General features: G+C 48.3%; 3 protein-coding genes across 3 annotated transcripts; 1 reads left to right on the plus strand and 2 right to left on the minus strand.

Annotated features, from left to right (window-relative positions):
- The first annotated feature begins 11,371 nt into the window (after window positions 1-11,371).
- LOC132584498 (ubiquitin carboxyl-terminal hydrolase CYLD-like) lies at window positions 11,372-36,274 on the plus strand. Its single transcript, XM_060256389.1, is given in 15 exon segments — window positions 11,372-11,823; window positions 12,562-12,891; window positions 14,710-14,815; window positions 17,836-18,194; window positions 22,782-22,844; window positions 22,846-22,951; window positions 24,340-24,484; window positions 25,960-26,082; window positions 27,385-27,476; window positions 28,735-28,798; window positions 30,699-30,831; window positions 32,265-32,373; window positions 32,961-33,079; window positions 34,437-34,653; window positions 36,072-36,274. Coding segments are annotated over 15 exon segments (2,580 nt in total). The 5' UTR covers window positions 11,372-11,394; the 3' UTR covers window positions 36,257-36,274.
- An 8,013-nt stretch (window positions 36,275-44,287) lies between these two features.
- Window positions 44,288-45,247, minus strand: LOC132583191 (olfactory receptor 2D2-like). Its single transcript, XM_060254858.1, has one exon. The coding sequence runs from the start codon at window positions 45,245-45,247 to the stop codon at window positions 44,288-44,290; it is 960 nt and encodes a 319-aa protein (XP_060110841.1).
- A 12,692-nt stretch (window positions 45,248-57,939) lies between these two features.
- LOC132583192 (olfactory receptor 2G3-like) lies at window positions 57,940-58,884 on the minus strand. The gene has a single exon (XM_060254860.1). It carries the CDS (start codon window positions 58,882-58,884, stop codon window positions 57,940-57,942), a length of 945 nt encoding a protein of 314 aa, XP_060110843.1.
- Between the last annotated feature and the right edge of the window lie 12,041 nt (window positions 58,885-70,925).

The following is a 70,925-nucleotide window of genomic DNA, read 5'->3' on the forward strand; positions in this document are numbered from 1 at the left end:
ACCTCACAGGGTGTCTGTTGGGGGAGAAGATTTTGGAGACTGTAAGCTGCTCTGAGTCTGATTCAAAGGTAAGGGCAAGGTATAAATCTACAATCTTCTTCTTCCCCATGGGATCTAAGTCACTCCACAATGTTTAAACCCAATGTTCTATGCTTTGGCTGCAGTCTTTTCGTAGAAGGGACCTTTCCCAACACAAATATCCAGAGTAAACGGGCTACAAAGCTTCTTGTCATCCAAGTCCCAAATGAGATCAAATGCCTAATTATTGACTAATTTTATCAAGGAGGAATAGGGCTGCTGGGTCTGAAGAAATATCTGGGGACTTTGGGGGTGGAGCAAGGAGACTTTGGGGGTGGAGCTGGGAGACTCTGGGGGTGGAGCTGGGAGACTCTGGGGGTGGAGCCGGGAGACTCTGGGGGTGGAGCCGGGAGACTTTGGGGGTGGAGCTGGGAGCAAGGGGGTGAAAAGCATGATTGAACTCTAAAGGAAATTCTGGCAATTACATTTAAAAGGACTGCATGCCTTTAAAATGCCTTCCCTCCATTGGGAATAATGAAGGACAGGGGCACCTTCTTTGGGGGCTCATAGCATTGGACCCCCTGGTCCAGTATTTTTGAAACTGGGGGGGGGGAGGGGGGTGATTTGAAGAAGAAGATTGCAGATTTATACCCCGCCCTTCTGAATCAGAGACTTAGGGCGGCTTACAATCTCCTATTCCCTCCCCACAACAGACACCCTGTGAGGTGGGTGGGGCTGAGAGGGCTCTCACAGCAGCTGCCTTTTCAAGGACAGCTCTGGGAAAGCTATGGCTGACCCAAGGCCATTCCAGCAGGTGCAAGTGGAGGAGTAGGGAATCAAACCCGGTTTTCCCTGATAAGAATTTGCACACTTGACCACTACACCAAAATGGCTTGAGGAGAATTTGGTGCCTCTACCTCAAAAAAACAGCCCCCTCAGAGCCCCAGATACCTGCGGATCAATTCTCCATTATACCCTATGGGAATTGGTCTCCATAGAGTATAATGGAGTGCCCAGCAGACATTTCCCTCCCCCCCTCTGCTTGCTGATGACCCTGAAGCGGGAGGAGGACCTCCAAACAGGGGATTCCCTGCCCCCACCTGGGGATTGGCAACCCTAAAGAGGAAGCTGCCAGAGCCAGCTTGAACCTCCCACCCCAAGTTGTTCCTGCCCCCCCCCTCCCAGATTCCATCCAGTCCTCCCAAAAGCACAGCTGCTCACCTGTCTTGGCCTTTCGCTTTGTGGTGATTGTCGCTTTGCCCAAGTCACAAGCCGTAAGCAGTGTCACATTGCAACGGCTGGGGAGAGAGCTGTCCCCGTCATTAAAGCAAAGATCCCAGGTTATTAAGGGACATGAATGTTCTTTTGCCACATTCCTGTCCTGCTGATCCAAGGGGACATCCCATTAAGACACAGAAGCTCATGACACCGCCTAAGGAACTCTGAGTCACTTTCCTCTGGAACTGGGCTGCACAGACGCTCCCTTCAGGAAAAGACAAAAAAAATACTTTTCCCAGGTGATCTTTAGGCGTTACAAACCAGTTTTCCACACAAAATTGCATTTTAAAAAAAGAAATCACCTCCCGCCTTTCTCCCTAGTTGGGACTCAAAGCAGCTGAGAAAAATCGTTTTCCCATCCTGAATTCTCTCACTACAGGCCAGACTGATGTACCCAATGGGATTTGAACTTGGGTCTCCCAGGTTCTGAGTATGATGCTCTATCCCAAGAGTCCGCTGCCCTTTGGAGCCTGCAGGCATCTTTGTAATTCTGACTCTGTAGTGGGTGTTGCCCCAAAATGGCTGCTGCAGAAGGCGGAGCCAGCCCCAAAATGGCTGCCACAACTTACCTTCGGTCACAGAGTGTTGCTGTGGCAACTGCTGCTAAAGCAGTGAGGTTTTTTAAACAAATCTGCACTGCCAATCAAACCTCTCATGGCCAACCAGAAGCCTTTCTTGGCAAGAGCACTACACACTTCCTCACAGGGCTTTTTAAAATCAGGAGCACACAGGAACACAGTTCCAGCTGGCTTTGGGTCGGGGATATGGCCTAATATGCAAATGAGCTCCTGCTGGACTTTTGCGACCAAGAAAGAAGAAGAAGATGAAGAATATATTGGATTTATATCCCGCCCTCCACTCCAAAGAGTCTCAGAGCGGCTCACAATCTCCTTTACCTTCCTCCCCCACAACAGACACCCTTTGAGGTGGGTGGAGCTAACAGAGCTCTTACAGCAGCTGCCCTTTCAAGGACAACCACTGCCAGGGCTATGGCTAACCCAAGGCCTTTCCAGCAGGTGCAAGTGGAGGAGTGGGGAATCAAACCCGGTTCTCCCAGATAAGAGTCCACACACTTAACCACTACACCAAACTGGCATACAAAATAATGGTGATGTCAGGGGGTGTGACCTAATATGTAAATGAGTTTTGGCCGAGCTTTTTCTGCAAAAAAGCCCTGCTTCCTTGTAACATTTTGCGGGCACCACATTGGGGTGGGGGGTGGGGGCTTGCTCTATGCAGGATGCCCGACCAGTTTGTGTATCGACATCCTCAAGCAGGGCTGAAGCACAGGCTGGGGGCTAGAGGGGGAAAACGTCAGTGACCCCCCCTAGCCCCAGATTTCCAAAATGGGATGGGGCTCAAAGGATGGTATCCGATGGTTATTGCCACATCCAGGATAGGTCTGCCCAGGAGAAGGCACCTGGCAGCTTCCAGCCTCCAATAAGGAGTTGGGAGATGGACCTGCGTTCAAATCCTCGTCCATAAAAAGTTCCTGGGGCTGTGGCATTCTTTCTGTCTAACCTGCGTTGCAGGATTCCTGGGAGGATAGACGAGGGAAGAAAGAAGGTGTAGGCCAGCAGAGGGAAGAGGAATAAAAATGTAACAGAAAGGCTGCTTCTGAACCTGCAGACTATTCCAGAGGAGTAAGCTGTGTTAATCTGCTGCTGCAAAATAGTAGAGTCCACTAGCACCACTTAACACATTTTTATTGTAGTGTGAGCCTTCGAGAAACACAGCTCTCTGTGCATCTGACAAAGAGAGCTGTGTCTCTCGAAAGCTTGTGCTACAAAAAAATGTGTTATTCTTAAAGGTGCTACTGGACTCTACTCTATGGCAGATTCTTTGGGTCTGAACTTTCGATTACTGCCCCGCAGATAGGGTTGCCACGTCCAATTCAAGAAATATCTGGGGACTTTGGGGGTGGAGCCAGGAGCAAGGGTGTGGCAAGCATTATTGAACTCCAGAGGGAGTTCTGGCCATCATATTTAAAGGAACCGCACACCTTTTAAAAGTCTTCCCTCCACTGGAAATAATGAAGGATAGGGGCACCTTCTTTGAGGGCTCATAGAATTGGACCCCCTGGCCCAATCTTTTTGAAACTTGGAGGATCTTTTGGGGAGAGGATCTGGATCCTATGCTGCAAATTTGGTGCCTCTACTTCAAAAAATAGACACCCCAGAGCCCCAAACACCCACAGATCAATTCTCCATTATACCCTGTGGGAATCGGTCTCCGTAGGGAATAATGGAGTCCCCAGCAGACATTTCCCTCCCCTCCCCCGCTTTCTGATGACCCTGAAGCTGGGGGAGGGTCTCCAAATTGGGGGATCCCCTGCCCCCACCTGGGGATTGAGTAAACCAAAAGAGAATCACGGTAGTGAGTAGCAGAAAAGGCAAACACAAGGCTTTTGTTAGTTTCTGTGGTTGTTTGTTATTGTTTGAGGTTGGTAAGCAGGGAAGCCTTGTGCTTTTCTTTTCTGCTACCCACCTGGGGATTGCCAGCCTTACCTGCAGACCTTTAAGTTCTTGGTGGAAACGGGAGGCTTCCGTATTTGCCTGGGATCAATCCAACCTAGGATCTCACTTGCATATTAGGCCACACCCCCTGGCACCAAGTCAGCCGGAACTGCATTCCTGCCAGGGCTTTTCTTTGTAACAGGGACTCCTTTGCATATTAGGCCACACCCATCTGTTGTAGTAGGGTTGCCAATCCCCAGGTGGGGGCAGGAGATCCCCCAGTTTGGAGGCCCTCCCCCCGCTTCAGGGTCATCAGAAAGTGGGGGGGAGGGGAGGGAAATGTCTGCTGGGAACTCTGTTATTCCCTATGGAGATTTATTCCCATAGAAAATAATGGAGAATTGATCCGCGGGTATCTGGGGCTCTGGGGGGGGGGCTGTTTTTTGAGGTAGAGTCACCAAATTTTCAGTACAGCATCTAGTGCCTCTCCTCAAAATGTATCCCAAGTTTCAAAACGATTGGACCAGGGGGTCCAATTCTATGAGCCCCCCAAAAAGGTGCCCCTATCCTTCATTATTTCCTATGGAAGGAAGGAATTGAAAAGGTGTGCCGTCCCTTTAAATGTGATGGCCAGAACTCCCTTTGGAGTTCAATTATGCTTGTCACAGCCTTGATCTTGACTCCACCCCTAATGTCTCCTGGCTCCACCTCCAAAGTCTCCTGGCTCCACCCCCAAAGTCCCCAGATATTTCTTAAATTGGACTTGGCAACCCTATGTTGTAGCCAATCCTCCAAGAGCTTACAGGAGGCTCTGTACGAACAGCCTGGTAAGCTCTAGGAGGATTGGCTACATCATGGGGTGTGGCCTAATATGCAAAGGAGTTCCTGCTACAAAAAAAAAAGCCTGGCTCCTGCTCCTAGCATTTCCACTGATCACCAGACGACCGAAATCAGTACCCCTGCAGAAAATGGCTTCTTTGGAGGGTCGACTCTATGGCATTATGCCCTGCTGAGGCCCCGGCCTCCCCAAACTCCACACCCAAATCTCCAGTCATTTCCACCTCCAGAGTTAGGAGCCCTAGGCCAGCCCCAACGCCAAGGGGTTAACCTGCTTTCGTTTCCCCATTTCCCCAGCCCACGAGGGAGTCTGACGCATGTGGAGTTTGCAAAACAGAGAAGCTGCCCAGGCCGGAGCACGCTCTGCCTTCCCTCAGTCCTCCCTTTCATTAGCTTTAATCAAAACCATCCGTCTTTTCGCAGGCGGAGCGGCAGAGACCGAATGCCTGGCCTGTTTCTAAAACTTTCCCTAGAGGCTGAGCTAAGCTGGACTCCGGAGGGGGGGAGTTCTTTCATTTGCTCTAGACGGTTCCCTCCGAGGGCCAACCCACTCTTCGTTGGCCCAGCCCGGCCCAGCCAACCCTATCCACCTGCCCTCCCCAATTTGCAGTGTCTGTTTGGAAGGCCAACATCTGTCTGGTTTCCCTATAAAAGCCAAGCTTCCCAGCAACCAGACATGGAAACTGCCTGTCAGTGAGATCTTGACTCCCCCCTCCCCTCCCCTTTGCTTTCTATACAAGCCCAGGCAATCCTGGGGCTTCCACCACATGGTTTCGAAGTAGGGTTGCCAATCCCCAGGTGGGGGCAGGGGATCCCCCAGTTTGGAGACCCTCCCCCTGCTTCAGGGCCATCAGAAAGCGGGGCGAGGGGAGGGAAATGTCTGCTGGGAACTCTATTATTCCCTTCTCAGGTAGCTGGCTCGAGGTTGACTCAGCTTTCCATCCTTCCGAGGTCAGTAAAATGAGTGAGGGGGGGGGGGGAGCGTAATGACTGGGGAAGGCAATGGCAAACCACCCTGCAAAAAGTCTACCGTGAAAATGTTGTGAAAGCAACGTCACCCCAGAGTCGGAAACGACTGGTGCTTGCACAGGGGACCTTTCCTTTACGTTTTTTAATATCCAGCCAGAACGTTTCCACCTTTGATTTAAACCCAGTATTGTGAGTCCTCTCCTCATCTGCCAACAGGAACAGCTCCCTGCCCTCCTCTAAGGCAGGGGTCCTCAACCCTTGGTCCGTGGACTGGCCCTGGTCCGTGGCCTGTTAGCAACCAGGCCGTGAGTTGTATAGTATATGTAGTAATAATAATAACAAGATGACAACATTGGATTTATATCCTGCCCTCCACTCAATATCTCAATCTCCTTTATCTTCCTCCCTCACAACAGATACCCCGTGAGATGGGTGGGGCTGAGAGAGCTCTCCCAGAAGCTGCCCTTTCAACGACAACCTCTGCCAGAGCTATGGCTGACCCAAGGCCATTCCAGCAGCTGCAAGCAGGGGAGTGGGGAATCAAACCCGGTTCTCCCAGATAAGAGACCGCGCACTTCACCACCACACCAAAATAAAGTGAACAATTATATCATCCCAAAACTATCGCCCCCACTTCCCTGGTCCGTGGGAAAAAATGGTCTTCCACAAAACCAGTCCCTGGTGCCAAAAAAGGTTGGGGACTGCTGCTCTAAGGGACAGCCCTTCGAAGACTTCAAGAGAGTCATCATGTCCCTCCTCCACCTCCTCTTCTCCAGACTGAACATTCCCAAGTCCCTCAGCCTTTCCTTCTAGATGTGGGAGTAGGCAAAGTAGGCAGTCGTCTAGAGTGCCACCGGGCCTAAGGGGCACCACTGAGTGCCTGTTGGGGTTTACATATACCTTTAGCAGAGTAACGTGGAGCTAACCGCAAAAAAGCAGGCAGGCACACAGTTTAGCTTAAGAATAAAAGTAGTTTACTTTTCTAATGAGGAAAGGGTTGACTGGGATTTCTAGAAAACAAAGGAGGATTCAATATCCTGTCTAGCTTCTAGACTACATCTCGACTCTCAGGAGTCCTAACTTCGACTGCATGCAGATCTAAGGGCTTTACACAAAGGGCTATAAAGCTGACCAAATGGTTTCCCTCAGACCACCACCCAAATATATGGATTAGCCTATTAGGGCTCTCCCTCAATGGTCACTATGCATATTGACAGCTAGCCTTGGCGGGAAGTACGTGCACACATTCTCATTGGCTCTACCTACTCACTGGCTAAACAGCAGCACGCATATGCAAACATATAAGTAACTCATGACAACAGGAAGTGAAATTGCATCAGAAACCCAACAGTGCCCCCTCCCCTCCCCGACGCATGACTCTGGCTCCTGACCGCTGTCACCTTGTCTTCTCCCATCACCGAGCTGCCCTCAACAAAGCCAAGCCACCCCCCTCTCCCCGATGCGTGACTTTGTCTCTCACCTCATCCTATCCCGCCACCCTCCTCCCTGGAGTGGCCGGCAAGCACTTATTCTCACCATTTTTTAATAACGTATTACATTTAAAAAAAAATTTTTAAAATTAAAAATCAGTAAATTAAAAATGTGAAAAGTTTCAAGTTTGACACTCTTCATTTCCGCTTTATTTTTAATAATAATAATAATAATAATGGGGGGGCGCTAGTGAGTGATTCGCCTCGGGCGCCAGAAAGCCTCGCCCCGGCCCTGCTTCTAGGGTTTGGTCTCCACAGGCCCCTGATCATCCCCGTCGCTCTCTTCTGCCCCCATTTCAGTCTGTCCACCTCCTCCTTGAAGCGAGGCCTCCAGAACGGCGCGCACAAGGTGCGGCCTGACCAAACGCAGCGTGCAGCGGGACTAGGACATCTTGCGATTTGGAAACGATGCCAAAAAAAGCTGGAGGAACAGACGGGCTGGAGATGATGTGACATTTCATTCACCAGTGCTCACACTCCTGAATTCAGAAAAGAGTCTCTCTGACAATGGGCATGTTCCACGCATGGCTTGAGTCCAGTGGCACCGTTAATACCTGCAAAGTTTAATTCTGGGTATAGGTTTTCCGGTGCACGCACGCACGCTTGCCGGTCTTAAACAGGGGTGGCCAAACCTGCTTAACCGAAGAGCCGCACAGAATAAACGTCTGATGTTTGAGAACCTGCTTAACCGAAGAGCCGCACAGAATAAACGTCTGACGTTTGAGAGCCGCAAGACATCAACATCAGAAGGAAGAGAAATAGAGGTGGAAAGAAAGCAACTTTAACTTCAAATGCATTCTCCAAGCTGCTGGCTGGCTTGGTTTGGAGAGTTGATTTAAAGAGACAAATGCTTCCCCCAAGCTAGCCAGCAGAACACTGGGGCTTTGAGAGCCACACGATATTTGTGAAAGAATCACATGTGGCTCCAGAGCCACCATTGGGCCACCCCTGATCTTAAAGGTGCCACCGGACTTAAAATCTGTTCTACTGCTGCAGGGGGCCGCCCAGTGCCCACCTCAGTCTCCATCCGTTCCATCTCAGTTTATGAGGCAGCCGGTTTTGAAGTCAGAAGCTGATGACATCCATCCTGGCATAATAAGAAGAAAAGTAATAATCCTCCGAAGAGAGGTGGGGGGAGACTAGAGGCACTCAGACGTGTGCTTGCTGCCCCCTCGTGGAGGGAATGACCTCTGCTTTTATTGGGGTAGTCCTCCCCCTCCCCTCCCCTCCCCTCCCCACCGCCTTATTTTAAAACCGCAGATCAGACTGAAACTTTTTTCTGCTGCTGCTTCAGACCAACCCGGCTGAGTACCTAAAAGAGGAGAGGGCTTCAAGCGCAAGGAGTTTGTGGAAGGGAAAACGAGAACTGCATTCAATAGAAAGAGGGCTGGTTGGTTTTGCAACAGGCACTCCAGTCCAGACTACTTTGGGCAAGTAGGGTTGCCAGTCCCCAGGTGGGGGCAGGGGATCCCCCGTTTTGGAGGCGCACCCCTCACTTTGGTCATCAGAAAGCGGGGGGGGGGGGAGGGAAATGTTTACTGGGCACTCTATTATTCCCTATGGATATCGATTCCCATAGGGTATAATGGAGAAGTGATCTGTGGGTATCTGGGGCTCCACGGCGGCTATTTTTTTTTGTGGTAGAGGCACCAGATTTGCAGCATAGCCTCGGGTACCTCTCCCCAAAAGATCCTCCAAGTTTCAAAAAGATTGGACCAGGGGGTCCAATTCTATGAGCCCCCAAAGAAGGTGCCCCTTTCCTTCATTATTTCCAGTGGAAGGAAGGCATTTAAAAGGTGTGTGGTCCCTTTAAATGTGATGGCCAGACCTCTCTTTGCAGTTCAGTTGTGCTTGTCACAACTTTGCTGCTTGCTCCACCCCCAAAGTCTCCTGGCTCCTCCCCCAAAGTCTCCCGGCTCCACCCTCAAAGTCCCCAGAGATTTCTTGAATTGGACTTGGCAACCCTAAGGCATCCGACCTTCTAACTAAACCACACTTTCCTTGTTTTGGTCGCTCATTCATAAACTCCCCCCCCTTTTTTCACAGGGGGGGGGGCGACACTCCTCAATGGAAACGCTGGCTTCTTGTGGACTGAGACCCCCAAACTGAATCTGTAGACGCAGGTGGGGGAAAAAACGTCCCGGGGCTCATGACACCTGCATCGTTTCCTCCACCAGAAAAACCCCTGCCCGTTGGGGCTGAGCAGAGGAAAGCGGGTGGGAAAGCCCCACCGAGAAATCCCCCCCCGGAACACACCTTCTCTCTCTCGCTTCCTCTTTTTCAGCTGTTTCTTTTTCCCCCTTCCGTCTCTGCATTTTGATTGGCTCCCTCGCCTCCCCGGGTTTCTTCCGATTGGCTCCGACTCTGCTCCTCTTTAAACCTAAGGAGACTTCCTGAAACAGTTTCAAGGGAACTCCTTCAGATGGCAGAACGGCGGCGGCGCCTCCAGGTAAGGCCGTACTAGGGGAAGGGGTGGTGGATCGTGGGCGCGATAAGGAGTCGGGTCCACTTGCAAAAACGCAAGATTCAGTCCTTTTCTTCCTCAAAGCGGAGTAGATCCGGATGCTGGCCGATTTCAGCGTGTGCATGACTTGAATCTCGGGGTAGAGCCCGCGGTCTTGTGAATAAGTATGGTTTTATCTTATCCTGCCTTTAAAGAGAAACAGTTTGGTGTAGTGGTTGAGTGCGGGGACTCTTATCCGGGAGAACCGGGTTTGATTCCCCACTCCTTCACTTGCACCTGCTGGAATGGCCTTGGGTCAGCCATAACTTTCATAGGAGTTGTCCTGGAAAGGGCAGCTGCTGTAAGAGCTCTCTCAGTCCTACCTACCGCACAAGGGGGGGGGGGAGGAAAAGGAGACTGTGACCACTCTGAGATTCAGAGTATAGGGTGAGATATAAATCCAATATCTTCCTCAGCTTCGTCTTTCCACTAAGGTGCTCACAGTCGTCCCCACATCCCTGTTTGGTTTTCACAACGACCCTGTGGGGTAGGCTAAATTGAACAAGAATGACGATCCCAAAGCAACCTGGTGAGCTTCGTGGCTGGGGAGTTGGGACTGGTGTGGCATTAGATGTGCTGCCCTGATTATGGTATTTAAGAATGATGTGAGGCCTCTGAGTAAGTGCAGAGTGCCTTTGTGGATCAACACGAGTGGGATATTGGAGGTGGGGGGGAAAGTTGAATCAGACTGGGGCATGGACCCAGGTGGGTAGCCCCGTTGATCTGAAGCAGTGGTGGCCAACTGTGGCTCTTTCACACATGTTGTGTGGCTCTTGAAGCCCCTCTGCCCAGTCAGCTGGACTGGAGAAGGCATTTGCCTCTTTGAATCACTTTGCCAAGCCAACCAGTGGCTTGGAGATGGCAATTAAAGTTAAAGTTGCTTTCTTTCCACCTCTCTCTCCCTCCACCCTGCCTGCCTTCCTACTCTCAAAAATGTCTTGCAGCTCTCAAACATCTGACATTTATTCTGTGCAGTTTGGCCATCCCTGGCCTGAAGCAACAAAATAAAGTTTACAGTCCTGTAGCACCTTGAAGGCCAACAAAAGTTTTATTCAAGGTAGAAGCTTTTGTGTGTACACACACACGCTTCTTCAGATACAATGAAATGGGAGACAAGCATTCAAACTTAAAGACAAGGTTGAGGGAGAAAAAACCAAACACAAAATAACATATAACACAGGGGTGGTCGGACCTAATGTAAGAGCCACATAGACTAAACATCAGATGTTTGAGAGCCACAAGATATGAACACGAGAAAGTGGAAAGAATGGGGAGGAAGGAGAGGTGGAAAGAAAGGAACTTTAAAATGCATTCTCCAAGCCCCCCACATCAGCTCGCTTGGCTTGGAGATGGGATTTAGAGACAAATGCCTTCTCCAAGCTGGCTAACAGGGTGGGGGGGAAGGGGTGGGGGCTTTATTTGCCTGCCTGCCTGCCTTCCTTGCAGCTCTCAAACATCTGACATTTATTCTGTGTGGCTCTTACATTAAGCACGTTTGGCCACCCCAATAGATTTTGCTTAACCTTCATAGTGCTTAACTCAATTTTTGGGGGCTGAGTCTCTCCCCCCCTCTTTTTTTTTTTTTTTTGTCTGGCCCAAATGAGCTTCGTGACCAGTGGGACATTCGAACTCACATCCCTCTGCCTCTAGCACAAACTGCTATATTTCATAGTTGGGAGAAGAGAAAGCTGTACTTTAATTTGTCTTTTTCCCCTTTACAGTCTCCAGTCTTTTCTGCTCTGGCCATGAGCGGGTTCAGTCTTTCTCAGGTCAACAGTGACTTTTCTTTCTATCACTTCCTGTGAGTCAGTTCTTCCGCCTTGACCACCTCCTTCCACTGGCAATGAAGCCTCGTCGGCTCTTCATAGCTGTGAAAAGCTTCTCGGGAGAAGCCAAGTCAGGCGGGGAGGTGAAGGTCTCTAAAGGCAGCCTCCTGCGTCAAGAAGATACCTCCAGGGCCTCCTCAGAGGGGCATTTCTGGGCCAAGGTCTTGGACATGGAAAAAGTGGTCCGAGTCTCTTTTTCCGCTGTTCGGGAACTGACCGGAACCCACGCTGGGCTCTTGGAAGCTGTGACCAATGGAGAAGAACGCCTGGGACTTTTCAGTCAAGAGCGGCTGATGCGGAGGCTGAGCTCCCTCCAGAAAGGAGACCCAGTGCGGGTCCAGATCACTTCTGCCTCTGGGCAAAAAGTTCAAGGCATTGTCCGATACCGGGGGCCCATAGAGAAGAACAAGCGGGATACGAGCATCATCTTTGGGGTAGAGCTGGTGGTAAGTTAATGGCTCAGATGGGGAGGTTATAGCGTCTCCAATCTGTTAACCGTTTGGTTGTTTGCAACAAAGTTCCTAAGATTCAGCAGGACTTTCGGGGTGAAACAATTTCTTTGTCTTAAAAAAACACTCAAGTTTCTAGTCCTTGATATGTTAAAAGTTTGACGCACATCCTTTTGCTGTCAACTCAAAAAGTAGATAGCCCCGTGGCACAGAGTGGTAAAGCTGCAGTATTGCAGTCCAAACTCTCTGCTCATGACCTGAGTTTGATCCTGGTGGAAGCTGGGTTCAGGTAGCCGACTCAAGGTTGACTCAGCCTTCCCTCCTTCCGAGGTCGGTCAAATGAGTACCCAGCTTGCTGGGGAGAAAGTGTAGATGACTGGGGAAGGCAAGGGCAAACCGCCCCGTAAAAAGTCTGCCGTGAAAATGTCGTGATGTGGCGTCACCCCAGAGTCGGAAACGACTGGTGCTTGCACAGGGGACCTTGACCTTTTTAACTCACAAAGTTGAATTTTTGCTCACAAGACTCGACAGCTTACAGAGCATTGTCCACCACCTGTCTCAGAATCCTAAAGGTGTCCACAGGGTCAAAAATGTTAGGGACCCCCGCTTAAACAATGCATATCTAACCTTAGAAAATCCCTGCCACAGAATGCATCAGTGCCCAAAAGCTTAGATTTAATGGACTAACCACTCCCCCTGACCTTTGCACCCCCTTTTTTCTGTTCCCCCCCCAAGGGTTCCGCAGCTGGGAAAGGTTTCACCGATGGCTCCTTCAAAGGTCAGAAGTTCTTCTCTTGTCAAGAGAACTGCGGGGTCTTCGTACCTGTCAACCGCATTGAGCCAGATGACTCGGTGAAGGGCATCTCTCCAGCTCCTTCCAGAGGCACTGCCAGGGAATGCACAAGGATCCAGCTGACATCTGGAGATCCCTTGTCGTCTCCCGGGCTGGAGGTTGGGGACCGTGTTTCCTTCAAGATGGAAGACAGCAACCCAACGGGCACTGTGGTGTACTGCAACTACCTGCCCAAGAAAATGGAGACTGGGGTGTTCGTGGGGATACACCTGGTAAGAGGCATCCAATTTCCTCCTTCGTCTTATGCTCAGTGCCTCCCTGAAGGGGAGATCAGGTTGAAGAAACCCATTTCACAGGTCTCTAGAAGAAGAGCCAGTGTGGTGTAGTAGTTAAGCATGCGGACACTTATCTGGGAGAACCCGGTTTGATTCCCCACTCCTCCACTTGCACCTGCTGGAATGGCCTTGGGTCAGCCATAGCTCTTGGGAGTTGTCCTTGAAAGGGCAGCTTCTGTGAGACCTCTCTCAGCCCCACCCACCTCATAGGGTGTCTGTTGTGGGGGAAGAGATTGTGAGCCAGAGCCACTCTGAGAGGCTGAGATTCAGAGTGAAGGGTGGGGTATAAATCCAATATCGTCATCTTCTATCTATCTGTGTTAGATATAGGGTTGCCAAGTCCAATTCAAGAAATATCTGGAGACTTTGGGGGTGGAGCCAGGAGACATTGGGGGCGGAGCCAGGAGCAAGGGTGTGACAAGCATAATTGAACTTCAAGGGAGTTCTGGCCATCACATTTAAAGGGACCACACATCTTTTAAATCTCTTCCCTCCATAGGAAATAATGAAGGATAGGGGCACCTCCTTTTGGGGCTCATAGAATGGGACCCCCTGGTCCAATCTTTTAGAAACTTGGGGGGTATTTTGGGGAGAGGTACTGGATGCTATGCTGGAAATCTGGTGCCTTAACCTAAAAAAACAGCCCCCCCCAGAGCCCCAGATACCCGTGAATCAATTCTCCATTATTTCCTATGAGAATAAGTCTCCATAGGAATAATAGAGTTCCCTCACCCCCCCCCCCCCCCCGTTTTCTCTCTCTCACTCACACACATGCTTAACTGTCTCTGGTGCAAGTGGGCAGCCATGTTGGTCTGAAGCAGAAGAACAAAGCAGGAGTCTCTGGTGCCTCCACAACGAGGTCAGGAGGTCTGCTGTTGCTAACCATTCCCCATGAAGTGCTTCCCGCTCCAATTTAAAGGCATACACACATTTTAAAACCGGACCTGTTTGCAGGTCCTGCCCGAGATCTAGAGGTACAGGGTGGCTGTGGGGGAGGAGCTTCCCCCGCTGGCCAGCTGGCTGGGGGCGGGGGGAATCCTGTAAAACCGGGGACTCCCCCACTGAAACCTGGGGATTGGGAAGCCTAGAGAGTAGTAAAATGTAATTTGTCTGTTAAATCGTCCAAAGGGAGGGAGGTTTTTTAGATGCAGAACAATCATAGTCGTCATATCTGAACATGCACCAATTGCCTTATTAACTTATATATCTTAGGGCTACAAAATGTACCACGTGGGCCAAGGGACAAGGTATTTTTTTTCCCACTCACCCGCCAGAAACGTCTTTCAAGGACGAAGCAGAGGCTGTCAAACAAGGAGGGCTTGAAACATATTTTGATGTAGCTTTTTATTTTATTTTATTTTTAAAAAAAACTGAAATAATTGAGGACAGCCTTTCTCTTTGCTAAATTCTTTGCAGAGATCTAATTTTCCAACTGGTTAAGCATCAGAAACTAGCAATAAGGGAATCTATATGTGGGCAGAGGAACACTTTGGAGGCACTGAAAGTGAGCCTGCTAGCTTCCATTCAGAGATGAATTAGTGACTGAGGGAGAGGGTGGTGGTTGGATCTTGGCATTCTCTAACAGGTAATGGCGTGGGATTGGTTCTCTGGTGTCACCTGACCACCAGGGAGGATTTTGGTCTATGGCCTCAGTGTCTTAGCTTGACAACCGCATCCCTTTCTATTTGAATGCAAAGTTATTACCACCTCCTCGCCCGAAAAGCAACTATTGACACACTTAAAACTTATCCCTAGGATAAACCAGTCGGCTCCTGGGATGGTTATTTCAAAGAACGCAAGCTCTGCCATATCCCAGCGCCAGAGTATGGGATTCTCCTGCCAATTTCTAAAGTACAAAAAGGTAAGTCCCATAGTATCTGACTGGGTTTGTGGTGTGTATGAGAATATGCTGTTGTGGAGTTTGCATTGTGTATAAGAATACGCTGTTGTGGGGGCTTTTTTTGCTTCACTGCTATGGTGGGCAGCGTCCCACCCTGGCATGCAAGCCCCCACTGCTGCTCAGTGAAGCAGTGAGCGTAAATTAGGGTGAGGAGACAGGCATTGCATAATTGGCAGCTCTGTGTTTAACGCTGGAAGTGATGTCGTGGCATTGTCTGACACTCTAGGAAGTCCCCAAATCTCTATGGTAAAAACTATAGACATTAGGGTCATTCCTAGAGCACCGTGTGACACCCAGAAGTATCGTTGCAGTGTCGCACAATGCAGGCTTCTGCACTGTCCCATCACTGCACTCAGTGCTCCTGGACATTGTAATTGTCATGATTGTTATTCTGCAGGAGTCGGCAACATTGCAATTTTGCGGCGTTATGAATCCCAGAGCCAGGAGACAACATCAGTAGAGAGCCTCGGCCTCTATGCTCTGTTGTTAGCCTCTCCCAAGAGGAACTGGCTGGCTGCTGCGTGAGGCAGGATGCTGGACTCACTGGACCGTTGGTCTGATCCAGTGCGGCTCTTCTGTTCTTACAGAGAAGCTGTCCAGCGCATAATAAGGCCTTGGTAGGGTTGTTTCTAGCTAGGCTGCAGATTAATCTTCTAAGGTGCATCAACCAGCAGTTCTCAAAGCGTGGGTCAGGAACCGGGGGGGGCTGAAGACTCTTTCGGAGGTGAGTCACAAGGCAAGGTGAAGGAACAGGCCGAGATGGTAGAAAGAGGTACTTGAGGACTCAGGGCCCAGTTCACATTTATCTCTGCTGCAGTGTGCAGAATGGCCTTCAAACGCAGCTTGTTTCTTAGCAAGACCACCCGTTTCCTTCAAAAACGAAAAATAAAAACTAAACTTGGCAAGGACTCAGCGAAGTGGGATTCTCTCGCAAAGGTGGTGGTCGTAGTGGGAAACGTGGCATAGAGTGAGTCTGCAAGTGAGTCCCGAACAACAGGGGTGGGATTCTAGCGGGAGCTCCTTTGCATATTAGGCCACGCCCTCCTGATGTAGCCAATCCTTCAAGAACTTAGAAAAAAAGAGCCTTGTAAGCTCTTGGAGGATTGGCTACATCGGGGGGGGGCGTGGCCTAATATCCAAAGGAGCTGCTGCTAGAATTCCACCCCTCCCGAAGAATACAGTAAGATTCCGAGTGGGCCCCGGATTGACAAGTTTAAAATCTCCAGCTCAGGGTTTGCATATTTGGTTTCTCTTTCCCGCTTCTGCTACTCGTGACAAAGCTCTGGGGCCTCTAACCCTTCTGACCACTGGAGATCCCACCCCGCCGTTCTTAGCCTAGGAGGTTGGATTGGGTGACGCCAGGGCCTTTTTTGTAGCAGGAACTCCTTTGCATATCAGGCCACGCCCCCCCTGACGTAGCCAATCCTCCTGGAGCTTACAGTAGGCCCTGTACTAAAGGCCCTGTGAGCTCTTGGAGGGTTGACTACATCAGGGGGCGTGGTCTAATATGCAAAGGAGTTCCTGCAATAACAAAAAAGCCCTGGTGTTGCCCACACAGAGAATCAGTCCTGAGGACTACAAACTGGCCTTTAAAAAAAAAACAACTCATAAATAAGGCTGCTCACTGCCAAACTAGATACTTCTGAGAATTGATTCACATAGATAGGGCTGGTATGGTTTAATGGAAAGGGTGTTAGATTGACATCAGAGAGATCCAAATTCTACTCCAAGAGCCAGTTTGGTGTAGTGGTTAAGTGTGTGAACTCTTATCTGGGAGAACCGGGTTTGATTCTTCACTCCTCCACTTGCAGCTGCTGGAATGGCCTTGTGTCACCCATAGCTCTGGCAGAGGTTGTCCTTGAAAGGGCAGCTGCTGTGAGAGCCCACTTCAGCCCCACCCACCTCACAGGGTGTCTGTTGTGTGGGGAGAAGATAAAGGAAATTGTAATCCGCTCTGAAACTCTGATTCAGGGAGAAGGGCGGGGTATAAATCTGCAATTCTTCTTCATCGTCTTCTTCATCATCATCATCATCTCAGTACAATATTAGATCTCACTGGGTGCCCTTGTCCAGTCACTGGCTCTCAGCCTATTTCAGGAGAAGAAGAAGAGATTGGATTTATACCCCACCTTTATCTGGAGGCTCGAAGTGACTTGCAATCTCCTTAGATTCCTCTCCCCACAACCAGTGCCAGCCCTAGGGGGCATGGCACTTCAGGCAGGCTCCCTGCCCATGAACCCCTCCCGCCCTCCCTCTGCAGCGCCGCACTCCGTCGTGCCCCTCCACGGTCAATCAGAGGAGCACGCCGCAATGAGGATTGGCGCTACCGGCTTTGAGGCGGCCGGCACCTGAGCGTTCATTGAAGAGAGCGCTAGAGAAGGCTTCTCCCCCCTCCTTTCCGGAACCAGAAATGAGGGGGATTCGAAGCCTACCCAAGCTCCCTCTTCAAAGAACGCTCAGATACCGGCCTCCTCGAAGCCAGTAGGGCCGATCCTCGTCGCGGCGTGCTCCTCTGATTGTGGGGGGGGGGGGGGGGGCGGAGCGTGGCGGAAGGGTAGGGAGGGGGTGGCAGAGAGGCAAATTTAGGCATTCGTCTTGGGTACTGGGAGGGGAGAGCACAATTCGGCGCCCCCCCTCCCGGCGCCCTAGGCAACTGCCTAGTTTGCTTAGTGGGTGAGCCGGCCCTGCCCACAACAGGCACCTTGTGCGGTAGGAGGGGGTGAGAGACCTCTGAGAGAACTGTGACCTACCCAAGGTCACCCAGCTGGCAGCATGGTGGAGGAGTGGGGAATGAGACCCCGTTCTCCAGATTAGAGTCCACACTCATAACCTCCACCAAACTGGCTCTCTCCGCTAGGTTGATGTGAGAGGGGGGAAACGGAACAAACAGAGTCCCGTGTGCCACCCTATGTTTTTTGGAGGAAAGAACAAAATGAAAACACGGCAGTAAGTTTATTGAATTATCTTTCCCCCTTCTACAGAACAGCCGGACAGAAGCCCTGAGGGGTTGGACAGCAGTTCCTCCCCACCCACCTTGGCCTCCTTCGATTACCCCTCCCCCTCGTCCATCCGGTATCCCCCAAAGATGGAGGGGTGTTCCCCCAAGGAATCGCTGTTCCCTTCCCTTGCCTTGGAGAAGCGCAAAGGCGGGAACGGTGCGGGGAACAAGGAAGAACAGGAGGCAGGCGAAGAAGATGAGGAGGAAGAGGGTGAACAATACAGCCACTATCTCCTGGAGATCAACTCCATGGTGGAGGTGAACGATCCCCCGATCTACGGGGTGATCCGCTGGATCGGGGATCTGCCTGACATGGATGAAACAATTGCTGGTCTGGAGCTGGTAAGTGCAATGAGGCGGCAGGGCTGAGCAGGCCTTCCTTGCCTTGATGCTTAACTCGCGTTGTCAGAAGCAACGTTCCGTCAAAGCTGTGGAGTCGTGTGAGTAAAAATCCTACTCGTGTGAGGGATTGATGTTTGATTTGTGAACTGCTGCATCAATGAGTTTGCTCTGGGGCCATTTTCCCTGAGCGAAGACAAAAAGATGTGTGAGCCAGAGGCTAAAAAACTGTGAGCTGACTCACACTAACTCAGCTTAGAAGGAACACTGGTCAGAACTCAAAAGACTTTTTTGGGTATTTTTGTGTTTGTTTGTGTGTGTGTGTGTGAGTGTGCCTGTGTGAGTGTGTGTGCGCACCGGGAAGTCATGGTGACCCCCGGTGTCTGATCCTTACTGGGGGCTTGGATATTCAGAGAGGTGACTGAATGAAGCCTGCCCCTGACTTCCCGACTGCTGGTATTCCAAGGACGTCTCCCATCCAAGGTCATCCCATCTAAGCCCTGCTTAGCTTCTGAGATCTGATGAGATGCGGCTTGCCTGGGCTTATCCAGGTCAGGGCAAGACTTGACTTTTTTTTTTTTTTAAATTATTTCATGCCTCCAGAAAATGCATTCCCTGAAGTTTTTTTTTGTTGTGGAGGTGACCTGAGCGTTCTGACTGCTCCTTTAAGATCTGTAAGCAGCCCAAGTGAAACACAGATAAGGGTGGCAGAGACACAAAATAACGCTTCCGTGTCTAAATTAGTCTCAATTGTGCTTCTGAAAGCTAACGCCAATAAAGTTGTTGTTGTTGTTGTTCAGTCACACAGTCGAGTCTGACTCTTTGCGACCCCATGGGCAAAATCACGCCGGGCCCTCCTGTCTTCCACCATCCTCCAAAGTCTGCTCAAATTCGTGTTGTTACATCAGTAACGCTGTCCAGCCATCTCATCTTTTGCCATCCCCTTCTTCTTTTGCCTTCTGTCTTCCCAGCATCAAGATCTTCTCCAGGGAGTGCTCCCTTCTCATTTGGGGGCCAAAGTATTTGAGCTTCAGCTTCAGCATCTGACCTTCCAGGGAACAGTCTGGGTTGATTTCACTTAGGACTGACTGATTGGATCTTCTTGCAGTCCAAGGGACTCTCAAGAGTCTTCTCCAGGGAGTGCTCCCTTCTCATTGGGTGGCCAAAGTATTTCAGCTTCAGCTTCAGCATCTGACCTTCCAGGGAACAGTCTGGGTTGATTTCACTTAGGACTGACTGATTGGATCTTCTTGCAGTCCAAGGGACTCTCAAGAGTCTTCTCCAGGGAGTGCTCCCTTCTCATTGGCTAGCCAAAGTATTTGAGCTTCAGCTTCAGCATCTGACCTTCCAGGGAACAGTCTGGGTTGATTTCCCTTAGGACTGACTGATTGGATCTTCTTGCAGTCCAAGGGACTCTCAAGATTCTCCTGCAGCACCACGCTCACACAAAAAGTATAACTGGCCTTATCAAAATATATTTACAGCAAACGAAACATCAGCAGGAGAAGAGCCAAACCGCAGCCCACTCACAAACGAGCAAGACATCTCTTGCTGCAGTCATCGAATGAAAAACAAGCATATGCAATTCTGCCCTCAGAAATGTTGCGTGTTTTTGAAAATCGGGGCTGTGACTGAAAATGTGGGATGAGTGTGATGCAAGGACACAAGAGGTTGTAGCTTCCCCATGAGGAAAGGCTATAGAGTCCGGGACTTTTCAGTTTAGAAAAGAGATGACTAAAAGGGAGGTGGGGGACATGATAGAGGTTTATAAAATTATACATGGGGTGGAGAATGTCGACAAAGAGAAAATGTTTCTCCCCCTTTCAAAATGCTGGTCTCAAGGGCATCATCCTGTGAAGCGGATGGGCGGTAGGGTCAGGACGTGCAAAAGGAAAGACTACTTTACACAGAGAGTAATGAAAATGAAGAAAGGTTAAAACACTTGGGGCTCTTTAGCTTGCAGAAACGTCGACTGAGGGGTGACATGATAGAGGTTTACAAGATGATGCATGGGATGGAGAAGGCAAAGAAAGAAGAACTTTTCTCCCTTTCTCACAATACAAGAACTCGTGGGCACTCCATGAAATTGCTGAGCAGTTGGGTTAGAATGGATAAAAAGGTGATTTACACCTGGAATTCACTGCAGCAGTTGTGGTGGTGGCTACAAGCATAGCCAGCTTCAAGAGGGGATTGGATAAACATCTGGAGCAGAGGTCCATCAGTGGCTATTAGCCATACTGTATTGTGGGAACGCTCTGTCTAGGGCAAGTGATTCTCTGTATTCTTTGTGCTTGGTAGGGGCAACAGTGTGAGGACTTCTAGTGTCCTGGCCCCACTGATGGACTCCTGATGGCACCTGGGTTTTCTGGCCATTGTGTGACACGAAGTGTTGGGCCTGGTCCAACGTGGCTTCTCTTATGTTCTTATGTGACACAGAGTGTTGGACTGGAGGGGCCATTGGCCTGATCCAACGTGGCTTCTCTTATGTTCTTATGTGACACAGACTGTTGGACTGGGTTTGCCATTGGCCTGATCCAATGTGGCTTCTCTTTTATGTTCTTATGTGACTCAGAGTGTTGGACTGGATGGGCCATTGGCCTGATCCAACATGGCTTCTCTTATGTTCTTATGTGACACAGAGTGTTGGACTGGGTGGGCCATTGGCCTGATCCAACATGGCTTCTCTTATGTTCTTATGTGACACAGAGTGTTGGACTGGGTGGGCCATTGGCCTGATCCAACATGGCTTCTCTTATGTGACACAGAGTGCTGGACTGGGTGGGCCATTGGCCTGATCCAACATGGCTTCTCTTATGTTCTTATGTGACACAGAGTGTTGGACTGGGTGGGCCATTGGCCTGATCCAACATGGCTTCTCTTATGTTCTTATGTGACACAGAGTGTTGGACTGGGTGGGCCATTGGCCTGATCCAACATGGCTTCTCTTATGTTCTTATGTGACACAGAGTGTTGGACTGGGTGGGCCATTGGCCTGATCCAACATGGCTTCTCTTATGTGACACAGAGTGCTGGACTGGGTGGGCCATTGGCCTGATCCAACATGGCTTCTCTTATGTGACACAGAGTGTTGGACTGGGTGGGCCATTGGCCTGATCCAACATGGCTTCTCTTATGTGACACAGAGTGTTGGACTGGGTGGGCCATTGGCCTGATCCAACATGGCTTCTCTTATGTTCTTATGTGACACAGAGTGTTGGACTGGGTGGGCCATTGGCCTGATCCAACATGGCTTCTCTTATGTTCTTATGTGACACAGAGTGTTGGACTGGGTGGGCCATTGGCCTGATCCAACATGGCTTCTCTTATGTTCTTATGTGACACAGAGTGTTGGACTGGGTGGGCCATTGGCCTGATCCAACATGGCTTCTCTTATGTTCTTATGTGACACAGAGTGTTGGACTGGGTGGGCGATTGGCCTGATCCAACATGGCTTCTCTTATGTTCTTATGTGACACAGAGTGTTGGACTGGGTGGGCCTTTGGCCTGATCCAACATGGCTTCTCTTATGTTCTTATGTGACACAGAGTGTTGGACTGGAGGGGCCTTTGGCCTGATCCAACATGGCTTCTCTTATGTTCTTATGTGACACAGAGTGTTGGACTGGGTGGGCCTTTGGCCTGATCCAACATGGCTTCTCTTATGTTCTTATGTGACACAGAGTGTTGGACTGGAGGGGCCTTTGGCCTGATCCAACATGGCTTCTCTTATGTTCTTATTTGACACAGAGTGTTGGACTGGAGGGGCCTTTGGCCTGATCCAACATGGCTTCTCTTATGTTCTTATGTGACACAGAGTGTTGGACTGGATGGGGCATTGGCCTGATCCAACATGGCTTCTCTTATGTTCTTATGTGACACAGAGTGTGGGACTGGAGGGGCCATTGGCCTGATCCAACATGGCTTCTCTTATGTTCTTATGTGACACAGAGTGTTGGACTGGGTGGGCCGTTGGCCTGATCCAACATGGCTTCTCTTATGTTCTTATGTGACACAGAGTGCTGGACTGGGTGGGCCATTGGCCTGATCCAACATGGCTTCTCTTATGTTCTTAAATGTGGAATTTGCGGCAGAGGATGTAGTGATGGCCACAGGAATAAGCAGCTTTAAAGAGGGATTAGGGAGGGATTTAAAGAGGGACTAGATAGACTCATGGAGGATAAGTCTATCAGTGGCTACTAGCCCTGGTGACTGAGGGGGAACCTCCATGTTCAGAGGCACTAATCCTCTGAATCCCAGAGCCAGGAGGCAATGTCAAGGGAAGGTCTTGGCCTCTCTGCCCTGTTGTTGGCTGTCCAGAGGAACTGGTTGGCCGCTGTGTGAGGCAGGATGCTGGACTATAGATGGAACATTGGTCCGATCAGGGCTTTTTTTTGCAGCAGGAACTCCTTTACATATTGGGCCACACCCCCTGATGTAGCCAATCCTCCAAGAGCTTACAGTAGAGCCCTGTATGCTCTTGGAGGATTGGCTACATCAGGGAGGTGTGGCCTAATATGCAAAGGAGTTCCTGCTACAAAAAAAAAGCTCTGGCTCTTCTTACATTCTTGCGTCTGCTTTGTCTGCTTCTCAGGAGGAGCCGCTGTCTTCAGGCTGCACAGACGGACAGTACAGAGGGATCCGCTACTTCTGTTGCCCCCCCCAACAAGGCCCTCTTTGTCAAGTTGCGTCGCTGTCGGCCCGACTCTCGTTTCGGCACGGAGCAGAATCTGGAGAATCCCGTTTTGCGATGCAATTCCTTAGGTATGGCACACACTTGGGAGGGCAATGAGAGTTTGAAACCTTTTCGGTTTGTTTGGTCAGCGATTCTCAAACTGTGTGATGGGAGACTCCCGGAAGCATCACTGTTATCCAGAAAGTGGGATTTATCCTTGAGCCATGTCCAGCTGGACAGAGAAGATGGGATGCCAAGAGATAATACCCCATCCATTAAGGGAGGATTCTTGCCTGTAGCACGAGGAGCTTGACTTAGCAGCTTTTGAGGCTGGAATGTTTAAATAAGAGCCACTATGGTCTAGGGCAGGGGTGGCCAAACTGTGGCTCAGGAACCACATGTAGCTCTTGCATACATATTGTGTGGCTCTTGAAGCCTCCACTGCCCCATTGGCCAGGTTGGAAAATGCACTTAAAGTTAAAGTTTGCTTTCCTTCCTTCCTTCCTTCCTTCCTTCCTTCCTTCCTTCCTTCCTTCCTTCCTTCCTTCCTTCCTTCCTTCCTTCCTTCCTTCCTTCCTTCCTTCCTTCCTTCCTTCCTTCCTTCCTTCCTTCCTCCCTCCCTCCCTCCCTCCCTCCCTCCCTTCCTTCCTCCCTTCCTCCCTCCCTTCCTCCCTCCCTCCCTCCCTTCCTTCCTCCCTTCCTTCCTTCCTTCCTTCCTTCCTTCCTTCCTTCCTTCCTTCCTTCCCTCCCTCCCTTCCCCTTCCTTCTTCCCTCCCTTCCTCCCTTCCTTCCTTCCTTCCTTCCTTCCTTCCTTCCTTCCTTCCTTCCTTCCTTCCTTCCTTCCTCCCTCCCTCCCTCCCTCCCTTCCTTCCTCCCTTCCTTCCTCCCTTCCCCTTCCTTCCTTCCTTCCCTCCCTCCCTCCCTTCCCCTTCCTTCTTCCCTCCCTCCCTTCCTTCCTTCCTTCCTTCCTTCCTTCCTTCCTTCCTTCCTTCCTTCCTTCCTTCCTTCCTTCCTTCCTTCCTTCCTTCCTTCCTTCCTTCCTTCCCTCCCTCCCTCTCTCCCTGCTCTCAAACATCAGATATTCCTGTCTTGCTGCTCTCAAACATCTGATGTTCATGTCTTGAGGCTCTCAAACATCTGACATTTATTCTGTGTGGCTCTTACATTGTGCAAGTTTGGCCACCTCTGGTCTAGAGGATAGAGTGTGGGACTAGGAAGTGGGAAACATGTCCAGATCTTCATGCTGCTTAGTATGGTTTTCCTTGCAAGGATGTTATAATGACAAAATGGGAGCGATGCGTGCTTATCCTGAGCGCCTTGAATAGAACAGTGGGCACTGGATCTGTTGTATCTATTCCCTGCAGACTCTGGGCAAATGATGGGATTAGATGGGACAGTGAAAATGGTTTCCCCTGGATTTGGATCTAGGAGAGCTCAAACCTTTTGCACGAATATCATTACACTCTTCTCCCACCAGATTTCCGTGTGTATGCCAGTGCAAAAGTGGAAGAGGACACTCCGCCACTGCCATTGGGCGATCGCGGTCTAGAGCAACTCTTGGGATGGAAGAAAGGCATCCAGGGACACTGCAATTCCTGTTATCTGGACGCTACGCTTTTCTGGTGGGTGCAAGCTGTGGCGGAACAGGCAACCACTGGAATTCCTGAATTCAGGAACTTTGCTTGGTTACAAGCTATACGGGTGCAGGTTCCTATACTAGGTGTGTCTTTTAGAGTGCCTGGTAGGTATTGTAGACTCTTGTGAAGTCCAGCATGCTAACAGTGACAGAGCCTTTGATTAGCAGCTTTCCCCACATGGATCCAGAAGGCTTGTCCTATTTAACCCGACCTTCTTCAAAGTCCCGTAGGTATCCACAGCTTGTTGCTCATCAAAATTGGCCACAGAAAATGTGCTTCTGCAGTTAGAGCTCAGTCTTCTCCCATAAGTCTAGACTACTGTAATGCCCTCTACGTGGGGCTGCCCTTGACTCTGACTCGGAGACTGCGGCTAGTGCAGAACGCTGCGGCACGGTTGGCACGGAGAGCCAGTTTGGTGTAGTGGTTAAGTGTGCAGACTCTTATCTGGGAGAACCGGGTTTGATTCCCCACTCCTCCACTTGCACCTGCTGAAATGGCCTTGGGTCAGCCATAGCTCTGGCAGAGGTTGTCCTTGAAAGGGCAGCTGCTGTGAGAGCCCTCTCCAGCCCCACCCACCTCACAGGGTGTCTGTTGTGGGGGAGGAAGGTAAAGGAGATTGTGAGCCGCTCTGAGACTCTTCGGAGTGGAGGGCGGGATAGAAATCCAATATCTTCTTCTTCTTCTTAATGGGGCTCCCTCGATGGGAGCACATTCAACCAGTGTTGAAAGAGCTGCACTGGCTGCCTTTTGTGTACCGAGTCTGTTTCAAAGTGCTTGTATTGACCTTTAGAGCCCTATATGGCCAAGGACCTGTCTATCTACGAGACTGCCTTTCCCCATATGTTTGCCAGAGTGCTCTGCTTTTGGGAACTCAAAATTTGTTGTCCATCCCCAGACCAAGGGAGGCCAGACTAGGCTCTACACTGGCCAGGGCCTTCTCAGCAGCAGCACCAATGCTGTGGAATGCTCTCCCTGAGGCCATAAGAGCCCTGCGGAATCTCTCCCAATTCTGCAGAGCTTGTAAAACCGAACTTTTAAAACAGGCCTATAGTAACTAGTGGGAGAAGGCTGCCGCTTCTATGCTGCTGAGCAATTCCACCAGAAGGACCACCAACAGATAAACAGAAGATCTAAAACAATCTGATCTGCCTATGTTTTAAGATTCTGTATAGCACCAATATTTTGTCTGAAATTGTAAATTGTTTATGTTTTTATCATTTTAATAATGTAATTGAGATTGTTGGTTTTATTATGACTGTTAGCCGCCCTGAGTCTGTTTTTGGAATGGGTGGGATATAAATTGAAGGTAAATAAATAAATTCCCTGCACCCAACCAATGCTTCTCTTCATTCAAAACTGGATACAGATTCCTTTGTTTGTTTGAATTTTTGGCTGCCCTTCCCGAAACCGGGCTCAGGGCGGTTCATGTCTCAATATTCGTCTCTCTCTTTTGCTGCCAGTATGTTCACTTTCTCCTCGGTCCTGGATTCGATGCTGCTCCGTCCAGCAGACAAGAACGACGGGGAGTCTTACACTGAGATACGGGACCTGCTGAGGACAGAGATAGTCAACCCTTTGCGCAAGTGAGCTTGTCGAATTTTCACATCCGGTGCCATTAATAGAACATCCCTTGTTTTCTTCCGGGAGCAAAATATAGCCCTGGAACTTTGATGTGTACTGAACTATTGTGCTAAACCAGGGGTGGCCGAACTGCAGCTCGGGAGCCACATGTGGCTCTTTCACACATATTGTGTGGCTCTTGAAGCCCCCACTGCCCCATCAGCCGGCTTGGAGAAGGCATTTGTCTCTTTAAATCACTTCGCCAAGCCAGCCAGCAGCTTGGAGAATGCATTTAAAGTTAAAGTTGCTTTCTTTCCACCTCCCTCTTCCCCATCTTCCTTCCTTCCTTCCTTCCTTCCTTCCTTCCTTCCTTCCTTCCTTCCTTCCTTCCTTCCTTCCTTCCTTCCTTCCTTCCTTCCTTCCTTCCTTCCTTCCTTCCTTCCTTCCTTCCTTCCTTCCTTCCTTCCTTCCTTCCTTCCTTCCTTCCCTCCCTCCCTCCCTCCCTCCCTCCCTCCCTCCTCTCAAACTTCTGATGTCCATGTCTGAAGGCTCTCAAACATCTGACATTTATTCTATGTTGTTCTTATGTTAAGCAAGTTGGCCACCCCGTGCTAAACCACAGCACTGACGGGCATCAGGTGAGTACAGGAACCAGTTTGAATGTAGGATCCCAAGTGATAAAAGATAACCTCTAATGTCATTTTTCTGCCGTGTTGCTCCAGAATTTTTACTTCAGAATACTGTGAGTTTGTGGATGTGAAATGAGCAAATTTGCATGTACTAATTCATAAAATCATAAAGTTGGACGGGACCTCCAGGGTCACCAAGTCCAGCCCCCTGCACAATGCAAGAAATTGACAAACCCCTCCCCCTAGATTCACAAGGTCAGCATTGCTGTCAGACGGCCATCTAGCCTCTGTTTAAAAACCTCCAAGGAAGGAGAGCCCGCCACCTCCCGAGGAAGCCTGTTCCACTGAGGAACTGCTCTAACTTTGTTTAACTAATAGGAAAAAATACTTGTTTAACTTATATGATAAGCTATGAGCTGTACATGATGGTTACTTTCCTTCTGAGGCCGCTGAGGTGTTTTCATGTATACTGAATAATGTAGTTTCAGTCCACTTCAGTGGCTCTTTGAAAGTGGATCTTCCAATTTCATACAGTAAAGTCCAGTTGCAAAGTGGGTTGAAAATGCATCATTTAGTCTGTGTGAAAGCACCCCAGAACTGTTCTTCTCCCCCCACCCCCCACCCCCCCCAAAAAAATCCAAAGGTAAATCTGGAGGTGATGCAGTTGTTGGTTTTCCTCCCCTCCTCTCTGGGTAGGAATGGCTATGTCTGTGCCACCAAAGTCATGGCTCTGCGGAAAGTTCTGGAAACTGCTGGGCATTCTTCAGGCTTCACCAGTGAAGAGAAAGGTTGGTGGAAAGTGTGTGTGTGCACGTGAGAGAGAGATAGTGCGAGAGGGTGCAGTTTGGGCAGCTGTAGAAAAGAAGAAGAAATAAGAGGAAGGGAAGGTCAAATTTGTTCAACTGTCACTGTGCACTTCTCCAGCAAAAGGATTAAAGTCTGAAGTATTTCTGACATTTCAGCACTTGAGATACGAAGCATTAGCCAAGATGAGGCGATTCATAAATTTTAATGATGATGATAATATCCCAACTGCTACTGATGGAGTTACCAGATGCGGCGTAGGAGCCAATGAGGTCCCTGCATCATGCCTGAATTCAGCTCTCGTTGGGAGAAAACAAACCAAGTTGTGCCGAATTTGTATTGTTGTTTTAAAAATATATATATTATTCCTGTAGCAGCTAGTTTGAAGTGGTATTTACAGAGTCAGGCAGGGATCCCCATTTAGCCCTGAAGCTCCTTGGGAGACGTCGGGCCTGTTGTTTTCTCTCAGCCTAGTTTACCTCATGAGATTATTGTGAGGGTATAATGTTCACCAGCCTGAGCAACTTGGAAGGAAGGGTAGGGTAATAAAAAAGCATAAATAGATATTTTGAAAGCTGTATTGGTTTACTAGCAAGTCGTCAGGGTGGGGCTGTGGTTCACATCTGCTTGGCAAGCGGAAAGTTCCAGTTCAATCCCTGGAATTTGCAGTTAAAAGGACCAGGCAGCCGGTGATGTGAAAGACCACGGCCTGAGACCCTGGAGAGCTGCTGCCAGTCTGAGTAGACAGTACTGGCTTTAATGGACTGATGGTTTGATTCCATATAAGGCAGCTTCATGTGTCCGAGCAGGGCTGCCAAACTCCAGGCAGGGCCTAGCATTCTCCTGAGATTCTGACTGCTCTCTAGACCACAGAGATCACTTCCCCTGGGGAAACAATGGCAGTTTCTGAGGGCAGGGTGTATGGAATCACATCCCCATAGAACCCCCTCTCATTCCCCAAACTTTGTCCACAAATCTCCAGGAATTTCACTACCTGGAGATGGCAACCCTATCAGCAAAATACAAATGGCATTAATTAATAAGGGATATGACTTTGTGAGTGGGCTGTAGCAACTGAGTTGTAAGAGCCTGTGCCGATGATAGAGTGGTCAAGGAAATGAGGAGCTAGGATGTGGCAAGAGTGGGGTGGGGTGGCTGGTGTGTTTGAATGAGAGGCATTGGTGAGGACCAGGCCGGCCCTTCCCTCCTCTGGTGCCACGTCCTTGTTTCTTTCTCACACAGACCCAGAAGAATTTCTCACCCTGTTGTTCCGAGTCCTGAAAATGGACCCGCTCTTCCAGATTCGGTAAGTGACTCTGAAGCTGGAAGGGAAAAATGTTTGTTGGGCGATGTTGGGCCTGTTGTTTTCTCTCAGTCTAATTTACCTCACAAGATTATTGTGAGGGTATAATGTTGGCTGTGCCCTCCAATTCCTGCCCCATTTTCCTCAAAAGTTACTTTTACGACACCTTGCTAGCAATGTGCTTTTAGAATCACCAAAAACAGGACATCAATGTTTCCCACACCTTTTATGGATCCTGGCCAGGTGTACCTGGCTCCATAGGTTCTTAGAAATTCCCAAAGAAATGATACAAGTGTTTCAGGGTTACTTACAAGGATATATTAAATTTATTTTATTTTTATTTATTTGCATTATATTTATATCCCGCCCATTCCATACAGACTCAAGGCGGCTAACAGCATAAAACCGACAGTAAACAAAACAATATTAAAACAATCAAATAAATAACAATGGTGCTACTTCAGGCAGAGCATATAATATTTTCTTTCTCACACGCACAGATCCTGGGCAGTTAGTAATCAAAGCGCTATGGATCCAGATGTGGTGGCAGCCCTCTCCCATTAGATGTTATATGCCATCCAAAACAGTTCAGTCTTGCAGGCCCTGCGGAACTGCGATAAATCCCGCAGGGCCCTGATGGCTTCTGGAAGGGTGTTCCAAAGAAGTATTGGGGCCGCAACCAAGAAGGCTCTTGCTCTGGTGGAGTTGAGCCTAGCCTCCTTTAGCCCAGGGACAGCCAGAATATTTTGAGAACTTGATCGCAGGGCTCTCTGGGGAACATGTGGGGCAAGGTGGTCCCACAGATAGGTAGGTCCTAGGCCATATAGGGCTTTGAAGGTTAACACCAGGACCTTGAAACGGATTCGGTTCGCAACAGGCAGCTAGTGCAGTGCTCTCAGCACAGGCTGAATGTGCTCCTGACAAGGAAGCCCCATTAGTAGCCTGGCTGCAGCTTCTGAGTCTGAGTCAAGGGCAGCCCCATGTAGAGAGCATTGCAGTAATCAATTCTTGAGGTGACCAAGGCATGGATCACCATTGCTAAGTCGCTGCGCTCAAGGTAGGGGACCAACTGCCGTGTTCACCGAAGATGAAAAAAAGCAGCTCTGGCAGTGGCTGCTACTTGGGCCTCCATAGTTAAGGAGGACTCCAAGAGCACTCCCAAGCTCTTAACCTTCGACGCTGGCATCAGTGGCGCTCCATCGAAGGCTGGTAGAGGAATTGCCCTTCCCGGGCCGCTGCGACTTAGATAGATAACTTCCGACTTCGTTGGATTCAGCTTTAGCCGACTCAACCTGAGCCATGATACCACAGCTTGCAGCGCCAGGTCCAAATTCTCCAGGGCGCAGGCGGACTGGCTACCCATCAATAGATACAGCTGGGTGTCATCCGCATACTTATGGCAACCCAGCCCATACCTCCTGGCCATCTGGGCAAGGGGGCCCATATAGATATTAAACAGCATTGTGGAAAGAAGTTCCCCCTGGGGCACCCCACAAATAAGTGGGTGTCTCTGAGACATCATTTCCCCAATCGCCACCCTTTGTCCCCAACCTTAAAGGAAAGAGGAAAGCCACTGTAAGGCAGACCCCTGTATCCCCACCAGCATGTAACAAAACCTAGCAGAGTTTGCTTTTAGTGCAGAATTACACACAGTCTCTTAACCGGGCATATTTCTACTCAGTATCTTGTTCATTGGGCAGTGGCTTATATTCCAAAACGTTTATGTGGGCAGAGGTGATCTTAGCCTACATAGGGAAGGCTGGGAATGGTGGCTCCCGTTGGCTGTAACTCTTGTCTGCTTTTATCTCCTTTATATTCTTCATCCCTTTCATTCCCCACAGCCCCCATTCATGTTAGCATCTCCCCTTCTCATCCTCTTCTCTCCCCTTCCGTTCCAACCAAGCTCGGCTGGGAAGGACCCCCACGGCTGCATTTTCTACCAGATCTTCACCGAGGAGCACCTGACCCAGGGCGTGCCCACTGTTCAGCAGCTCCTGGAAGGGTCCCTCGTCACCGCAGACCTCAAGTTCACGGAGGTGAGATCCAAATCCAGAAGGACGGTAGGATCAGGGCTTTTTTTTTGTAGTAGGATCTCCTTTGCATATTAGGCCACGCACCCCTGATGTAACCAGTTCTCCAAGCTGTTTGGGACAGCTTCAGGGAGGGACGGTGGCTCAGTGGTAGAGGATCTGCTTGGTAAGCAGAAGGTCCCAGGTTCAATCCCCGGCATCTCCAACTAAAAAGGGTCAAATAGGCATGAAAAACCTCAGCTTGAGACCCTGGAGAGCCGCTGCCAGACAATGCTGACTTTGATGGACCCAGGGTCTGATTCAGTAGAAGGCAGCTTCATATGTTCAAGAGCTTAAAGGTAAAGGTAGTCCCCTGTGCAAGCACCAGTCGTTTTCGACACTGGGGTGACGTTGCATTCACAACGTTTTCACAGCAGACTTTTTACGGGGTGGTTTGCCATTGCCTTCCCCGGTCATTATACTTCCCCCCAGCAAGCTGGGTACTCATTTTACCGACCTCAGAAGGATGGAAGGCTGAGTCTACCTGGAGCCGGCTACCTGAACCAGTTTCCGCTGGGATCGAACTCAGGTCATGAGCAGAGGGCTCCAACTGCAGTACTGCAGCTTTACCACTCTGTGCCACGGGGCTCTATTGTCCAAGAGCTTACAGGGCCCCATACAGTGAAAGAATCTGTACATGCCCCATTGGTGAGGTGAAAACACTGGAACATATTCTTATTCGTTGTCCCCTCTATAAGGAAGTTAGGGACAAGACAATTCTCCCTATTTTGGAACAGTATAAGGTGCTAACAGAAAAGATATCTCTGGGGAAACTGCTGGTTGATGAAATACCAGTAATCACTAGAGTGACAGCTAGGTTTTGCGCCCAAGTCATCAAACAGAAGAATAGTTTTAAATCATAGGAGCGTTCTCCTTTGCTGTAGACTTTGTGGAGCTATTACAAATAACTACTGCTGTGTACTAAACTTGTATCTACATTTTAATGCTATTGTATTATATGGACATGTATTTTAGTAGTATACCTTTGACAGATTTGTACTTTTTATTACTGATAGATTTGTGTTTTTTACCTGGTCTATGACTGTTATAATAAACAGTGAGTCAACTGAGCTTACAGGGCCTACTGTAAGCTCCAGGAGAATTGGCTACATCAGGAGGGTGTGGAATAATATGCAAAAGAGTTCCTGCTGCAAAAAAAGCCCTGGGTAGGACCATCATTTTGCCCACAACCTGCAGTATCTTCACTTGCTCTATCCTGTAGTCCATGGGGTTTGGTAAGCTTCTTATGACACTGGAAGCAACAGTGTTAACAGAATGGAGCTGCTAGATCTGACTCCGTGGTTTCTGTGACAACTCAGTAGGAGCAGTGCATGAGTGCCACAAAGTTGTCCATCGACAGACAATCACCTATTCTTTCTCCCCTCTTTGCTCCCTGGCAGGCCCCCTCCTGTCTTATCCTACAGATGCCCCGGAACGGAAAGAATTTCAAGGCCTTCCGCACCATCCAGCCTAGCCTGGAACTTGACCTCACTGACCTTCTGGAAGACAGTAAGGAAAGAGATTGAAGGCGGTACAAAAGCCTTCTGGGGATTTGTGGGGAAAGAGGGCAGGTTTCATGGTGAGGACACTGGTGCTGGGCAATCAGTCCTGTGCACAGCCAAGCTTCTCTCTCCAAGGTGTAGAGTTAGGTTTTTTCAGAATGGTATCTTTGGATGGAAGAGCTCCATGGCGCAGAGTGGTAAAGCTGCAGTACTGCAGTCTGCTCACGACCTGAGTTCGATCCCAGTGGAAGCTGGGTTCAGGTAGCCGGCTCAGGTTGACTCAGCCTTCCATCCTTCCGAGGTCGGTAAAATGAGTACCCAGCTTGCTGGGGGGGGGGGAGCGTAGATGACTGGGGAAGGCAATGGCAAACCACCCCGTAAAAAGTCTGCCGTGAAAACGTGAAAAAACAATGTCACCCAAGAGTCGGAAATGACTGGTGCTCGCACAGGGGACTACCTTTACCTTTTTTATCTTTGGATGGAGTGCAGCAAGACTGCTTCCGTGTTACTGCTCTAAACGAATTAGGTGTCTTTGGTTACTGATACCCTTGTTTCTTCGACTGACCAGAATGTGTCTGACTGATCCATTTGCAGCACCTCGGGAGTGTTGTATCTGTCAAGGGCTGGCTGTGATGGAGTGTCTGGATTGTTACGGGGATCAAAGCTTTGGCTTCAGACACATCAAACAGTTCTGCAGGACGTGCAGCCAGCAGGTATGTTGCTTGGGTGGCTTCCTCAGTGAGTTAGACCCCTCCTGCATTGAGGAAGGGCCCCAGTCATGTGACTACCGGTGTCTTCTCTAAGCTGAATTAGCGTGAGCTAGTTCACAGATTTTTAGCCTCCAGCTCACACATTTTCGTCGTAGCTCAGGAAGGATGGCCCCAGAGCACATTAATTTATGCAGCAGCTCACAGCTTTAATGCCAGTCGCTCACAAAGTAGAATTTTTGCTCACAAGACTCTGCATTCCCTCTTAGAGGGAACGTTGGTGACTGTGTACAGAAAGGTCAACCCCAAACACTCAGAAGAAACCTCTGCTATTAGTCTGCCATGGAGTCACCATGACCAGGATAGTAATCTGTGCTATATGCATTAAATATTTGATTTTAAAAAAAAAATGTTGAACATTTTTAAAATGTGGTTTTAAAATCCTGAAGTGAAATCATCTACCTATTTCTGTTTTCTGATCCCTAGTTTGGTGGTGTGGTTTGGAGTGGTGGACTCTGATCTGGAGAACCTGTTCCCCACTCCTCCACATGCAGCCAGCTGCGGTAACCTAGGGTCAGTCACAGTTCTCTAAAGAGAGGTTCTCAAAGAGCTCTCTTAACCCCACCTGCCTCCTAGGGTGTCTGTTGTGGATCTGGGACTCTTGAGCGAAGGGCAGGCTATACATCCAGCTCTTCTTCTTCAAACACAAAAGGAGATCCTAAATTTTACTACAAAAGTTGTTGTGTAACTTTACAACAGCTGCCAGAAGTTTTGCTGCACGCAGAATAGTTTGTTTAGCTTTACCTCGGAGCAGGGCTTTTTTTTGTTGTTGTTTGAGCTTACCATGGCAGGAACTCCTTTGCATATTAGGCCGCATCTCTCTGATGTAGCCAATCCTCCTGGAGCTTACAGTAGGCCCTGGAAGAAGAGCCCGGAAAGCTCTTGGAGGATTGGCTACACCAGGGGTGTGTGGCCTAATATGCAAAGGAGTTCCTGCTACAAGAAAAGCCCTGCCTTGGAGTAACCAGGATGACTTCGCTTCTGACGAGACAAAGCCATGATTCAATAATGAAGAGATTGATTCAGCTCTTAGATCTGAAAATTTGGGGCAGTCAAAAGAAAACCTATGATCCACGGAATTGATTTTGTTGTTGCCACAATTACAGAGTTTATCTGAATATGGAATTAGCATCATGAGTAGCGATCTTTCATAGCACCTACTCTGTGATCCTTTCAACCGGAGACACTGGGGGGTTGAATCTGAGTCCTCATACAGAGCTGAGCCTCTGCCACTGAGCCTCCTCTCGTCTTCTTTTTCATCCTCCCCTCTTTTAATGTTGCGGCACTTGGCTGGCCTTTACAGGTTCACAAGCACCGTAGCCGTCGCTGCCACCAGCCCCGTCCCCTGCACCTGCCCGAGGAGCTGTCCCGTTTGGGCCACCTGCCTGAGGTCATCCCCCGCCAGACCATGCAGCTCTTCGCCGTCCTCTGCATCGAGACCAGCCACTATGTAGCCTTTACCCGCCACGGCTCTGGTATCCACCAGTGGCTCTTCTTTGACAGCATGGCTGACCGGGAAGGTAAGCAGCCACAAGGAGAAGGCCATAGCCTCTTCCTGTGAGGAACAGGAAGTGCAACCCCTAGGGGGAGGAACTATTTAGGGCAGGGGTGTCAAACATGTGGTCTGGGGGCCGAATTAGGCCCCCGGAGGGCTCCTATCAAGCCCCCGAGCATCTGGCTATCATCTGCTTCCTTCTCCCTCTCTCTTGTTTGCTTCTTCAGCACAGGTTGCTTTGCCAGGCTTGCTCAATCGTTCAGGAGCTACAGAGCAAAACCTTGATTTTCTCTATTGGCTAAAGCTCCTCCCTTGGGGAGGAAGGAGGGAGGGAAAGCTTGCTTTAGGCTCTCTTAATTGTACAGCAGAGGTAATGAGCTAAACTTCTCTCCTTTCTAATACAAGAAAAGCCCCAGGGTAACACCAGGCTTAAATACTTAACAACCCTTAAAAGTATTAAAACGTGTATAATTGAGAACAATACGTGAAATAGCAAAACCCACTCTAACAAGGGAAATTCTATTTACAAATAATACAACAAAGTAATACGATATAACACAGTGTGATAATCAACACAAAAGCAGGTTGTTCTTGAGAAGTCAATATCAAGCCAGTCCAAAAGTGTGGCTCAGCCGACGATGTTCTTCTCTGGCCGCTTGAGACTTAACGAAGCAAAGCTGTACCGGTGATCAATAATATCCGGTTTCGGGTAGCCTTAAAGTTTTGTGATTTGCAAAAATCACAGAGCAATGTCCCCGTTCCTGAAATACATTCCAAAAGGGGGGGGAAATGTATTCTAGCTGTTGGGACATCTATTGCCTTCCTCTGGATTGAAATATGATCCTTCTATTCCTAGGCTCACCGTCCTTCCTAATCTTAAATAGGTACACACATGGCCCGGCCTAACATGGCCCAGCCCGACAAGGTCACATTTATATTAGATCGGGGCCTCATAACAAATGAATTCAACACCCCTGATTTAGGGGCTGAAGATCTTATTTGTATGTTCATCTTTTAACTTCTTCCAGTTTGGTGTAGTGGTTAAGTAAGCGGACTCTTATCTGGGAGAACCGGGTTTGATTTCCCACTCCTCCACTTGCACCTGCTAGCATGGCCTTGGATCAGCCATAGCTCTGGCAGAGGTTGTCCTTGAAAGGGCAGCTGCTGGGAGAGCCCTCTCCAGCCCCACCCACCTCACAGGGTGTCTGTTGGAGGAAGGGAAAGGAGATTGTGAGCCGCTCTGAGACTTTTCGGAGTGGAGGGCGGGATATAAATCCAATTTCTTCTTCTTCCTCCTCCATTTCTCTCTTGCCTCCTCACCTGTCCTCTGTGTTGCTTCTTGTGTACCTCTTTTTTTCCTCTTCACTTCGCTATCCCAGATCCTTTCAGTTTCATTCTCTTCTGTTTCTCCTAACCTCTCCCCCTCATTCCTCTGTGTTTCAGGGGGCCTCAATGGCTTTAACATCCCTCGCATCACGGCCTGTTCGGAGGTTGCGGACTACTTGGACATGCCCCCTAAGGAGCTGCAGAGCCTGGACCCCAAATCTTTGGCCCCCTGCGCTCGCCGCCTGCTCTGCGACGCCTACATGTGCTTCTACCACAGCCCTTCCCTCGGCCTCTACAAATAAGCTCCTTGGCTGAAGAGCGCAAGGGGGTTTCAACCAAAGCCATCAGGCCGTGGGGCTGGAAGCCTGGAGTGAGCCTCGCTGTCGGCGCGTAGCAGGAACGGGGGTCTTCAGTCGAAACAGCACGGGCCGGAACACGCTGGAGATGCAGGCTGATGCAGGCAACAGCCACAGACAGAACCTGTTTCTGCTTTTGGTGGGAGCAACCGTATTCTCAGCCCTGACTAAGCCATGACTGTCCCCAGTAGGCTGAAGCAATAGAACAAAGCAGCAGACAAGTGGCGCCTTTCAACCTTTCTGGACCACCTACCTGGGCTGGGATTGGGAGGCACCGTTCTGTGGTGGTTCCAGTCCTACCTGCGGTGGTGCCACTCAGCCCCGTAGCCATGTCCCCTGTGCTCTTGAACATCTAAATGAGCTTGCTGGTAAAGTCATCCAGAGATTGGGGCTGGGTTGCATCCAGCTCTTATATCATGCTTCCAGCTCATCCCAGGAAGGTTGTAGGAACCATGAACTGGTGCCTTGAGGCTGTTTTGGAACAGATATGGGCTAATAAACTGAAGCTTAATCCTGACAAGATGGAAGTGCTACTGATGGGATGACCTGGGATTTAATGTATCACCAGTTCTGATTGAGGTTGCACTCGCCTTTAAGCACCAGGTGCGTAGTCTGGTGGTGCCATTGGACCCAGGGCTAGTGCTGGAAGCTGAGACCCAGAGTGCCTTTTACCAGCTTTGACTGGTTAGCCAGTGGCAGCCTTTCCTGAGCAAAAAAAAAATCTGGCCACTGCTGTGCATGCCCAGCTTGTATCTAGATTAGATTACTGCAATGGCTCTACATGGGATCACCCTTGAAGAGTGTTTGAAAACATCAGTTGGTACAGGATACTGCAGCCAGGATGCTGACTGGAGTGGGTCTTAGGGACTGTATCACTCCAGTCTTGGCCCATCACACAGGCTTCCATAAGAACATAAGTGAAGCCATGTAGGATCAGGCCAATGGCCCATCCAGTCCAACACTCTGTGTCACACAGTGGCCAACCCCCCCCCCCCCCCTGCCCAGGTGCCATTTGTTTCTGGGCAAAACTGAAGGTCTGAGTCTTGACCTTCAAAGCTCTATATGATTTGGGACCAACATACCTAAGGGACCATCAACTCTCTTTGCCTGTGTTGGTGTAGTGGTGAAGTGCACGGACTCTTATCTGGGAGAACCGGGTCCGATTCTCCACTCCTCCACTTGGAGCTGCTAGCATGGCCTTGGGTCAGCCATAGCTCTGGCAGAGGTTGTCCTTGAAAGGGCAGCTGCTGTGAGAGTCTTCTCCAGCCCCACCCACCTCACAGGGTGTCTGTGATGGGTGGGGGGAAGGTCAAGGAGATTGTGACCTCTCTGAGATTCAGTCTGGGGTGGGATATAAATCCAGTATTATCATCATCTCTTATGAACCTCCCTGACCTTGCTTTTAGGTTAGGCCAGTGACAGCCCAGAAGTGTCTGGCTCTCTCTCCCCAGCGATACTTAGCTGCCTCCTGTTGCCATTGTGTTTTCATTTGTCATTCCCTCAAGGATCCCTCCTTCCCAGCCAATGTCTTAATTGCTGCTTTTATGTTCTGTACATCTTTTAACTCTGTTGTTTGTTTCAGAGATGTGTGTTCGGGCAAGGTTGATTTTTGTTTTGAAATACAGATTTTATCGTGTATGTTTTTCAATCATCGTCTCTGCTGGTGGCCCTTGCAAAGGCAGAAAGGTGGGATACCAGTTTTGTAAACAATAAAATAACGACAGTCTTCTTCCATGCCGGCGGTTAGCCAAGACTGACTTGTTCTTCCCACTTGCTTCAAAGGTGAAGCTGTGCAAATTATTTCACACTTGCTTCCTGCTAGAAGGAAGAGTTTGCCCCCCCCCTTCTCTTCATTCTAGTTCCGCCAACTGTATAGCAGCAGGGCATCCCTAGAGCGCCAGCCCACAATTTTTCTCTTGCTGCTGGTGTCATAACAACTTGGTTGACGAAGAGGTGCCCTTCTTGTTTGATGTAGTGCCAGTTTGGTGAAGTGTGCGGGCTCTTATCTGGGAGAACCGGGTTTGATTCCCCACTCCTCCACTTGCACCTGCTGGCATGGCCTTGAGTCAGCCATAGCTCTGGCAGAGGTTGTCCTTGAAAGGGCAGCTGCTGGGAGAGCCCTCTTAGCCCCACCCACCTCACAGGGTGTCTGTTGTGGGGGAGGAAGGCAAAGGAGATTGTGAGCCGCTCTGTGACTCTTCGGAGTGGAGGGCAGGATATAAATCCAATATCTTCATCTACCTCACAGGGTGTCTGTTGTGGGGGAGGAAGGTAAAGCAGATTGTGAGCTGCTCTGAGACTCTTCGGAGGGCAGGATATAAATCCAATATCTTCATCTACCTCACAGGGTGTCTGTTGTGGGGGGGGGGGGAAGGTAAAGGAGATTGTGAGCCGCTCTGAGACTCTTCGGAGTGGAGGGCGGGATATAAATCCAATATCTTCATCTACCTCACAGGGTGTCTGTTGTGGGGGGGGGGGGGAAGGTAAAGGAGATTGTGAGCCGCTCTGAGACTCTTCGGAGTGGAGGTCGGGATATAAATCCAATATCTTCATCTACCTCACAGGGTGTCTGTTGTGGGGGAGGAAGGTAAAGGAGATTGTGAGCCGCTCTGAGACTCTTCGGAGTGGAGGTCGGGATATAAATCCAATATCTTCATCTACCTCACAGGGTGTCTGTTGTGCGGGGGGGAAGGTAAAGGAGACTGTGAGCCGCTCTGAGACTCTTCGGAGTGGAGGGTGGGATATAAATCCAATATCTTCTTCTTCATGCTCCTGTTGTATGACTTCATCTGATCTCCATGACCCCAGCCCATTGCCTGCTGTAGGGTTCTTTACTGCCTGCTGTCCTTTTATATAAGTTTGCTCTACAGAGCCGTGTCTGGTGTGGACATTCTAAAGCAGGGGATGCTTCTGCAGGTGACCAATGCTCCCTCCAAGCTGAGGAGTCTTGTGAGCAAAGATTCTACTTGGAGCAAGTGGCGTTCAAGTTGTGAGCGACTGCATCAATTAGTTTGCTCCGGGGCCATTTTTCCTGGGCCAAGATAAAAACGTGTGAGCCGGAAGGCTAAAAAACTGTGAGCCAGCTCACACGAACTCATCTTGGCGAGAACCCTGCGGGTGACCCTTTCGGTCTCCTTTGAACTGCAGATGTCAAAATCTGCTGAGAGATTAAATGGGCTTCCCTACGGATGCCGTCGTTTCAGCCGTTCATTTCTCCATAGCCTCCCAGGATATTATATCCCATTTGAATAATTTTTTAATATCCTCTCAGAATTATCTTTTTTTTTCCCTTAAGAAATCATCTGTGGTGCTACATTTTCCAAGAAACGAGTGATAATGAGATCCATTTTACCTTTTCTGTCCCCTCCTCCTTTTTCCTTTGGTGTTGAAGTGTTACCTTCTCCCCACCTCTTTGAGAGGCAAGTAGTTTCAAGGGCAGGGCTTGTCTTGGGTAACTCCCTTTTGGAGCAAAGAGCACTGAAAGCTTACAGCATTTTGGTCATGTGTTGCTATTACAGAACAGACCCATGTTACCATTCCACGTTGGGGAGAGGTTGGGATATTCAGCAGCTGTTCCAGGTCTTTGCGTGGCAACCTGTCACTCTCTTGAGCTCACCTGAGTCCCTGAAGCGTTCTTGGCTTCTCTCTGGTTCTCCACACTGCCATCAGGTGGTCATTTAAAGAACCTCCTGCAAAGAGGGCTGGCATTCTGTCCGCATTGCTGTTTACAGGCTCCACCTAGTGGCTTCATTTCCCCACTTGATCCCATTCAGTAACAACAGAGAGATGGCTTGCAAAATTTGTGCAATCCGTGGATCTAGCAATCTATTGACCAACTTCCTTCCTTCCCCTGGAGTACTTGAGCAGGGGTGGCCAAACTTGCTTAACGTAAGAGCCACATAGAATAAAAATCAGATGTCTGAGAGATGCAAGACATGAATGTCGGGTGGAAGAAAGGAAAATAGATGGGAGGGAGATATTGAAAGAAAGCAACTTCAAATGCATTTGTCCCAAGCTGCTAGCTGGCTTGGCTTGGCTAAGTGATTTAAAGAGACAAATGTCTTCTCCAAATCCACTGACGGGGCAGTGGGGGCTTCAAGAGCCACACAATATGTGTGAAAGAGCCACAGGTGACTCCCAAGCCACAGTTTGGCCACCCCCGCCCTTGAGTGACTGGTTGAGGCTTAATGTGGTTATGGAGAACAAACTTCCAACCATTCCAAGTAGCAACAAATGTGTTAAGAAGAAGATGGCTGCATTTGTACTGTGCACAGCGACCGGTTGAGCAAGGTGATAAAGGCGTTTACGCTTGCTCCTCCATCCCTCCACCGCACTTGCCCTGGTTGTTTTTCTAGGATAGCCTGCTTATGCTTAAAGTTGCAATGTTCTGTCAGTCATCAGTTACCTTGAGTTTCTGTCAGGGCTGCCACCCCCCCCCCCCCGGTTAGTTCCACAGGATAACAGCCAGCAAGATGGAGTCGGCCAAACTGGACCTCCAAAATGGATCTCATTCCCCTTCTGTCCAGGGAATTTCTATCCTATTTTTGCCTCACCCTTGGCACCCTTGGCTCAGTCCTTGTTTTCCTGTTATTTCCAAGAAGAGAGAGAATCTAGCATTTGGCCTCCCTATGTCTCCATCCCCTCATAGGTGTCTCATTTTTACTATGACCCTTTATTGTTCTCTGCTGGCTAGATGCATTTGCATAACCAGAACTTTAGTAGTTATGGACACCTGTCCTCTCTCTTCACTGTGGGAGGAGAGTCAGTCTCTCCCATCTCTGTTGGGAGCCTTGATGCAATAACCCAGGTCCACTGAGGAGATATGTACAGTTGCTTTTATTTAGTAGCTTTAGCTATCATATATATTTCTCATTGGGACTCAAGGGAAATTACAGATTTTTTTAAAAAAAAATAGTACAGCAAAGACTGGTATTTTACATAAAACAATGCAATAAACCTGGATTGCACCACTAGAGAACGATAGATTCTTAAAAGTGCAATACATTCAGTAAACTGAAGTATGACATGGGAAGGAGGGTGGAATTCTAGCAGGAGCTCCTTTGCATATTAGGCCACAAACCCCTGCTGTAGCCAATCCTGCAAGAGCTTACAAAAAAGAAGACTGCAGATTTATACCCCTCCCTTCTTTCTGAATCAAGAGACTCAGAGCGGTTTACAATCTCCTAATTTTCTCTCCCCACAACAGACACCCTGTGAGGTGGGTGGGACTGAGAGGGGTCTCACAGCAACTGCCCTTTCAAGGACAACCTCTGCGAGAGCTATGGCTAATCCAAGGCCATTACAGCAGCTGCAAGTGGAGGAGTGGGGAATCAAACCCAGTCCTCCCAGATAAGAGCCTGCACGTTTCGCCACTACACCAAACTGGCTCCTGTAAGCTCTCGGAGGATTGGCGACATCAGGGGTGTGTGGCCTAATATGCAAAGGAGCTCCTGCTAGAATTCCACCCCTGGAGGGGGGGGGAAGATAACTTTCTTCAAAAAATTCAAATCAATGACACATTATCCTCTTCCCATATGGATTTTGTCCATGTGGGTCTCCTGAGCCCCAGTTTAGTCTTTAGGAGGAGCTGTCTGGATCCTACCTGCACTCTATACAGTGTCAGGAAGACAGCATCGGGAATGTATCAAACAAAATGGGATTTGTCAGGCTAACAGGGGGAAAGAAGGCGGCATGGTATTGACAGCTCTCATCTGAACTAAGAAGCTAAGAAGGTCAATACTTGAATGGGAGTTCCCCAGGGAAGACCCTGCAGAGGAAGGACATGACAACCCCCCTCGGCTTCTTACTTGCCTTGAAAGCCCCTCGCTGTGGTCGCCATAACTCAGACGCAACTCGATGGCACTTCACACACACAGGATAACGCATGGATCCAGGTGGGCAGCCACATTGGTTTGAAGCAATAGAACAAAGTAGAAGTCAAGTAGCGCCTTTAAGACCAACCAAGTTTTATTCAGAATGTAAGCTTTCGTGCTCTAAAAGCACACTTCATCAGACAACGAAATGCGGTACAGTAAGCAGTGCTACATATGGTTTGCGGGGAGTGGTTAACAGCATATGCAAAATAGTATAAAGTTTGAATCCAATGGCAAGATAGTGAAGTTAACAAACTGAAAGAATAACCGATCCAAGCGGGCAGCTGTGTTGGTCTGAAGTACTAGAACAAAATAGGAGTCAAGTTGCACCTTTAAGACCAACTTAGTTTTATTCAGAACGCAAGCTTTCGTGTGCTCTCCAAGCACACTTCATCAGACGAGGAATCCGGCACAGTGGGCAGAGCCACACATAGCTGGTAGGCAGTGGCTCAGAATGCTAAATGGTACAAATTTAAGTTCCAATGACAGAACAGTAAAATTAACAAATTGAGCAAACCTTTGATCTGAGTAGCATGAGCATGCGAAAGCAATAAAACAGTAATATGTCAACATGTGAGAACGTCTGTTCCTGGGCCAAAATGAGGGCATTCCTCTCGCAGATGTTTTCCCATCCAACTAATTAACCTCTTAACATGTAACATACATATAGTTTGCCATTAGGAGAAAAATACACTAAAATATAGTGGGAGATGGGTTCAGTATATGTAACGGGGAAAACAACCAATATCCCTATTTGAGTATGTCAATAGAGCTTAAAGGGAAATACATTGAATAGTGGTGTTCTTGTCCATCTAGAAAGAATAACAGTTTGGTTTGGATGGTCAGGTAGCCGGCATGAGGTTGACTCAGCCTTCCATCCTTCTGAGGTCGGTAAAATGAGTCCCCAGCTTGCTGGGGGGGGAGTGTAGATGACTGGGGAAGGCAATGGCAAACCACCCCGTAAAAAGTCTGCTGTGAAAACGTGAAAGCAACATCACCCCAGAGTCAGAAAAAGACTGGTGCTTGCACAGGGGACCTTTCCTTTGCTTTCCTGGATAGCATAAGTGGTGTGGGCAAACAGCAAAAGGCAATAAACTTGTCAGAATTGGAGAACGATGGTGAGAAGGGCAGTAAATGTTAATTACTCTGTTTCTCCTCAAGCATAGGTTAAACTGAGAACATCTTTTTCTCAGAAGTGTTTCTGTCCACCCAATATACTTTTTAGCACGTAGCATGGCGTTATAACTATCGTTCCAGTCTGCCAGCACAAAAAAACACATTTGCTGACAAGAAGGTAATTGTGGGCATGAGCAAGGCAGGACTTGTAGGCATGGAATGCACTTTTATAGTTTGGATTCCATGGATCTGGTCCGTTGCCATTCGTGGAAGGCATCAGGGAAAACACTGCTATTGGTGGAATGGATCTACAGACTATTTTGGTGTAGTGGTTAAGTGTGCAGACTCTTATCTGGGAGAACCAGCTTTGATTCCCCACTCCTCCACTTGCAGCTGCAGGAATGGGCTTGGGTCAGCCATAGCTCTTGCAGGAGTTGCTTTGAAAGGGCAGCTTCTGGGAGAGCTCAGTCCCACCCACCTCACAGGGTGTCTGTTGTGGAGGGAGAAGATTTTAGAGATTGTAAGCCGCTCTGAGTCTCTGGTTCAGAAAGAAGGACGGGGTATAAATCTGCAGTCTTCTTCTTCTTCATAATCCTCGATAAATATAGTTAAATATTAATGCAAAGTTTAAAGGAAAAGTCTGGAAGGTTAAGGAGAGGGAAAGAGGAGTTGGTCAGGCCATCCAATAGGGAGAGAACTGTGAAATGGTGTTTTTGCATTGTATGCAAAAAAGGTAGGTGGCGGATGAATTCAGTACCATTCCCTTGTGATGAAATGGGTCAAGGAAATAGTGACGGAAATAGTGCATTATGTCTTCTCACACAAATCTCAGAACTAGATCAGGCTCAGAGATCACACTGTCCAGAAGTCCACCTAATGAACTTCAGTGACTGAATTTATCATGTCCAAGTACTATATCGAAGGTCCATTGGCTTATGACTTTATGGCGGGCAGCTGGAAGACCATGATGAAATTCAGGATGAGTTCCTCAAGACATCAGCGTAGACTGCTTCTCTTTCAGTCCCCATCTTTGCACCATTCTAGACATAGCCCTATGGATGTCCTTGTTGCGTAGGGTATAAATGATCGGATTGAGCAAGGGGGTGACCACCATGTAAAAGACAGCTAGTTCTTTGTCATGACCGGGAGCTCTGTCTGACCCTGGTGTCAGATACACAATGATAAGGATGCCGTAGAACAAGGTGACCACTATCAAGTGGGAGGCACATGTGGAGAAGGCCTTGCGCCGTCCGGCAGCTGACCGCATTCGTATCACAGAAGACAGTATGAGAATGTAGGAGGTCAGGATGATAGAAAACGGGAGGACAACAATCAACGCAGCCAATATAATAACGGTGCGCTCCGTCACGCGTATGTCAGTGCACGCCAATTTCAACACAATGGGCATGTCACAGAAGAAGTGATTGATGCGGTTGGGGCCACAATAGGGGAGGCGAAGGATGAAGCTCACATTTACTGAAGTAAGAAGGAAGCCATTCGCCCAAGAGGCTGAGGCTAGCTGAACCTGTCGCCTCCTGCTCATAGTGATGACATATAGCAGAGGATGGCAGATGGCCAAGTAGCGGTCGTAAGCCATGGCGCCCAGCAGGAAACACTCTACGCTACCCAGGCAAACAGTAATGTACATCTGGGACATGCAACGGATAAAGGAGATGGCTCCATTTCCAGACAGGAGGTGAGCCAGCATCTGGGGCATGCTGGACGTGACAAAACAGATCTCTAGGACCGAAAGATTGGAGAGGAAGAAGTACATGGGGGTGTGGAGGGAGGAGTCACCTCGTACCAACACAATAATCACCAGGTTCCCCATAACAGTAAGTGAGTAAGTGAGGAGAATGATCAGAAAAAGACAAATCCGTGTCTTTTGGGAGTTAGCGAGTCCCACCAAGATGAATTCTGTGACGGAAGTGTGGTTCTCATTCTCCATCCAGGGTTCTTGTCTGTGCAGAAATGGGAAGAGTCAGTAACAATCTTTGTAAATGGGGCAATCATAAAATAACTCAGGTTTGCTCTCAGCCACATGGAAGTGAACCCAAACCCTCACATCAAACTCAGCTTCTTAATCTTTTAATACCTGACAAAGAGACTCTTGAATGCTCAAAACCCCAAAACCTTGGTACTCTCTAAGGTGCCACTAGACCTCATTCTAACTCTTCTTAATTTCTGTCCACCTTTCCTTTCCAGTGTTCCCTTTTTTAAATATGCCTCTCAAATGTTGATAACTACAAGATGGCTGTTTAACTAGAGCAACAAACTAAAATGGCTTCCCTTCTGGAATCATCTGGACATCTGGATGATCTCCGGCGACATCTGGATCGAGGCGGCTCGGCGGTATTGCTGTTGTTAGACCTATCGGCTGCGTTCGATATGGTCGATCATCAGCTGCTGACCCGCCGTCTCGCCGACGCAGGAATTCGGGGGTTGGCCTTACAGTGGCTTTCCTCCTTCCTTGAAGGTCGGGGACAAAGGGTGGCGGTTGGAGGAGAGATGTCCCGGAGACACCTACTTAATTGTGGGGTCCCGCAGGGGGCAGTTCCCCAATGCTGTTTAATATCTTTATGCGCCCCCTTGCCCAGATTGCCTGGAGACACAGGCTGGGTTGCCATCAGTACGCTGATGACACCCAGCTCTATCTACTGATGGGCGGCTGGGCCACCGACACCCCTATAAATCTGGATCGGGCGTTGCAAGCCGTGGCAGACTGGATCAGGCTGAGTGGGCTGAAGCTGAATCCAGCGAAGACAGAGGTCCTTTGCGTGGAACGCTGCGGACTGGGAGGGGAGATCTCCCTACCGACTTTTGACGGTGTCTCACTAATACCAGTGCGCAAGGTCAAAAGCCTGGGAGTGCTACTGGAGCCCTCCCTGACAATGGAGGCACAGATAGCTGCCACTGCGAAATCCACCTTCTTCCATCTTAGAAGGGCGAGACAGTTGGCCCCCTTCCTGGAATGTAGCAACCTAGCAACAGTGATCCATGCAACGGTCACCTCGAGACTAGACTACTGTAATGCCCTCTACATGGGGCTGCCCTTGTGCCGAACTCGGAAGTTGCAGCTAGTGCAGAATGCTGCGGCCAGGCTGCTACTGGGACTACCTCGGTGGGAACATGTGCGGCCTGGGCTGAAGGAACTGCACTGGCTTCCAATTATATTCCGAGTTCGCTATAAGGTGCTGGTTATCACCTTTAAAGCCCTATATGGCCGAGGCCCTGCCTACCTTAGGGACCGCCTCTCCCCACACGTTCCCCAGAGAGCACTAAGATCTAGTTCTCAAAGCCTTCTAAGGATCCCTGGACCAAAAGAGGCCAAACTAAGAGTAACAAGAGAGCAAGCCTTTTCTGTAATGGCCCCCCACTGGTGGAACCAATTGCCGGAGGAAGTGCGAGCCCTGCGGGACATTAATCAATTCCGCAGGGCTTGCAAAACCACTCTCTTTCTGCAAGCATATGAGGAACCCTGAAAGCGATATCTCACCATCGAAATACGTCAACTGAATATAGCACCTTAACTTAATTTTAGCTGTAATTTAATGTAACTGTTTTAACTGTATGTATTAATTGTATTTTAAAATTGTTTTATAAATCATGGTATACCATGTCATGTTAGCCGCCCTGAGCCTGCTCCGGCGGGAAGGGCGGGATATAAATAAAAGTATTATTATTATTATTATTATTATTATTATTATTATTATTATTATTATTATTATTATTATTATTATTATTATCATTATCATCTTTCATTTGATTCCTGCATTTTAAATGTTGCTTATTAAATGGGCAACCCTTTTGCTACCTTATCAGAAAGTATTTGCTTTAGGAAGATGTCCTGATCTGTAAATCCAGTCCATTAACTCATGAGCAAAATCAGACAAAATCTAGCATTTTGTACTTTAAAAAAAACAAACATCTTTTTTATCAGTCAATAACCTCCACATTAATTTGGTTGTCAGATCCAAAAAAGAAGAGTCTTTCCTTCCAGCCAGAATCAAATTAAAATGCTCAAACTGAGCTCTCCTTCTCCAAGACTGCTACCTCTTCTGAAGCAGGTGGTGGCATTTGCCAGCCCCCCCACCTCCTCGAAAGAAACACAAGGCTGGGGAAAACCAATTGTGGCTCAGTGCGGGAGTGCTGGCCAATGAGATGTTGGCTCGCCAGCCAGATCTGGCATCAGCCACTCCTTCAGCATCAATTTGGTACAGCACAAGCTCCCCACCCATCCTCTTTTTAGACCATGTGGGATCAGCTAATCACCGGTTTAGGGGCTGAGCAGGAATTTTTTTGGCCTCACTCAGATTGGCTGGGAGGGAGGCCTTTTTCCTCCTGCTCCGCATGGTCAGAAGGGGTGAGGGATAAATAGGCCTGGCAAAGCTGGATAGGCCCTAACTGGGAAGGCGGGAAAAGTACGGGTTGAAGGGATTTTGAGTTGGCAAGCACCCCGAGATATCAGCAATAGGGGGGTTCTCAAACTTGGTACCTATGGGCTTTGCAGTCAGGGTGTCTCAGTTGGGGGCCTCTTCAGGGTTGTGAGAGCATATTACAAGACTTAAGGCTTGGCAGTCATGGGCCGGAATGTGCCCTCCCTCCCCTCTACACACTCTTGTGCGGACTGTTATGGGTAAGGTCTGGAGGGATCCCAGACCTGGCTCTGAGCCGGGGTGGGTTTGCCCTGTTAGGACGCTTGCTCTGCAAGCCCAATACAACCTGTGCTTTAATGTGTTGCAGATCAGCTTATGGTTAAATAAAATTCCCAGTTTAACCCATAATGTGTGCTGTGTCTCATTTGAGGGGTGGGCAGGCAAAGCCCATAATGCAACACTAGGGGATTCCTCCAGCTCTCTATATTGGCCATATTTGACCATATTTTGAATACTGAAGAAGCAGTTCTGCCTTCTGCCAAGAAAGCTGCAGAAATCCCAGAGGCAGTAACAGCAACTGTGAGCATCCCTTGGTACTAAACTAGAGCAACGAACTAAAATGCAGCTCATTTAAGTCCTTCACTTACATTTTCACAGTAACCTCCAAGGCAACCCTGTGAGGAAGGCCAGTATTATCTTGTTCCACAGTGTGGATTGTGTGATTTACTTTTAATCCCTTCCTCCCCCCACCCCCCCAGAGTAGCCATGCTGGTCTGCTGTAGGATTAGACGACATGATTTTCACGCTGTAAACTAAACAAGATTTTTATGTTGTAAGCTTACAGGAGTCACAAAAGAAGATGATGATGATATTGGATTTATATCCCACGCTATACTCTGAGTCTCAGAGCGGTCACAATCTCCTTTACCTTCCTCCCCCACAACAGACACTCTGTGAGGTAGGTGGGGCTGAGAGAGCTCTGACAGCAGCTGCCCTTTCAAGGACAACTCTCATGAGACCCAAGGAATCTTACAAACGTTCGATCCCACGGTTGTCACCAAAGGGGAAAACGAGAGGCTTATGTTGTTCTCTTCCAACAGGGCTTTTTTTTGGTAGAAAAGACCCAGCAGGAACTCATTTGAATATTAGGCCACACACCCTGACACCAAGTCAGCCAGAACTGTGTTCCTGTGTGTTCCTGCTTTAAAATAAAAAAAAGCCTTGTCTTCCTCCACTTTGTATTCACAATAATTCTGAATAGTTAGCTCTGGCTGAGAGAGTGTGATTGACCCAACATCATCTGGCAACCTTCCATGGTAGAGTGGGGGTTCTAACCGGAGTCTCTTTGACCTTAGTTTGCCATTCTAACCACTACACCACACAAGCTGTGACAACTTTGAACCTGGAAACTATTAAACCCCCATTGTTTTTTCAGAGGGGATATTTTCCACCCTCCATATATGAGTAACTTCCAGTGCACGACTGAGGGGTGACATGATAGAGGTTTACAAGATAATGCATGGGATGGAGAAAGCAGAGAAAGAAGTACTTTTCTCCCTTTCTCACAATACAAGAACTCGTGGGCATTCGATGAAATTGCTGAGCAGACAGGTTAAAACGGATAAAAGGAAGTCCTTCTTCACCCAAAGGGTGATTAACATGTGGAATTCACTGCCACAGGAGGTGGTGGCGGCCACTAGCATGGCCACCTTCAAGAGGGGGTTAGATAAAAATATGGAGCAGAGGTCCATCAGTGGCTATTAGCCACAGTGTGTGTGTGTGTGTGTGTGTGTATATATATATATATATATTTGGCTGCTGTGTGACACAGAATGTTGGACTGGATGGGCCATTGGCCTGATCTAACATGACTTCTCTTATGTTCTTATGCTAGCTTGTGAGTAAACCTTCGTTTTCATTGCGAACAGGTTTTCATTGCGAAGAGGTTTGCTTCTGAGACAATCCATGCCGGGATGATAGGATCACCTTCACATTTGTCACTGCAAATGCCACCATTATTCTGAAGTGGGGAGCCTACTTTTAACTCCCACCCTTTGTTTCCCAATGAGTAAGAACATAAGAGAAGCCATGTTGGATCAGGCCAATGGACCATTTGGTCCAACACTCTGGTCGTTTTCGCACTTAGCGTTTGCTCACCTTATTCCGCGGTGCAATTATGTCCGGATCATTTTTCTCGTTTTCGCACATTGCCTCTTTAGCGGAGTCGCTTTCCATGAAGCCCCGGCTCAAATCGTTTTCGCACTAGCATCGACTTGAGTTCGATGCCCTGTCAATCATTTTTTTTTTAAGCGCAAGTCTGGTTGCATAACAACGTAACAACGTAACAAGAGCGTCACGTGTGCCACTTCTGCTTATGGATTGGCTGCAGCTGTAGCATCCTCCACAGCCCTTTATGTGTTAACAGAAGCATTCACAGTGGAGAATCTGGATGTCAACTTCCCGCCACTGATGGTGATTGGCGGGTGCTCAGCGCGCTCCGCGGAGTCGTCTGGGTGTCCCCAGTCGCCTCCGCTGGCTGCGTGGACTAACACTATTTCGTTATAACGAAATGGTTGCGCCATAATGAAATGGTTATGGCGACACACTACACGTTGTTCAAACTGGAGAAAGCTTTTACATTTAAGCCTCCCAGCACTAGTGTGTGTGTGTGTGGCAGGTTCTTCCCTTCCCAGCCTCGCTCCCTCCCGGGTGGCGAAGCTGGGATTTCCTCCGCGCTCTGCCCTTTCCCCGGCTGGCGCTTGCAGCTGCAACAGCGACCTAACGAACTAACGAAATGGTTGCGCCACAATGAAATGGTTGCGTTATAACGAAATGGTTATGGCGACACACTACACGTTGTTCAAACTGGAGAAAGCTTTTACATTTAAGCCTCCCAGCACTAGTGTGTGTGTGTTTGGCAGGTTCTTCCCTTCCCAGCCTCGCTCCCTCCCGGGTGGCGAAGCTGGGATTTCCTCCGCGCTTTGCAGCTGCAACGGCGACCTAACGAACTAACGAAATGGTTGCGCCATAATGAAATGGTTGCGTTATAACGAAATGGTTATGGCGATACACTACACGTTGTTCAAACTGGAGAAAGCTTTTACATTTAAGCCTCCCAGCACTAGTGTGTGTGGCAGGTTCTTCCCTTCCCAGCCTCGCTCCCTCCCGGGTGGCGAAGCTGGGATTTCCTCCGCGCTCTTCCCCCTCCCCGGCTGGCGCTTGCAGCTGCAATGGGGACCTAACGAACTAACGAAATAACACAACAGCGGAAAAGCAATAATATCGCTATTACGCAAGAAATATGAAGTTAAAAAAAAAATGGCCGTGCGGGCACTTTTGGGAAGCGCCGCGAAGGGCTGATGATTGGCCAAGGGGGTGGATGGGGTGGGAGGACGGAAAGGGAGAGGGTGACGCCCACAAAGCAGTCAATCCGGCGTGGATGGATTTCCCACAGCAAACTCCGCGGAGTGGATCCGGAGGTTTTCAAAAACTCCGGAAGCAGGTGGATCAAGATACTCCGGCGTGAAACCCCTGCAGCACCGGAGCAAACCACAGTGCTGGAGCAACAGGTGCGAAAACCAGGAAAAGATCCGGAGGTAAATGGGGTGCTACGCCGGAGTAAACGCTAGTGCGAAAACGGCCTCTGTGTCACACAGTGGCAAAAAACAAAAAAACAACAACAATCAGGAAGTCCATCAGTGGGGCCAGGACACTAGATGCCACCAATGTTCCCTCTAAGCTGCAGAGTTTTGTGAGCAAAAATTCTACTTTGTAAGCTGCTGGTATTAAAGTTGTGAGCTCCTGCATCAATGAGTGTGCTCTGGGGCCATTTTTCCTGAGCTAAGACAAAAATGTGTGAACTGGAGGCTAAAAATCTGCGAGCTAGCTCACGCTAATTCAGCTTAGGGAACACCGAAGCCCTCCCGTTGTGCCCCCCGCCAAGCACCAAGAATACAGAGCATCACTGCCCCAGACAGAGAGTTGCAACAATACGCTGTGGCTAAGAGCCACTGATGGGCCTCTGTTATGCCTGCCACAGATGTTCTTGTTCAGCATTGCATCTCCTATTACTCTCCTGAAGCTCCTGGCCAATTTTGAGGCTCTAGCTTTATTTTTGGATGAGTGACGCCTGTTCGAGACAACCTGAGCTCCCATTGCGAATAGTAACCGAGGGGGGCCATGATTGTTCTCTTGAAGTCTTTGAAGGGCTGCCCCTTAGAGGAGGGCAGGGAGCTGTTCCTGGTGGCAGCAGAGGAGAGGACTCTCAAGAATGGGTTTGAAGTAAAGGTGGAAAGGTTCCAGCTGGATTTTAGGAAAACCTGTTTTACAGTAAGACTTCTTCAACAGTGGAATCAGGTATTGAGGGAGGCGGTGAGCTGGACAAACACTTCTCAGGGATGCTCTCGGCTGATCCTGCACTGAGCAGGGGGTTGGACTAGATGACCTCTATGGATCCTTCCAACTCTGTGATTCTGTATTATTCTATATAGTGCCAGGGGGCTTCCGCACATAACCTGGGCTAGGATTTATCAGTTTCCTCCCTGGCAGTGCCGTCATCAACCTTAGCTTGGTGGCCATTTTTCAGATGCCTAGCTTTCTCGTCTGATGAGCTGTGCCTTCCAGAAATGACAACGACTTCCAGCACAAAAGTAGGGGGTGGGGATTAGGCAGCAATTATGTTTTGATTCCCTTTCACATTTGGCACTGCAGCTCCCATTATCGTCTTGAAGCCAGCGGGCAGTTTTCAGACTCCTAACTTTATTTTTTTTTTAATTTATTGACTTCAATACAACAACATAACGAGTTAGCATCAGTAGTAAGCAATAAAAATGGCCATAAATTACAAAAAGGTATATAAAATAATCTAAAATATATCTCAAAATATTGCAAAATCAACTCTAATTATCAGCACAAAAGCATCATTTATGGTAAACTATTGGAGTTAATAACCAGGGCTTTTTTTTTTTAGAAAAAGCCCAGCAGGGACTCATTTGCATATTAGCTACACCCCCTGACATCACCATTGTTTCACACAGGACTTTTTTGTAGAAAAAGTCCACCAGGAAGTCAGGGACCACACCCCCTGACATCACCATTGTTTGACACAGGGCTTTTTTGTAGAAAAATCCCAGCAGGGACTCATTTGCATGTTAGACCACACCCCCTGATGCCAAGCCTGCCGGAACTGCATTCCTGCTCAAAAAAAGCCCTACTAATAACTAAAAATATATCATTCGTCTATATAGCAATCTACATGGGAGAACATCATGTTCCATTAGATAACTAATGATAGGAAACCAGATAGCTACAAAATGAGATTCATAAACTTTAATTTCTGAGGAGTTATGCATGCCACAGATGGATGGACACTGACCCTTTTTTATTATAGAAGAAGTAATCTTACCTTGATGCTCCTCCCAGGTGTTCCTCAAAATAAACAGAATTTCTAATGTCAACAGCTTATATTAAGCTAAGCTGGATGGCTTTCAGGCAGCTTTCTTGTGTAACCCTTTGGAAAATCTCTGGACTGCTGTGGATATCAGGGAAGACCAGGATCATCTCTCATCTACTCTTGGAAAGCTTCTCCATGCTGCCCCAGAAAGACGGTTGCCCATTCATTTTTAAAAATGGCAAGAACTTCTGGAATGAATTTGGATACATGCACAGATGGAGAAACATACCGGCTGCCCCACCAGTTGGGATCATGAAGCTTATGTTGTTAGCCATCAGGGTCTCTGCTAGAAAAAAAAAATTGAATCTAAGGAAAGGATAAAAGCTGCTTTGAAAGAGATGGTCCATCAAGCCGAGCCCTGCCTGTTTTGACAGGTGGTGGAATTTCACAGCAGATGTCCTTCCATTCTTGCGTGCCTGAAGTCCTTTTTCCCAGAGATGCTTGGGAACCCATATGTGCTTCTGTGCTTGAATTCTTAAACCACCGTGGCAGGTGGTTCCACTTGTTAAAAGTCTAAGATGAAAATCAGTTCAACCTGTTTAACAATACCTGACTATTCTTAGTGTTAAAATGTTGACATGTGGATGATTTTAGTCCCTGTGTCTTGTCAAAGATTGGAGGATTCTGTTAAGGAGATAAATACAATAGATCCCCTCAGGGATTGCTCTGATCCCTTTGGTACTTCCCTCTGGTTCATTAGCGCACTATTGTTTGTTACTTCAAGCAACAGGTTCTCATATTGCCTCTTTGTGCATTTCCTGATGTCTACCTGCCTCTTCACTAAAGTAAAATTCCTGACTTTCCTAGGCTTCTTCAGGCCAGGAGATGCTTCAGAAGACTCCAGGGTCTTCATGGAACAACAATTTAGAGAAAGCTCCCCACATCGTAGCATGATGTTTGGTTTAGAACCTCTCAGCTTTTTGTGATTCCTCCATCCTACCCCATGATGGCATTTAGTTATGACTCTTCCTACGACAGACATTTTGTGATGATTCCCACTGTTCTCTTTCAAATTCCAGAAGTGCCTACTGTTATGACAATGAACTCTGGGATGCCCCTGAATAACACAGAGAAGCTGGTTTTACAGCCCTGAGGGCCTCAGATCATACAGAAACCAGACAATAAAAGCTTTGTGTTACCTACAGGAAGGAAAACACCCTCATTTACAGTGATAAAGTGATCATTTGCCATAATACTAGGAAGAAACAAAATGGCTGCCTTTTGATATCTTGACTAGGGTTGTGATCTCCCCCGGCAGAAGCAAGGTTCCCCTACAACCAGGCCCCATCCTAGGGTTGCCAATCCCCAGTTGGGGGCAGGGGATCCTCTGGTTTGGAGACCCTCCCCCCGCTTCAGGGTCGTCAGAAAGCGGGGGGAGGGGAGGGAAATGTCTGCTGGGAACTCTATTATTCCCTATGGAGATTTATTCTCATAGAAAATCATGGAGAATTGATCCGTGGGTAACTGGGGCTCTGGGGGGGGCTGTGTTTTGAGGTAGAGGCACCAAATTTTCAGTATAGCATCTAGTACCTCTTCCCAAAATACCCCCCAAGTTTAAAAAAGATTGGACCAGGGGGTACAATTCTATGAGCCCCAAAAGAAGGTGCCCCTATCCTTCATTATTTCCTATGGAAGGAAGGAATTGAAAAGGTGTGCTGTCCCTTTAAACGTGATGGCCAATTATGCTTGTCACAGCCTTGATCTTGGCTCCACCCCCAAAGTCTCCTGGCTCCACCCCCAAAGTCCCCAGATATTTCTTGAATTGGACTTGGCAACCCTACCCCATCCCCACCACTGATCAGTTGGATGGTGGTGGACCTTTCCAGGAGAGAGAAGAAGGCCCAGATAATGTGACAACATCACTTTCAGTATGCACAGAAAATGATGTCACCACACCAGTGACATCCAGGTGACACCCTGGTATTTGGGCAAAAACTCTATGGTAGAAGCCATTTTGTCATAGAGCTTTTGCCCAAATACCAGTGTCACTGATGATGTCACTTCCTGTCCATGCTGGGAGTGATATCTCCACATTGTCTGAACCTTCTTCTCTTGATAAGTCTCCCCCATCCCCCACCAGTTGCCAGGAGGGACATGGCCACACTAATGCTGACCTATGGGTGCCTCAAAGCCAGGGGAGCATCAGAAACCTCATTGGTTAGATGCCAGCTGATGGGAAACATGGGGAATCTGTCTGTGTTTCAGGACAGGTCAAGCAGCACCTCCCCCAATTGGAAAGGGTTAAAAGGTTCTTCTTACTTCATGTGAACTGGAAGCTGGGAACTGAGTGAAGCCTGCAAGGACTATCCTGATTTTATATGTTTGAGCTGTCTTGTGCCCAGGCCTCATTTTGGGCAGGAGCTCACAGGAACAAAGGTCTGGAACATCTAAATTTTATTGTGCTCTTTCTTTCTTAACCCCGCCCCGCCCACACCAAATAATTGCTTCTGGGCTCCGTTGTTCACACCTCCTGTGAAAATTTTGCTGAGCTCTTAAGATTTGACAAACTTGCTAATATTTTCCTCCATTAAAAAAAATGGGAAAATAACCAAAACATAAAAAACAGACAGATGGAAATCTTCATCATGCCGCTGTGGCCAGATAGGAAAATGTAATTTAAAAAGTATGATGGGAGTAAGGTTTTATGATGACAATTATAATCCAGGAAGCAATTTAAGTTACATGCTGAGTTGATATAATTTAGCCCATCTTCCGGTTATGTCTAGGGTTTGTGGCATATACAAATGAGTTATGCAAATGACTTGCGCTAATGAGCTCCAGCACCTCTTTTTCTGACAAAATGACCCCTGCTTGTGCCCATTTTGCAGAAGGAAATGTCAAAGTAAAATCAGTGTCCAGAGAAACCTAGTTAGTTCTGTTTTCACCTCTTTTCTTCCTTTCTGTAACATGTAGCTGTATTCCCATGCCTTTTGGGGTTCTTAAATGATAGGAGGGCCTTGTACTTAAATAAAGATCTCCCCCCTTCTATAGCTCTCAGACTGTGATTAAACTGCTCCTCAATGGGCCTCACTATTCAACCACACAGAGATCCAACGCCTCACTCATCACCAAAGTCTCTGTCACAGAAAAGGCCGCTGGAAAAATCCAAAACAAACAAATATAACTTGATAATGTATTTTTTTTAAAAACATTGCATTTTATTATAATCTCATGGGGAAGCGGAAAGGAAAGGCTGCCTATGCAGTTAAAAACAAGAGAGACTGTTAACATTCACAAAAGTACACAGAAGGGGGGCCCAAAATGGTTCTGTCCCACCTGCCTCATTCAAGACCCCCAACCCCAGCCACGTCCCCTGACCTGGGAGCCAAAAGCCCCATAACCCCCACACCCACCTGGAAGGAGAGCCAGCTGGGAGGCAGTCCAGAGCCTTATGCTAAAGAGCCGACGGCCGGGAAGAAAGCGGGATAAAGAGGTGACCAAAGCAAGGAGGTCAATGAGGAGGAATGGTGGAGCTGGATGCTGGCATGAGACACAGAGGCCCTGTTCAGACGCACAGTATAATCAGTTGTCGCTGCTGTTTCATACCGGATTAAAAGTGGCTGATTAGACAGCAACATCTGCCTCCCAGTATTAACTCATGGTAGCCCACCCCCCCATCCTTCTCGGAACCAGAGTATTTTGCTACCTGCTCCTTTGCGGTGTTTTTTGAGTTCTCCGGTATCACCTCATAGTTTCCCCATCTGGATAGTTCTCGACCATCTTCTGGATGTCTGAGGGCTGTCCCGGAGCAAAAGGAGCCTCAGACATCCGGTTTATGGTCGCCATTTTTTTTTTACTACTTAGTGATATGCGCATAACAGCATAACCACATAACATTGTAACCTATGCGCATGGTGCGTGCATGTGCATAATAGTGGAGGAAAAAAAGTACTGCATAGTGCCGTCGTGTGGACGGCGGAAGACAGTTTCACCCCAGAGTGATTCGAATTGCAGTATGGCAGTCTGATGGATAATATCCAGAACAAAGATTTTTGGAACAGAACTGGGTCAGTTTAACACAGACTCAACACGCTGTGTGAACAGGGCCAGAGAGAAAAGGAGCCAACGCAAGCTGACAAAGAAGCTGACAAAGAAGACAGGGTGACAGTAACCTGATCTTCCCACCCAGTTTGAGACCCCCTGGCCGCCTCCCAAGGCGGGGAACAGCTGAGAGATAGGGCTGAATGAGGAGGTGGGGCATCATCAGTTCCTTGACTCAGTGTCCAAAAATCTTTGCTATGACAGTGGCAGAGAAATGGGTCAAATAAATATAATCAGGGACACAGTCTTTCCCCCATCAAAGAGGTCCAAAGAGGCAGATGCGGGTTTCAAAATTATAATATGGTCTCACACAAGTCCCAGATATAGATGAGATCAGAGATAGCACTGCCTGCAAAGTTAAGCAGTGATCAGATTCCTTATGTCCAAATGCAACATAGAAGAAGAAGAAGAATTGCAGGTTTATACCCCGCCCTTCTCTCTGAATCAGGGACTCGGAGCGGCTGACAAGCTCCTATAACTTCTCCCCCCACAACAGACACCCTGTGAGGTGGGTGGGGCTGGAGAGGGCTCTCACAGCAGCTGCCCTTTCAAGGACAACCTCTGCCAGAGCTATGGCTGACCCAAGGCCATTCCAGCAGCTGTAAGTGGAGGAGTGGGGAATCAAACCGTTTTTCCCAGATACGAGTCCACACACTTAACCACTACACCAAACTGGCTCTCTACATACAAGTCCCATCAACATATTGTTTATGGTAGGTAACTTGGGCCCCATGGACAAAATCGAGGCCAGTTCGTCAAGACCCCCTGTGCTCATCTTTCCTGTTTAAAGCCCCACCCGTGAAGCATCCTGGACACAGCCCCATGGATGTCCTTGTTGCGTAGGGTGTAAATGATAGGGTTGAGCAAAGGGGTGACCACAATGTAGAAGACAGCGAGTCCCTTGTCATGATCAGGAGACGCCTCTGATCCTGAACTCAAATACGTAATAATGAGGATGCCATAGAACAAAATGACCACGGTCAAGTGGGAGGCACACGTGGAGAAGGCCTTGTGCCAGCCAGCAGCCGACTGCATTTGGATCACCGAGGACAGTATGAGCATGTAGGAGATCAGGATAGCCAAAAAGGGAACAACAATGATGAGGGAAGCCACCACAGTAATGCTGAGCTCCGTCTCTCGTACGTCAGCGCAAGCCAGTTTGATCATCACAGGCATGTCACAGAAGAAGTGATTGATGCGGTTGGGGCCACAGAAGGGAAGGCGAAGGGTGAAGTAGCCGTTTATTGATGCCAGAAAGAAGCCGCTTGCCCATGAGGCTGAGGCAAGCTGAACCTGACATCGCCTACTCATGGCGATGGCATAGAGCAGAGGATGGCAGATGGCCAAGTAGCGGTCGTAAGCCATGGCAGCCAGCAGAAAACACTCTACACTACCCAGGCAGATAATCACGTACATCTGGACCATGCAACGGTTGAAGGAGATAGCTCCATGTCCAGAGAGAAGGTGAGCCAGCATCTGGGGCATGCTGGAAGTGACATAACAGATCTCCAAGACGGAGAGGTGCAAGAGGAAAAAGTACATGGGGGTGCAGAGGGAGGAATCAGTTCGCACCAACGTGATGATCACCAGGTTCCCCATAAGGGTGAGGGAATAGATGATGAGGATGACCATGAAGAGAAGGATCTGTGTCTTTCGGTGGTTAGTGAGCCCCACAAGGATGAATTCTGTGATGGAAGAGAGGTTTCCAGAGCCCATCCTGAGCTCCTTCCTGCAGAGAAAAGACAAGTGAGTGACATTTCCGGAGAATACAACTGTTTATCCCACTATATTTTTGCTCTGGAGTCAACCCAAGCCAATACATCAAACCTAGCATCTTAATGTATATCCAAATGCTTTCCTTCATTTTACATTGTTCCTTTTCCTGAATAATGTGTCTCGTATGTCTATAAGTTCAAGGCTCATGTTTATTTTTCCTCCAGTACACTAAGATGGCTGCCATTTTGGAAAGATAACTATGAGAAGGGATTTTTTTTTTTTTCTGGGGGAACATGGTGGAACAGAATTCCAGAACTTCTTTGTGAAAAGGACAAAGACAAAGACAATTAATTATTTTTTTTTTAAAAAAAGAACCTTAAAATAAAATGTACTTAAAACATTAGCACTCGTTGGTCTTAAAGGTGCTTTCTTTGTATTTCTGCCATGGGAGCCAGAGAACTGGGCAAAGGAAGCTCTAGCTCTTTCCTTATTTCCCCGGGGAAACCAGGAAGGGGAGGAGCGTCAGCCAATAGAAGGAAGAGAGGCTTGGCCCAGTAGCTCTGCTGTGTGATTGAGAGCCTGGCAAAGCAAGCTCTGCCTACCCCCCACTTTCCTCCCCAAAGGAGGATCCTCAGTCAGTGGAGAAAACAGAGGTTGTGCTCTGTAGCTCCTGTGTGATTGGGCAAGCCTTGCAAAGCAAAATGTTATGCAGAAGGAAGCAGATGACAGCCAGTTGCTTGGGGGCCTGATAAGAGCCCTCCGGGGGTCTGGTTTGGCCCCCGGACCACGTGTTTGACACCCCTGCTTTAGATTAAAATCCTTTCTCTCCTTCTGATTGCAGCCTGGATGTGAACCAAATCTCCCTGAATCAACCAAAGTTGGAGTCCAGTGGCACCTTTAAGACCAACCAAGTTTTATTCAGAACGTAAGCTTTTTTGTGCATGCAGACATTCTGATTAAAAAAGAACCTTAAAATAAAACGTACTTAATTCTCATTTGCGGCCCCCCCACTGGTGGAACCAACTCCCAGAAGAGGTAAGGGCCTTGCGGGACCTTGCCCAGTTCCGCAGGGCCTGCAAAACAATTCTATTTTGACTGGCCTTCAGTCCAACTACGTAGATGCCCAACATCGCTGAATGGATTGTACCAACTTTAGCACCAGAAATGGTTCTAATACTTTTAAACTGTTTAAAATTGTTTGAATTGTTCAATTGATAATAGATTATTAACTTAATTATTTGCTTATTGTTTTTACTGTTTGATGTTAAATTGTTGTTAGCCGCCCTGAGCCTGCTCCGGCGGAGAGGGCGGGATATAAGTATGAAGAATAAATAAATAAATAAAATAAAACTTGGTTGGTCTTAAAGGTGCCCCTGGATTCCAACTTCGTTCTGTTGTTTCAAACACGGCTTCCCACCTGGATCTGTCTACCTGAATAAATGCAAATTTTACCTTTTCCAATATACTTTGGGAGCTTATTTACTGCACGCAATATCATACTTCTATGACTGGGCAAACTCTGCTGTATTAACTAATAACTATTCATTGTATTCAGTAGGGTCAAACCTGGTTAGTACTTATATAGGAGATTACCGTGAAAATTCAAGGTTGCTACACAGATGCGGACAACGGCAAACAACTTCTGAACATCTTTTGCTTTGAAAACCCAATGGGGTTGCTCTCAGCTAGCTGTGATTTGATGGCAAACAAACAACAACAAAAAAAAGAGCAAAATCACCCAAAATCCAGAGTTCAGTGCTTAAAAATGTATTTATCAGTTAATAAGGAAAGGAAAGGTCCCCTGTGCAAGCACCAGTCATTTCCAACTCTGGGGTGATGTTGTTTTCACCGCAGACATTTTACGGGGTGGTTTGCCATTGCCTTCCCCAGTCATCTACACTTTCCTCCCAGCAAGCTGGGTACTCATTTTACCGACCTCAGAAGGATGGAAGGCTGAGTCAACTTGGAGCCGGCTACCTGAAAACCCAGCTTCCACCAGGGATCGAACTCAGGTCGTGAGCGCAGCTTAGGACTGCAGTACTGTAGCTTTAACACCAGGGGACTTGCTTATCAGTTAATAACTCCCCAACTAATCTGCGAGTAAGTACAAGAGAAGACAATTCTATCAATCCCATCAGTATTAGGTTAAAATGCCCAAACAGGCTCCTTTCCTACACATTCCATATTGCCAGAGGTCATTTCATAGAAAAAAGAGGTGCTGAAACTCATTAGCACAACTCATTTGTATATGCCACACACCTCTGATATCACTGGAAGGTGTGCTAAATTCTATCAGCTCAGCATCTACCTTAAAATGCTTCTTGAAGTAGAATTGTCATAATAAAACCTGACTCCCATCATACTTTAAAAGTTACTTTCTCCTATGTGGCCACAGTGGCATGATGAAGATTTTCATCTGTCTGCTTCCTACGTTTTGGTTATTTTCCCCCTTTCTTGTGGGGGGAAATATTAGAAAGTTTGTCAAATCTTAGAGTTCAGCAAAATTCTCATGGGGGTTTGAACAATGGAGCCCAGAAGCAAGTATTTTTTTTGGGGGGGGGGATAGGGAAAAAAGAGCACAATGTGAACATATATGAAGCTGCCTTATACTGAATCAGACCCCTCAGTCCATCACAATCAGTATTGTCTACTCAGGCTGGCAGTGGCTCTCCAGGTTCTCAAGCTGAGGTTTTTCACACCTATTTGCCTGGACCCTTTTTAGTCGGAGATGCCGGGGATTGAACCTGGGACCTTCTGCTTACTAAGCAGATGCTCTACCACTGAGCCTCCGTCCCTCCCCAAATTTTAGAGGTTCCGGAGCTCCACTCCCGTGAGCTCCTGCCCAAAATGAAACCTGCATATTGCTATATGTAATTCTACCTTGGCTCTCCTCCCAGAGGTTCCTCAAACACCACAGAATTTTTCATATCAACAGCATATATTAAAGTAAATGATAGCTGGCTGGCTTTCAGGCAGCTTTCTAGCATAACCAGTTGGAAGATTTCTGAACCGTCATGGATTTCAGGGAAAGCCAGGATCAACTCTCATCCCCTGACTGAGAGCTTCTTCGTGTTGTTTCAAAAAGGCTGTTGCTCATCCATTGGGAAAACGGCAAGATCTTCTGGACTTTGGACACCCATCAATGAAGAAAAATAGGGGTCATCATACTGCTTGGGAATCTGCTTCTGTGTTCAATTTCGAAGAAGAAGACTGCAGATTTATACCCCCACCCTTCTCTCTGAATCAGAGACTCAGAGCGGTTTACAATCTCCTATATCTTCTCCCCCCACAACAGATATCCTGTGAGGTAAGTGGGGCTGAGAGGGCTCTCACAGCAGCTGCCCTTTCAAGGACAACTCCTGCGATAGCTATGGCTAACCCAAGGCCATTCCAGCAGGTGCAAGTGGAGGAGTGGGGAATCAAACCCAGTTCTCCCAGATAAGAGTCCTCACACTTAACCACCACTACACCAAACTGGTGCTCTCATCAGTGTTTCGCCATCAGTGTTTCTCTCAGAAGAGGCTTGTGTGTAAGAAAAGGATAGAAGCTGTTTTCAAAGATCTGGTCTATCAAGCCTGGCACCACATCTCAAAAACAACTGTCCAGCAGATACCCTGATCTTCTTCTCTGCTGTCCTTTGGAAGGACCTCATGCATACCAATGCTTCACTAATTAGCTCCAGTGCTTAATCCAGCTTGTCAGTGGCTCCTCCAACCCCTTTGCACAGTCTTCAAAGATAAGAGTCAACCTCACTTGCTTTGCTAAACACCTAACTATTGTCAACGTTCAGACACCAACAACACGTAGCTGTTGCTTCTTCCAACAAGGTGCCTATGTTTTAAGGATTAAGGTAGGTAACAAAGATAGTAGATTTGCTCCACTGGGAATGGTCCAATCCCTTTGGTACTTCACTCTGACTCATAAATCTGTTGTTTATTACTTTAACTTCCTGGATACCTCAAGCTCATATACTACTATGGGGAAAAGTTCCTTAACCTTTTTAAAAAACGTATACAATTGTTGTTGTTCAGTCACACAGTTGAGTCCAACTCATTGTGACCCCATGGACAAAGTTACGCCAGGCCCTCCTGTCTTCCACCGTCCTCTGAAGTCTGCTCAAATTCGTGTTTGTTACATCAGTAATGCTGTCCAGCCATCTCATCTTTTGCCGTCCCCTTCTTCTTTTGCCTTCTGTCTTTTCCAGCATCAGGATCTTCTCCAGGGAGTGCTCCCTTCTCATTTGGTGGCCAAAGTATTTGAGTTTCAGCTTCAGCAACTGACCTTCCAGGGAACAGCCTGGGTTGATTTCCCTTAGGACTGACTGATTTGATCTTTTTGCAGTCCGAGGGACTCTCAAGAGTCTTCTCCAGCACCACATCTCAAAAGCATCTATTCTTCTGCGTTCAGCCTTCCTTATGGTCCAGCTCTCACAGCCATACATTACTACTGGAAATACCATCACTTTCACTATACAGACTTTTGTTGGCAGAGTGATGTCTCTACTTTTTATTATACTGCCCAAGTTCGCCATAGCTGTCCTCACAAGGAGCAAACGTCTTTTAATTTCATGGCTGCAGGTCTCCAAATATCGACCTGTAGAGTGTGCCCAACTGAAATTGCCGCCTATGGTGTCTATTATTGTTTTTATGGTTTTACTGTATTGTTATCTGTTTTTTATGTTGTTCTTCACCCTGAACCAGCTCGAGGAAAAGGGCAGAATATAACCCAACACATGAAGCTGCCTTATACTGAATCAGACCCTTGGTCCATCAAAGTCAGTATTGCCTACTCAGGCTGGCAGCAGCTCTCCAGTGTTCCAGGTAGAGTTCTTTCACATCACCTACTAAAAAAGTAAAGGTAGTTCCCTATGCAGGCCTCGGATTCAGCAGGAGCTCACAGGAGCACAGCTCCTGAACCTTTCTGAGGGTTCCCCCTCCTCCCCCCACCTTGTCCATGGAATAGGAGGTGCAGCTGCATAACAATCCCTGGATGAGATCCACCACCTATTTTTCTACAAAGCGACCCCTGCCCCTGTGCAAGCATCACCTGCTACCTGGTCCTTAACTGGAGATGCCTGGGATTGAATTTGGGACCTTCTGCATACCAATCAGATGCTCTGCCACTGAGCCACAGCCTCTTCACCCAAAGGGTGATTAACACATGGAATTCACTGCCACAGGAGGCGGTGGCAGTTACAAGCATAGGCAGCTTCAAGAGGGGATTGGATAAACATATGGAGCAGAGGTCCATCTGTGGCTATTAGCTACAGCGTATTGTTGGAACTCTCTGTCTGGGGCAGTGATGCTCTGTATTCTTGGTGCTTGGGGGGCAATAGTGGGAGGGCTTCTGGTGTCCTGGCCCCACTGATGGACCTCCTGATGGCACCTGGGTTTTTTTGGCCACTGCATGACACAGAGTTTTGGACTGGATGGGCCATTGGCCTAATCCAACATGGCTTCTCATGTTCTTATGTCCTCCCTAACTAAATAAAATAAATTAATTGCAGGTTCTTGATAATGAAGATAAACAGAGGAAAAGGAACAAAGTAGGAATCCAGTAGCATCTTTAACATCAACAAAGTTTTATCCAGAATGTACGCTTTCGTAACCATGCATACTTCATCAGACAATGAAATGGGGTACAGTGAGCAATGCTACATATAGCTGGGGGGCATTGGGAAAAGGAATTTTATTATTTCTTTCATTTATATCCCACCCATTCACCAAGGATGGTGAAAGAAGGATTAATCGAGATGTTTGCCTTTGGTTCTTTGAGAGTTCTTTTGAATCAACATTCTTCAATATTCTTCCCTCTGTTTTCCAAATTTGGCTGTTTCTTTCTGACTATTTTATAACTGGTTTATATTGAAGCTAAATTAAACCTCTGGTGTTCCCTCTAGTGGCCTATGTGGTTTATTACAGAGACTCCTTATAACACATAGAACAGCCTGCAAACTAAGGGCATCGTTGGAGGGTCTGCCCTGAGTGCCCCCATGTACTGAAACAGGGTATATCTGCATCACAAACAGGGTCTTTTTAGTACTGGCACCCCACAGGTTTCCTTCCTACAGAAACTTGCCTGGTGCCAAGCTTACATTCCATCAAGCACCCGATTTAGACCTTTTTTTATTCTCCCAGGTGTTTTTAACCAGAATTGGTTTTGAGCTCTGTATCGTTAGGAACTTTCAGCAATGATATGGTTTTAGGCACCAAATGGTGGTTCTTAGGACACTTTAGTTTTATCTCTTTCATTTGGAATATTTTTTTTTAATTCTGATTTTTTTTTAGCTTTTTTCTAAACATGTAGACAATACCCAAAGGCACATGGGGAGGGACGGTGGCTCAGTGGTAGAGCATCTGCTTGGGAAGCAGAAGGTCCCAGGTTCAATCCCTGGCATCTCCAAAAAGGGTCCAGGCAAATAGGTGTGAAAAACCTCAGCTTGAGACCCTGGAGAGCCGCTGCCAGTCTGAGAAGACAATACTGACTTTGATGGACCAAAGGTCTGATTCAGTATAAGGCAGCTTCATATGTTCATATGTTCACATGAATCCATATGAAGCTACCTGATGCTTAAACAGACCTTCTTGGTCCTTCAGGGTCAGTCTTGTCTACTCAGACTGGGCATGGCTCTCCAAGGTGCCCATTGTAGGTCTTTCACATCACCTACAATTGGGGTCCCCAATCCCTAGGCTGCAGAATGGTACCAGTCCATGGTTTGTTAGCAACCAGACCACGCAGGGCCCCGCCACTCTGCCTCCCCTCTGCGGTTCCACCTTCTCCCTCCATTCTTCACAATTTTAAGGAAGGGACGGTGAAGTGCCGTGTTCCCGGGCTCTGCGGTTCCTCCTTCTCCCTCCTTTCTTCACAATTTTAAGGAAGGGACGGTGAAGTGCCGTGTTCCCGGGCTCTGCGGTTCCTCCTTCTCCCTCCATTCTTCACAATTTTAAGGAAGGGACGGTGAAGTGCCGTGTTCCCGGGTTCTGCGGTTCCTCCTTCTCCCTCCATTCTTCATAATTTTAAGGAAGGGACGGTGAAGTGCCGTGTTCCCGGGCTCTGCGGTTCCTCCTTCTCCCTCCATTCTTCACAATTTTAAGGAAGGGACGGTGAAGTGCCGTGTTCCTGGGCTCTGCGGTTCCTCCTTCTCCCTCCATTCTTCACAATTTTAAGGAAGGGACGGTGAAGTGCCGTGTTCCCGGGCTCTGCGGTTCCTCCTTCTCCCTCCATTCTTCACAATTTTAAGGAAGGGACGGTGAAGTGCCGTGTTCCCGGGTTCTGCGGTTCCTCCTTCTCCCTCCATTCTTCATAATTTTAAGGAAGGGACGGTGAAGTGCCGTGTTCCCGGGCTCTGCGGTTCCTCCTTCTCCCTCCATTCTTCACAATTTTAAGGAAGGGACGGTGAAGTGCCGTGTTCCTGGGCTCTGCGGTTCCTCCTTCTCCCTCCATTCTTCACAATTTTAAGGAAGGGACGGTGAAGTGCCGTGTTCCCGGGCTCTGCGGTTCCTCCTTCTCCCTCCATTCTTCACAATTTTAAGGAAGGGACGGTGAAGTGCCGTGTTCCCGGGTTCTGCGGTTCCTCCTTCTCCCTCCATTCTTCATAATTTTAAGGAAGGGACGGTGAAGTGCCGTGTTCCCGGGCTCTGCGGTTCCTCCTTCTCCCTCCATTCTTCACAATTTTAAGGAAGGGACAGTGAAGTGCCGTGTTCCTGGGCTCTGCGGTTCCTCCTTCTCCCTCCATTCTTCACAATTTTAAGGAAGGGACGGTGAAGTGCCGTGTTCCCGGGTTCTGCGGTTCCTCCTTCTCCCTCCATTCTTCACAATTTTAAGGAAGGGACGGTGAAGTGCCGTGTTCCCGGGCTCTGCGGTTCCTCCTTCTCCCTCCATTCTTCACAATTTTAAGGAAGGGACGGTGAAGTGCCGTGTTCTGCGGTTCCTCCTTCTCCCTCCATTCTTCATAATTTTAAGGAAGGGACGGTGAAGTGCCGTGTTCCCGGGCTCTGCGGTTCCTCCTTCTCCCTCCATTCTTCACAATTTTAAGGAAGGGACGGTGAAGTGCCGTGTTCTGCGGTTCCTCCTTCTCCCTCCATTCTTCATAATTTTAAGGAAGGGACGGTGAAGTGCCGTGTTCCCGGGCTCTGCGGTTCCTCCTTCTCCCTCCATTCTTCACAATTTTAAGGAAGGGACGGTGAAGTGCCGTGTTCCCGGGTTCTGCGGTTCCTCCTTCTCCCTCCATTCTTCACAATTTTAAGGAAGGGACGGTGAAGTGCCGTGTTCCCGGGTTCTGCGGTTCCTCCTTCTCCCTCCATTCTTCACAATTTTAAGGAAGGGACGGTGAAGTGCCGTGTTCCCGGGTTCTGCGGTTCCTCCTTCTCCCGCCATTCTTCACAATTTTAAGGAAGGGACGGTGAAGTGCCGTGTTCCCGGGTTCTGCGGTTCCTCCTTCTCCCTCCATTCTTCACAATTTTAAGGAAGGGACGGTGAAGTGCCGTGTTCCCGGGCTCTGCGGTTCCTCCTTCTCCCTCCATTCTTCACAATTTTAAGGAAGGGACGGTGAAGTGCCGTGTTCCCGGGTTCTGCGGTTCCTCCTTCTCCCTCCATTCTTCATAATTTTAAGGAAGGGACGGTGAAGTGCCGTGTTCCCGGGCTCTGCGGTTCCTCCTTCTCCCTCCATTCTTCACAATTTTAAGGAAGGGACGGTGAAGTGCCGTGTTCCCGGGTTCTGCGGTTCCTCCTTCTCCCTCCATTCTTCATAATTTTAAGGAAGGGACGGTGAAGTGCCGTGTTCCCTGGCTCTGCGGTTCCTCCTTCTCCCTCCATTCTTCACAATTTTAAGGAAGGGACGGTGAAGTGCCGTGTTCCTGGGCTCTGCGGTTCCTCCTTCTCCCTCCATTCTTCACAATTTTAAGGAAGGGACGGTGAAGTGCCGTGTTCCCGGGCTCTGCGGTTCCTCCTTCTCCCTCCATTCTTCACAATTTTAAGGAAGGGACGGTGAAGTGCCGTGTTCCCGGGTTCTGCGGTTCCTCCTTCTCCCTCCATTCTTCACAATTTTAAGGAAGGGACGGTGAAGTGCCGTGTTCCTGGGCTCTGCGATTCCTCCTTCTCCCTCCATTCTTCACAATTTTAAGGAAGGGACGGTGAAGTGCTGTGTTCCTGGGCTCTGCGGTTCCTCCTTCTCCCTCCATTCTTCACAATTTTAAGGAAGGGACGGTGAAGTGCTGTGTTCCTGGGCTCTGTGGTTCCTCCTTCTCCCTCCATTCTTTACAATTTTAAGGAAGGGACGGTGAAGTGCCGTGTTCCTGGGCTCTTTAAAGGCCAACCCCTCCCCCCCGCTGATCAGCTGATCAGCAGGAAAAACCCCACTGAAGGCTGGACTTCGATGCCCCTCTGGTGCACTCACGATCAGTGCTGGGGGCAGCAGCAGTGAGCAACTCACTGCCGCCCTTGCCTCCTCCCCACTTCCTCCCCACGCCCAGGAAGAAAGTGGGGAGGAGGCAAGGATGGTGGCGCTTTATCAGCAGGTCGCTCGCTGCCGCTGCCCCCAGCACTGATTGTAAGCACACCAGGGGGCATAAGAGCCTCGACTTCAGTGCAGTTCTTCTCGCCGATCAGCTGATCGACGTGGAGGGGTCAGCCTTTAAAAAGCCTGGGAATATGGTGCTTCACTGCCCCTTCCTGGGCCTTAAAATTGTGAAGAACAAAGGAAGCAGGAGGCTGGGGAGGCAAACAGGGATTTGCCTAGGGGGCAGTGCGAGGGGGGGAAGCTGAATTTTGTGCCCCACCCTGCTGGCCCTGAGGCCATGGTGAGTGGGTCAGTCCTAGGGCTGGGAAGTGAGACAGCGACCTTCACCCACTCCTCATTTAAAGACCCCCACGAGGGGGGGCAGGGATTGGGTGTAGGGGTGGGGGCAGCCTGGGGCAGCAAAAACCCTAGGACCCCCAACCCCACCAGTCATTGGAAAAATTGTCTTCCATAAAACCGGTCCCTGATGCCAAAAAGGTTGGGGACCACTGACCTATAACAAGGTCTTTAAAAAATGGAGGTGCTGGGGAATGAACCTGGGACCATCTGCATGCCAACCAGAGGCTATTCCATTGAGTGATAGTCCTTGAACTCATATTTGATTAGTACAGATCTTTTTCAATTCAAGTTCAGTTCCATAATTTGGTGGTCCTCTGTGCCTCATTAGACACTTTAATTGGAAGCGACAAACTGAAACACACAACCTGCCCTCAGCTACCCTGTTGTGGTTCCTAAACAACTTTGCAAGGTGTCCCCCACCAAGGAATCATTAAAGACTTCTCTGGTAAGAGTCAGGATGAGCTGGCTAAGCATTCTCAGAAGGCAGTAAGCCTGTTGGTTTTTGCTTCACTCCTCAGGCATTAAGATATTTGGAAAATAATGAGAGTCTGTGGATCTTCTCCATGGGGACACCTCTAATCTCTTTGGTTGCTTATTAAGAGGCTGTTACTTTATCCACTTGGGGTTCAAGCACAATGCAACATTATTTGGGGAGGAGGGATGTTTGCATTTCTCTGTTACTCCATGATTCCAATTTTTATGTAATTTGTATGTTCCCAGTGTGGGAAAAGAAGTTGTCATTGTCTAAATTAAGTCCCAACCTATCTCAAGAGAGCTGGCAATGGTTCTTTCACCTCAGAACAGTGCTTCTGAGGTAATCTGGGCTGAGAAGACCTGTGAGTGATAATTTGAGTTGTCTGTAGAATGAGGAAGCTATTTCCTACTGCCTGGAAGCTGGTAGTGGAAAGTGCAGCCCAATCATAGCCAGTTTATGATGATCCCATAGAGTTTTCAAGGCAAGAGAGGAACAGAGGTGGTTGGCCATTTCCTGCCTCTGTGTAGCAGCCTGGACTTCCTTGGTGGTCTCCCATCCAAGTACAAGCGAGGGCTTACCCTCCTTAGCTTCTGAGATCTGACGAGATTGGGCTAGCCTGGACCATGTGGACCTGAAATTTAGGAAGGCATAAACTTTGGGAAGTTCATCCTACTTAAAAAAAACAACAACAACAGCCTCTTGGTGTTTGTTTAAGCAATCCTTAGTGAAGATGAACCCAGGTAGGTAGGTGTGTTGGTCTGAAACAATAAAAAAGGAAAAGCAAAGAAGGGAAAGAAACTTAACCCAAAAACTGGAGTAAGAAACCTGAAAGGTTAATATGCAATTAATGGGCCAAACATTACAAACAAACTGTAAAATAAATCATAAACCAACAGGGCTCGGTACTGGGTCCCATGCTCTTTAACTTGTTCATAAATGATTTAGAGTTGGGAGTGAGCAGTGAAGTGGCCAAGTTTGCGGATGACACTAAATTGTTCAGGGTGGAGAGAACCAGAGAGGATTGTGAGGAACTCCAAAGGGATCTGTTGAGGCTGGGTGAGTGGGCGTCAACGTGGCAGATGCGGTTCAATGTGGCCAAGTGCAAAGTAATGCACATTGGGGCCAAGAATCCCAGCTACAAATACAAGTTGATGGGGTGTGAACTGGCAGAGACTGACCAAGAGAGAGATCTTGGGGTCATGGTAGATAACTCACTGAAAATGTCAAGACAGTGTGCGTTTGCAATAAAAAAGGCCAATGCCATGCTCGGAATTATTAGGAAGGGAATTGAAAACAAATCAGCCAGTATCATAATGCCCCTGTATAAATCGATGGTGCGGTCTCATTTGGAGTACTGTGTGCAGTTCTGGTCACCGCACCTCGAAAAGGATATTATAGCATTGGAGAAAGTCCAGAAAAGGGCAACTAGAATGATTAAAGGGCTGGAACACTTTCCCTATGAAGAAAGGTTGAAACGCTTGGGACTCTTTAGCTTGGAGAAACGTCGACTGCGGGGTGACATGATAGAGGTTTACAAGATAATGCATGGGATGGAGAAAGTAGAGAAAGAAGTACTTTTCTCCCTTTCTCACAATACAAGAACTCGTGGGCATTCGATGAAATTGCTGAGCAGACAGGTTAAAACGGATAAAAGGAAGTACTTCTTCACCCAAAGGGTGATTAACATGTGGAATTCACTGCCACAGGAGG

Source organism: Heteronotia binoei, chromosome 15 (assembly GCF_032191835.1).
Source record: "Heteronotia binoei isolate CCM8104 ecotype False Entrance Well chromosome 15, APGP_CSIRO_Hbin_v1, whole genome shotgun sequence".
Taxonomy (NCBI): Eukaryota; Metazoa; Chordata; class Lepidosauria; order Squamata; family Gekkonidae; genus Heteronotia; species Heteronotia binoei.

What these genes read in the sequence shown, in the direction of transcription:
- LOC132583191 (XM_060254858.1), bottom strand. Translation starts at nt 45,247, where the DNA reads ATGGAGAATGAGAACCACACTTCCGTCACAGAATTCATCTTGGTGGGA.
- LOC132583192 (XM_060254860.1), bottom strand. Translation starts at nt 58,884, where the DNA reads ATGGGCTCTGGAAACCTCTCTTCCATCACAGAATTCATCCTTGTGGGG.